General features: G+C 38.8%; 3 protein-coding genes across 3 annotated transcripts; 1 reads left to right on the forward strand and 2 right to left on the reverse strand.

The window, feature by feature from the left end:
* Positions 1 to 21,398: 21,398 nt before the first annotated feature.
* Positions 21,399 to 30,843, reverse strand: LOC122642662 (glutathione S-transferase T1-like). Its single transcript, XM_043836207.1, has 7 exons — positions 30,677 to 30,843; positions 30,387 to 30,460; positions 28,904 to 28,964; positions 27,710 to 27,763; positions 27,463 to 27,542; positions 22,785 to 22,990; positions 21,399 to 21,644 (listed from the first exon to the last, which is right to left on the reverse strand). Exons 1-7 carry the CDS (start codon positions 30,739 to 30,741, stop codon positions 21,435 to 21,437), a joined length of 750 nt encoding a protein of 249 aa, XP_043692142.1. The 5' UTR covers positions 30,742 to 30,843; the 3' UTR covers positions 21,399 to 21,434.
* Positions 30,844 to 31,965: 1,122 nt separating this feature from the next.
* On the reverse strand, positions 31,966 to 38,779 carry LOC122642655 (probable copper-transporting ATPase HMA5). Its single transcript, XM_043836195.1, has 6 exons — positions 38,334 to 38,779; positions 34,766 to 36,157; positions 33,856 to 34,110; positions 33,350 to 33,472; positions 32,700 to 33,179; positions 31,966 to 32,410 (listed from the first exon to the last, which is right to left on the reverse strand). The coding sequence occupies exons 1-6, from the start codon at positions 38,625 to 38,627 to the stop codon at positions 31,994 to 31,996; spliced, it is 2,961 nt and encodes a 986-aa protein (XP_043692130.1). The 5' UTR covers positions 38,628 to 38,779; the 3' UTR covers positions 31,966 to 31,993.
* Positions 38,780 to 54,818: 16,039 nt separating this feature from the next.
* On the forward strand, positions 54,819 to 57,796 carry LOC122670261 (probable CoA ligase CCL9). The gene is made up of 4 exons (XM_043867151.1): positions 54,819 to 55,073; positions 55,160 to 56,222; positions 56,417 to 56,520; positions 57,552 to 57,796. The coding sequence occupies exons 1-4, from the start codon at positions 54,873 to 54,875 to the stop codon at positions 57,768 to 57,770; spliced, it is 1,587 nt and encodes a 528-aa protein (XP_043723086.1). The 5' UTR covers positions 54,819 to 54,872; the 3' UTR covers positions 57,771 to 57,796.
* Positions 57,797 to 64,164: the final 6,368 nt, after the last annotated feature.

Raw genomic sequence — 64,164 nt, forward strand, 5'->3', positions numbered from 1 at the left:
TGAGAGGTCATGGGCCTTTTACCAGCCTGAATGGCCCTGTAATTCTCTCTCTGCTGGTCCTCAATCACCTTAGCGGCCTGGACCGTCTCAGCGTAAGTAGGGTACTTGTGTAGCACCACAGAAGTACTAATGCTAGGTCTAAGCCCCTTCTCAAACTTCCTAGCCTTCACATTCTCGGCCTTCATGTGTACCGGGGCGAAGTAAAACAGCTCCTCAAAAGCTTGCTGGTACTCAAGGACCGATTTGGATCCTTGAAAGAAGCTCATAAACTCAGACTCCTTCCTATCACGGAAGTTTTGAGGGAAGAAATTTTTGAAGAAGACTTCCTTGAATTGAGCCCAAGTTGCCTCTGGGTGAGTTGCCCAAAAATGGTCTTTAGAGGAGAGCCACCACGCATCAGAATCACCCCGGAGCTGGTAGGTAGCACACCGGATCTTGTCCGTGTCATTGCACTGTATCACTTCAAAGATTCTCTCAAGATCCCTTATAAATGTTGCCGGGAAAAAGGAATCATGGGCCATCTTGTAGAAGGTTGGAGGACGATGTTTCTGAAATCTCTCCGATAACCTAGCAGCATCCACCCAAGCCGGAGTCACCGCTTGGACCGAAGGAGCCACAGAAGTGGAAGGTAGAATAGGTGCTGGCACCTCTTGTGTCAAAGGAATTCCGGCAGTGGCTTGAGCCAGAGGAACACTAGGTACAGCAGAACCCACAGGGGCAGGTGGGGGAGGATTGACTTGCACAGGAGGAGGCACTGGCTGCCTTTCCCTAACAAAGGCTTGGAACATAGTCGTCATGTTTTGCATAAATTGGCGCTGCTCTTGTTGCGCCTCCCTATGCTCTCGTTCCATGGATTGCAACCTATTGCTCAACAACGCGGCGACATCCGCATTATTACTAATTGGCGGTGCTACCGGTAGAACCGTATTCGAAGCCTCACCGGCCTCTTCCCTAGCAGAGAACGGTTGGCATTTGACCGTGTATTAACCATGGTTCACACCTGGTTACAGTCAACACCCACAGTTATAGGCACAATTGCAATATTAAGCAAACCAATCAAAAAAATCGATTTGCAAAGGTAAACATAGGTTACACGAGGGGTAAGGGAAGCAATTATGAGGGTAATAAACATTAGAAACAAGTTGGTTAAGCAAAACAGGGCCAAAAAACCTTTTCTGGCAGGGTCGGATTTACATGCGGTTTCACTAGGCTGCATCCGAGTGTAAATCCGACCTTCACAGGACCAAAGGATGGTCTCGGGAATCCGCGGATTCACAGTCGGATTCAAAATCTTGCATCCGAGTGTAAAACCGCATGGCCTAAAAACAGAATTTCTCACTCGAACTCTCCTTCAAAACCCAAATTTCTTTTTCCAAACACCCCCTACGCTCTGGAGAACCCAAAACCGCACTCGTTCCTTGCTCCCTCTCCCTTCTAGGTGGATTTTTGGCACTCAATCCACGCACAACAGCTCCGATCGAGTTCAGGTATGCCCTCTTCCCTCTCTATCGATCTATCTCTTTCTCCTTTCGACTTCTATTATGGAGAAACCCCAAAATCCATTTCGGGTTTACAAGATTTGGGTTTTTTTTTGTTTTCTCCTAGCTATTTAGATGGATTTTTGTCCATCCTACCTTCGTTTCCCTTCATATGCAACCTAGTTGGGGCATTTCCCCCAATCTTGCACCATCACCAAGGGTTTGGGTTGGATTTTGGAGAAATCCCCAAACCCTAACCGAAATTCTATGTCTTTTTGCCCAATTCAAGTTCGGTTTTGCTAGGTAGGCTTGGTGTATATCATTTGGGGTTGTCTCAAGCCATTACTTATTTATTTCTTGCAAATTGGAACTTCAAGAATCACATCTGAATTTTCTTTTAGAGATTCAAGCATTATTTACCACAATTTAGCTCCATATATTGCTTGAACTAGGTATTTAGTATAAACTTCATGTGTTAGGTGTACTATGGCCATGTATATATATTGTGTACTATATCATTCAACTTCCAACCAAATTCTGAAAATTTCCTCTTTGGGTTCATAGTATAATTTTGTTTTCAATTCAGTCCAATTTTGTTTGAACTAATTGCTTGTATGATATAATGCTTCTCCAAGCATAATGTGGCCATGTACCTTTATCCTCTATGATTGCATCTACATAGTGGCCATGCATCAAGGTCTAGGTTCTACTGCCTTGTTTCTTTTCATTGTATATTTGCTTAGACCTTAATATCCAAGCATGGACTTAATGTGTTTCTGTATTCTTGGCCTTCCTTGGTTGCAGGTTAGGGAATCTAAATGGCTCCTAGAACAAGGCGTGCACGGGCCGAACAAGCTGCCCCAGTTGCTTTGGATACGCAATGGTTCCAAGACCTAGAGAAACAGGAGATGTACCAAGACCACTTTCGCTTTAAGAATATCTTGGAGGGAAGAGATGTGGTACTGGAAGACCTCAAGGCCTACAAGGTAGGGCCGAGATTTGAAGCACTGGGGTGGTCCAACCTCCTCAACCTTCCAGAGCCATTCTATCCCAAGCTCGTTCGTCACTTCTACGCCAACCTGCACACCGAGAACCTAGGCACACGAGATTACCGGATCCTTTCTTATGTCAAGGGAGTCACCATATCCTTCACGGGGCACAGTTGGCAGGCATCCTCAATGTAGCTATCTGGGGAGAGAAGACCTACTGCGCACCATGGAAGAATCCCTACTCCTTTCTCAGGAGAGAGGCATACAGGGAGTTATACAGGGAGCTTACACGTGGGGCATTCGAGAAGAAAGTGCCTGAGACTTCTTTTGCCAATTCTCCCAGGATACTGAGTCGGATTGTGCAGCACAACATCGTGCCTATAGCCGGTCACCGCACCATGCCTTCCATCTTCGTAGGCTATGTGGCCTATCACCTCTACAAAGGCATTCCCATCTGCCTGCCCTACATTATCATGCGGACTATGGATCATGCGGGGCGAAATCCCAGGAGGAACTTAGATTTACCCTATGGGAGGTTGCTCACCACTATTTTCCAGCATTTTGGAGTTGACTTGAGTGAGGAGGATCAAGACTTAACCGAAGATCCACCTCTAGATCGTAACGCAGTGGCGAGGATGCGAATTGCGATGGATGCATATAGTGATGGGGAGCCATTGGTCCCAGCAGAGGGTCACGGGCCTGAGCCTCAGGTACAGGAGCCTCCTCCTCAGCCGGCTGTGCATGCGGCCTCTTCATCCGGCACTGCTCCTAGTGGGTCTGACATCGATAGGATTCTTGCAACTCTGGGCCAGATGAGCACCAACATGGCTCAGGGGTTTGAAGGAGTGAACACTAGGCTCGATGCATCAGACAGACGCATGGAGAGCCTCGAGCAGCAGATGGAGGACTTGCACTCCTACCTCCATGATGAGGGCACAGAGGACGAGCCTAGTAGTGATGATGAGATGGAGCAGTAGACCTCCTGTCCATTCCCACCATGCTCTCAATGGACCCCTAGCTTTTTGTCTTACCATGCAGCAAATTTATTTTTTTTTTTTTTCTTTTTCTTGGTTGTAAGAACTCGAAGTCTCCAGTTCAGCTGAATTTTTTGTAATCACTCATTTGGCTTATGGAAATGTATTAACAGCTGAAATTAAGGAATATATCTATAATTATATACACATGTCTTTCATTTCACTGTTGTCTATTATTTGCTATTGTCTTCGGCTTTCTCCCTAGCATTCACACACATTCCAATTATGCATTGTTAGAAGCTTTTACTTTAGCAACCTATTGTGTAGAGTAAATCACAATTCCGCTAGACTGTGGCTGGTGCAGAGCATCTCGCTCTGATACCACGCTGTCACGCCCCTATTCCAGACAAGGAATATAATATCATATAAAGGGTGACTAGGACGACGCGTGTCATCCTACTAAACCGCCTGTGGATCACTGACACAGTGTCCCAACGCACAGTCATATCCAATATTAACACAATGTAACATTAGAATGCAGAAAAGAGGAATATTACATTCCAAGGATCAGTAGTATTGCGGAAGCGTATAAATCGAATAGTTACAAGATGTTCAAAGCTAGATGATAAATACAGTAATTAGTTACATTTCCAATGATCATCTAATAACTATCAAAAATGGTATTACAGTAAGTATTTCACCATAGGCCTTAGCCTCAAAAGTAATCAAAAGGGATCGAGTCCCGAATATCCTCACGGCCCGTAGGCACAATCATCGCAAGGACACCCGTCGCCATGTTCCTCAAACACGGCCTCCGGTTCCTCCTCACCGATCTCATCGTATCCCGAGGGCTGAACTCCAAGTCCCGCGAGATATCCGTCACCGCACCATAATCTAAAAAAATGTGCGCACGAGGGGGTTAGCTCCAGAGCGTGAGGGGATGGGAATGCACAAACACGCAATTCACATAGTCCAATGATGCATGCACATGTTAAGTCCATTTTTCCACCTAACAAACAACTAAGTCAATGGCATATGCTACTGTGACAACTCGGGAGACACTGTGGGTCACTTAACTTATCGCCACAATGAAACCTCAATTGTCACGTGGGACCTACGCCGATCGAAGCCTCCAAGACCACTCGTGCGGACCCGATAACCAATACTACCATGTGGCCTCTCCCACCTCCACAGAATCCGGTGTACTGATTACCCAACACCTAAACCCCTGTTGGTAAGGGTCGTAGCATAAGGGTGTGAAATCCTAGCCACAAATATACTACATGCAAGTCCTATCGTCCCGAGAGGTAATCCGGCGCATCAACTTTTCATCGGTTTAGTGCCCGGTTACAGACGGCACGGCGCATACGATTCAACATGACATTCAACATAATTTCTTCATAAATGTTTATAGAGTTCGGGTTCCGGCACGGTACCCACCGCACCGAGACCCATCAAGATACAACATTATCAATCAACATTATAACACATAGATATAAAATTATGCAATATGCGCACACATGCTTATTAATTATAATGAGTACATAATATATAGTGCAATAGTAATAACAAGCCCAAACAACCAAACCCACTCACAACGTATACGCCAAGCACCCAGTTTATCAGTTGTCGCCTCGATCAAGCAATAAGCCACAAAAGTGAATATTTTAACCTATACAAAGAGTGGAATAAGGTTAAACGAGCGAAAGGAACGGATCCCCAAAAGATCTCCCATAAACACTTAAGTATAAGGTTTCAGAGACGAAGTGGTTGCAGGAGTGGTTTCATGCCCAAATTCTGCAACCACATGTAAATCCTAGGAAACCGGGACAGTTTTAGTCAAGGTCGGATGCAGATGTGGTTTCAGAAAAACTGAATCCAAGTGTAAATCCGAGCTTCACAGGGGCTCAGGACAATTTTTGCCAAGGTCGGATGCAGATGTGGTTTCAGAAAAACTGAATCCGAGTGTAAATCCGACCTTCACAGAATCCTTCTCGGGAAGGTAGTTTCAGGGGGGTTTCTTGCAGGTCTGAAATCACATGTAACCCTCACACCTTCAGGTCCAAAATCCGAAGGATTCCCCTCCAAGGACCCCATTTCAAGTGGTTTTTAAGGCACAAGGACTTCTAGAAAACTCTATCCTAAGCTCCTTAGGGTCCAACCTTAAATCCCCCAAATGGCAATGAGAACCCTCACATTAGAGCTCATAATGGAGTGAACTAACTCCACCATAGCTTGGCTTTAAAGCTCCATCTACTCCCTAGGTTCCAAGAGAGATCTAGGTCAATCTCTCCCATTACCCAACCCCTTTTTTGAAATCCAAAATAGAAGAAGGAAGAAGCTTACCTACCCCCAAGATGAGAGCTCCACAATTTCTGCCCAAGAGATGGGGTCTCCACCTTCCTCCAAGCCTCTCTCTCCTTCCTCCTTCTCTTTCTCTCCTCCACGATTTAGGGTAGAAGAGGATGTTGAAGAAGAAGTAATGTTCTCTCCCCCTCCTCCTCTCTTTATAATAAATGGGTCTATGGGTACCCTTAGTCAAATGGGTCATGAGGCCTAATGGGTCAACCCATTAGTCCTATGTGGGTAAGTGGATGGAATAACCCATCATTGGGCCAATAGGTTAAATGGGCCTGCCCACAACCTTAATTAAGGAAAAGCCCATTCTTAGATGGGCTCATATGAGATGGGTATAAGTCCCCAATGTTCTTCCTAAAGGTACGCTGGACCCGAACTTAAATTATTCCCTTCTCTCATGAAATAGCTCGAGTGGTTCAAGCCCGGACCCGCACTTCGAGGTTACCAAGGGAAGAATAATTAATAAGACTTGAGGCTAGAACTTACTTTTCCCCTGTCATGGTTTATTACCCATGACCCCGAACAGCTTCGCCACGGCAACGCTAAGCTCATCACCGAACGAAATATCCAGCTGAGGTGACGGTCCAGGATGCTCTCTCCTGAACTCCTCGCTTCCCGGGCTGGTACTTGGAGGGTAGTCGACGAAGTCACCGTCCACGAACTTTCCCCACTGGCGGTTGAGGAATCTTTCCTCCACAGGCAAACCCGTGCTGTGGTCAACGATTTTGTAGCTAGGTTTGACCATCATGGAGAACAGGTCACCAGCATACATGGCAGCGGTATCTACACGTCACGAGAAGAAATGATATTTAATTATATCCCGGGGTACGGGTATAACAAATACCTTTGTGTTGCGTCAAGAAATCGCTCAGCAGTCCTTTGAGTGTCATAACCTGCAAAAGACCTTGGGGTGACAAAGGAGAACCGGTGTGGTTCCGGCCTAGGATTCTCCGATGCCTAAGTTAGATCTCTTTGAGCAAACAGATGAATAGTAGTATTCAATATGAGTTAAGTTATGTTCAGCTATCCCCTGATGGGACTGTGTACCTTGTCTTTTATAGTAGTGTATGGCGGTGTAGAGAGTCCCAATTGATGTAGAGTATTTGCCGTAGGTGATAGAGTCCCTAAGTAGCAGGGCTCTTCCTTGATAGGTCGTCTTCCCGTGAGACGTGGTGTCACGGTAGACTTGGTAGTTGTCTTCCTGTAAGAAGTAGTGTCATTGATAGACTTGGCATCCTTGGTGAATAGACCTCATCTAAGTGGTAGATGAGGTTCCTAGTAAATGAGTCCATTCAGACTACGTGACTCGATAAGCGGTGGCCTAGAGTCCTTGGTGATGCGATCCGTGTCTTGTTGATGGTGGTGATGACTGTCGTGTTGGAGGGAGACTATGCCCCGGGGATGACGTGTCCGGGGAAGCCATGCTCGGGGATGACGTGTTCAGGGAAGCCATGCCCGGGGATGACGTGTTAGGAGAAGGGATCCACGCCCAAGGGGGTTGGTGCCCAGGGAGGTCCACGCCCCCAAGGGGGTTGGCGCCCAAGGGTGGCCGCGCCCATGGGTGTTGGTGGATGGTGCTTCACTGACTCTGTCTTGGCCCACTTTTCTGGGTCGTGCCACGTGGAGATCTCTGATTGATAGGGGTGATTTTGGGTTTATCACCTTGTGTGGTTCTTTTTATTATTATTCACTTGAGGATCTTTTGGAAGATTAGGTACACAATATAATGTTAAAATTGAAATCATTATATTTTGTCTAAGTTAGTCAATTATGAATGATTTCAACCTGGCTAATACTAAGATTGGTAAGTGGTCAAAATTGGGTGGCTTACAACAATTTTACAAGAAAATCACACTTACCATCTGGTTAGATGTTAGCATCACTCTGTCAATGTTGAGATTAATTGATTGTAGAGTGTAAATTACAATTTGTATAACTCCTTATTAATCTTACAAGATTAAAGCTTACATTCCTTTAAAAAAATAAAAAGAGGGCAACGGAAGAAAGTACACATCTCCTTAAGGTTTAGGTCCTTCGGAGGGCAAAAAACTATATGTAAAAGGATGTTTTTGGTAGAACGAGGTAAATCATTTGGAAAAAGAAAATCCAAAAATATTATTAAAAAAAAAAAGGGGAAACTAAACCCAACTCTTAAGACTTTCGGTGCACTTATGACGCAATCAGCTTAACATTGCTTACATAAACTTTTTTTCAAAGGGGGAAGTTTTCCTTCGCCCAGTGAAAGGTCAGCCACCATCCGAGGGTCATTAATGTCCGACCCCTTTATAAGACGAAATCGACAATACCCCATCAACACCAATCAAAGGCCTCGATCAACCTTGACCAAGGCTGAAGGAAAACTCGATCATTTCTCAATTTGTACAATATTATGTATTTTTGTGTAGTAATAATAAAATTAAGGTAAATTGTGACTAAAGTACTCCTTGTTTGCGGAATGGACAGCCTTTATTTCAAATTATGCCCAAGATACCTCAAACTAATCAAGGTAAAAAAAATGCCTCGCCTAACTTTAGAGTAAATTTAATACAATAAATCTACCCTTTAAAATTAGATGAAAACAGGAAAAAAGATCCTCTCCAACTCCAACTCCTCTCCAACCATCCATCCAACGACGGGGAGAACTTGGACACGCATCCCCAAGTTTTGGCAGGTGTTGGGATGCATGTCCAAGTCCTCCTAGCCGTTGGATTGGATGGAAGGAGAGGAGTTGGACGCCCAAGTAGTTGGAGAGGATCAGTATCCTGAAAACAGTGACACACTTAAAACTGTACTCCTCTTTCAACCTTTTGTCACAACCTAACCCATCTAGTTTGTTGCAATCACCATCTTCTTCAACCTTTGGCTTTGGTGCATTCACCATCTTTGTCAAACCTTAAGCCTGCTGCTACCTTACTCCTTTAACATGAGGCCATGGCCAACCGAGGTACAATTGTACCCTGCTGCCCTGCACTTTTTCCTCTTAGCCATGAGAGAAAATAATCATCAATGGTTTAAAGTAAGAACGTACTAAAGTTTCCCTTCGTCCGTGGTAAAGAGTAAACCTCTTAGGTCACAACATTTCACTCATAGATTGGACTAGGGAAGGGTAAATTCGACTACATACTATAGGGAACGAGAGTTAGTGATGGAACTCATTGTCTAGGAATCCAATCATAGGGTCACATCACGTTAAATGAAGGAAGAAAACTTGGTTGGGGAAAAACTTTCTTCGTAAACATATATTTTTACTGTCTGCCCTTCTTCCTTATAAAGACTTAAACCTAAGAAAAATCATCATGGTCGCCTTTCCTACTGCAAGAAGCTAACCTTTGTAACCTCATTCTTATCCAAAATTTGTATATCCCACTCATTGAGAGTGTGCAAGCCTCCCTTGAAGATATGATCATCAACAACCCCTCTTAGAATTTGGAAGGTACAGATCCCCTCCCCCCCAATGTTAACAACACACTACCCATTTGAAATCATGCATGAACAGTAAACACCCTATCAAAAGTATGAAAACATGGAAACTTACTCCCCCCCACTTCTTACATATCTGAAATATCAAACTATTTTTGTCTAAAACAAGAGCCCAAATGACATTTTCGTTCTCACTTTCAATGATGGATGAAACTACAAACATAAACATCTCCCAGATGATCGATTTCTTTTGCCCTTTTAAAATAACACAATTTTTTAATGAAGGTAAATCATATCATTTCACATGTATACTTGAAACATATGCAAGACCAATAACAACTTTTGATAATAACATAAAATGATAAACCACTTTCAAATTATTTTTGAAAATTCTATCTTATTCTTGTCTTAAAAGAACTTTTAACAGTAAAATGAAGGTGTCAAGTTCTAAATTCACCTATACATCAGGAAATGTCTCACGGGCTTCAGTTCCTATTCACGCAGCAAACATTAGCTCACCTTTTGTTTTGTCCCCTTTCTTGTCCTCCAGCCGAACCACTCCAGATCCAGTGGATGTGTTGGTACCTCATTGGTGGAAGTTGGGTGTTGACTCAGCTTTGGCGTTAGAGAACACAATTGAGATTGGATTTGGAACTTCTTCTTGCACTTGTGGCTGGGATGAACAAAAGTTTGGGAAGGATTCAACATCAGTAAGTGGATTTGAGGGTTTTATTGAAGGGTCATCAGTGACATACACTTTCAAGCCAAGCTCTCCTTTTACACGTGAGAACATGCCACGCTTTTCTAAAGGGTAGTGTAAGACAACAGCATCAGAGTAGGGAACAAATGAAGTCCCATTTAGACGGACCCACCCCAGAAATGACTTTGCATGGGTGGCTTTGTTGTTGTTGTAGACATTGGCATCAAGTGTAAGGTTCTGGAGGTTGGTTGGGTCAGTGATGTTGAAATAAAAGCTCTCATTCCAATAAGGGTTCAGATCTTTTTCCTTCACACTGCTGCGGAACTTCTGGCCATCAAAGTTAAAATCCACAAAAGAACTAGCAGAACCCTCACCATCTTTAGGCATGAGGATGGAGGCACTCACCAGCTCTACCCCTAGCTTGAGGTTGCTCATCATGGCTGGGATTGATTTTCCTTGTCCAGTTGGCAGGGTTGTCAGAGCAAGGATTTTTAACTAATCAAGTAGAGTTAAGAAGAGACCACCAGTACCAGGGAAGAAGATAACAAATAACTAAATACGAACAATTTTGAAACATAATGCACGTAAAATAGAAATTAAAAATACAAAAATTAAACCAAGGAGCCAAACTAATATAAGACTAATATAAAACAAAGAGGTCCAAATAGAAAATCACTTGAATAATCTATCAGTATAAGAACACAAACAATATCAAGAAACAATTGACAGAAAACCCTTGTTGAATAAACTAGCTGCATATAAGAAATCAAAGAGCGCGGATATGCATTGAGCACATTAGAAATCAAACAGTTTGTCATAGTTAATAAGTGGATCAAAGAACATAAAAACTAGCTACTTGACATAGAAGATAAGAACAAAATATTTTTTAATACCAAGTTGAAATTGCCTCCAACTTCATATACCAACACAACTGAGCTGAAAAATCTCTTCAAATAAACAATAAACAGCTAAAGCATAGTTAAATTTGACAAGGTAACTATGAAGAATAGGGTAAAACTACATGATATAATGTCAAGAAACCTCTATCAATGAAAGACGCCCTCGTCTTGCAGGTATTTAATTTAAAGCCCCCTGCTATAATTTTAAAAGCTCTTATCCCCATTTACTGGAACCCTCCTTTTGTTTTTGTGAAGCTAAATGCAGATGGATCAAGTAAGGGGAACCCGGGTATTAGTGGGGGATGAGGTATTATTAGAAATTTTTTATGTTTTATTATTATTATTTTTTTGTGGGGGGGGGGGGGGGGATGTTCTTGCAGCGTTTTCCAACTTTTATGGGGTCTGTACAAATACAGTGGCGGAATTAAGAGCGCTTAGAGGGTCTGAAATTGTGTGAGGAATTGGGACTATATGATTTCTATATCAATTCTGATTCGTCTCTCATTGTGAAAATAGTGTCCCAAAGAACTTGCAATCTGTGGAGCTGCTGGTATCAATTCCGGTTCGTTTCTCATTGTATCTTTTCCTTCTATTGGTTTTTCTAATAAAATCTTAGGGGCTGCCCCGGGTCCCAGATAATATTTGGGTTTAAAAAAAATACATGATATAATAATGTGGTGTTAGAAACTAGCAAGATTAACAATTAGGTGTACGGTGAATGTACAGTATAAGGATAATTTGAGGCAGACTTTGATTTTGGAAAGAAAAGGAGGGGAAGGAAGAATCAGACAAAAATTTCACAGAAGAATTAGAAAGCTCTTCTCTTTTTTGTACTTTCTCCAGGGGAGGAGAAGGGGGAGTAGCCATACCCCACTTCCCTCCGCATTTCATTAAGTGGTCATGCTAGAGACATAAACAGCCATGGATAATTATGAGATGAGATCCTTCCGAATGGGATAAGAGAATTCCTACTATTACTATTCTCTTTCTTTCTCTTAATTGAAGAAATAATTGGAAAATAAAACAGCAAGTACAAAAATGAGTAATAACCCCCAGTAGAGACTGGTACGATTTAATTCAACATTTTGTTCGTTCGGGTTTTTTCATACAATTTCAAATCCAACATTCTTTCCTGGATAACGTAACAAAAAAATACCATAAATATACGGTCGTATAATTCCAATCTCCCAAAAGGCTCAAAATTGTATCATCCTAGTAACCAACACAGGCTGTGATAATAAGTACAACCCTACTATTTCAAAATCTGCACTAGAGTTTTGTGTGGCATTGATGCATAAAATCCTAAAGAACAGGCAGCACCATATACTTTAGGCAGTGATGGCAAACAATATCCAAAATTATTCTTCTGAGATTACCAAATAGTAATCATAATTCTCAACATTCGCAAGCAACCTCAAAATGCTATATATTGAGGGGAAAGCTCTGTGAAGAATTAATGATGTTGTTGCTTTCAAGATGTAAATAAGCCTGTCAGAAATTAACCACTTGCTATCTACTGGAGGAAATATTCTAATTCGAGAAGAATCCAACAGGTGCCTCCTCATTTTGAGAAAAGGGACAAGTCCCCAGATTTAACTCACTGTTAGAGTGTAGCATAAAATAGATTAAATTTAAAAAAAAAAACAAAAAGAATTCATCCCCACATTTTTACTCAAAACTTACAGGATGTTGAAGTTAATCACCAGCTTTTCCTCTAGCTCAAAAATTCCTCAATGCACCCACAGAACACTGAGAATTGCCTTATCTGAAAACAAAAGGGAGTCAAGCTTTCTGAGATTGTAGAAAGAATTTAGTAACTGAAGTAACAATAATGAACATCATAGCATGTTATTCTAAATGCTCATACCATAAGGTTGGACAAGAAAAATTAGAGGTCACAAAGACATATTTCAGTGGACAACTCAGTTTTCTAAACTGAAATAGATAATCCTATGATTTCTGTTGTTACCAAAACCCCTAAAAAACCTCATATGCTTGTTACTCTCTAATAAGAATACAGGGAAGTGATAAAGTCAACAAATATAATGAATTTTGTCTCATCATATGCAAGAGTAGTTACACATTAACAAAGAGTACATCTTTCATCTCTGATGAAGAAATTTCAAAAAAGAAAAGAAGAGGGGAAAAGGGACTTAATTTTTGTAAACTTTCAAGATGAACAAATGCTCACATACTTGGACGACGAGATAAATTTAGGGTATAAACGATTAAAATCACAAAAGGGTTCCAATCAGAAACATTACCACACATGGTTTGCAGAAATAAATAGATAGCAACAAATGTTGAAAGATGAGAGTAAAGAACTTGTGTTTTTTCCAAAGTCAAGAACATAGAAAATATCAGGAAAAGTTTAGAATCAGTTTACAGTTTCCAATTCTCATTTCTCGTCACTGGGGAAGGTAGAGGAGCTGTCGATATCTCTGGCCCCGGGACTTCAGCGCGTAGAGGGAGCCATAGAAGAGGGGGAAGAAAAAGAGAGAGAGAATAAACAAAAACCCTGAACCCTTCAACAAGTTTCTTGTCTGGTTCGCAACAGAGACAGTGTCTTTTCTCTTCTTTTTTTTTTGGGTGGTTAACGCAGAGACATTGTCGTGTGGACACACGACTGGAGAATTTGAGACGGAGAAATCGTTTACTATAGCCACATAGTAGTAAACAAAAACTGAACCCTTCAACAGGCTTCTTGTATGGTTCTTTGACTTCCTCTTCCCTTCTTTTTATAATTTTTAATTGGGTATTTTACAATTACCAATCCAAAATTTTTCATATTTATTATTATCCCCTAAAAAAATTTTAAAACAACTATTACCCTCCTCTATTGCATATTAATAATTAACTGGCCCCCACCGTTACAGATCCATAATGGAGGGAGTTAGTCGTGACAGTGTGTCATTGTCACGGATGTTTTAAGATCAAAATGCCCTTTTTCGGATGATAATTGTAAAAAACTCCCACCCCATCACCGTCCCTTCTCCTCCTCCTCATCCTTCTCCTTCCTCTTCTACTGCTTCTTGTCCTTCTTCTTCTTCTTCCTCCTCTGCATGGGGAACCGCCCCGATCGATGACGCCATCACCACCTGACATACTCCGGCTTCCTTCGTCTCATTCACTAAGTACTTGGTCCCATTCACTGCCGGTTCCACCATTTTTTCATGATCAATTAACAAGGATTTACATCTGATGAAGGTTTAAAATTTGAGATGGGAGATGCGTTTTAGTCTTCCTCGAGGTCTGCAGGAGGTATGGCTTTGAAGGTAATGATGAGTAAGTCAATGAACAAATTAAGAGAGAGAGATGGCTCCACTAGTTTTCTGAATTCCTCTGTGATGACTTGGATTTTCTGAATTCCTCTGTGATATGAGCATTGAGTAGATGTTTACAATTGAATATCATTTTGGTTTATAAATTTTGTGTTATTGGAACTTGGTTGACAATATTCTTTTCAGAAAGGGGATAAAGCTTTTGATATGGTTGCTTGACGGGATTCTTTCAATCAATTGGATTGCTAAGTTATTTCTTCAGAACACCACGGTCACCCAAAGGACAACAGTCTACTTGTGAGGCCATGAAATCAGTAATCTTTCAACAAATGGATTCTTGCTGAAACAGTGCATAAGGAACTAAATAATAGTGTCAATTTTGGAAACGAAACTAGTCCAGTAGGTGCCAAATTTTGGATGAAAGTTCTTAATTCGGTAAACTAATGTAAGCTCTTTTAAGCTTGATTTGCTATATGTCGAATCTCTACTGAAACTGGGATTAATCATAGGTTTCACATAATGTTCTCGTTTCGGTTTCTTTTATTAATTTTATAATAATATGGACTCTTTACTGGAATTTTCAATGTCTATCCAAACTGATACAATAAAGAATGACTCATATCTAATTCTGTTGTTGCATTTGCAGGTGCCCAAACCTGGAAGTTCTTTCAATCAAGAGCTACCCAAATGTTACTAATACGTCTCTTTCCAAGATAGCATCTGGGTGCCCAATGCTTAAGGAGCTACTGCTATGAAGTCTCTTATAAATCGCTAGAGATGATTGGAAGGAAGTGCCAAAACCTCAAGAGTTTTTAAACGGAACCTGATGAATTGGATTGACCCTTCCCAACACCGTGGAGTTGTCCCGGATGAATATCTCAATGCTTGCCCTCAAGATGGGGATGTAGAGGCTGCTGCAATTGGAAAGTTCATGCCTCTTCTGGAGGTTCGTATGGTTAATGTGAGCAGGAAGAAGGAGGAGGAGAGGAAGAAGGAGAAGAAGAAGGAGGAGAAAGGGACGGTGATGGGGTGGGAGTTTTTTACAATTACCACCCCCACATTTTGGTCCTAAAAATCCGTGATAATGGCACACTGTCACGACTAACCCCTCCGTTATAGGTCTGTAACGATGGGGTCAGTTAGTTACTAGCATGCAATAGGGGAGGATAACAGCTGTTTCAAAGTTTCTGGGAGGGTAATAATAAATATGAAAGATTTTGGGATGATAATTGTAAAAAACCCTTAATTTTGACTCCTCTCTGATACTTTAAGGCAAAAGATTTTGGATTTACATCCTCAGCAACCTTGCCGTTCTAGCGCGACATGTGGAAGATGTTTCATCCAACGGTGTGAGCTTAATTGACAGATCTAAACTCTGAGGCACCGCAAGATTCATTGTAGAGGATCTGATTTGGCAATTTGACACAATTAATTATTGATTTAAAATTATAAAATAGTTGGATTTTCAAATTTGAGGGCCGATTCTAGAGTTTTTGGGAATGATTCTGATTAGGAAGGACTGAATTGATCCCAAACTTGTGTTTTGAATCCTTGCATTCAACACTTTTTACACAACTCAACAAAGACACTCATAACTGGCAACTTTTTATATAAAACAACTTAATATAGACACAGGATTGTAGAGTTTAATATGATTTAAATTCAGTTTAGATCCTTACCCAAAAAAAAAAAAAAAATCAGTTTAGATTTGATTAATAAAGTTTGCATTTTATTTGGTTCGATTCAATTCGATTTTAAAATTTAGCTTCTTATGTCCAAAAAACAAAAATCAATTTTAACGGTGGATCTCGATTCTAATTCTAAATTGACACCCTTAAAACCAAATAGTTCGCCCACGGGTGGTCCAATAGTAATGGGTCCAGTTACTCCTAAACCCAAAAAAAAAAGAACCGCCCTACCCCATTGATTCAAGTATCTAAATTTTTTTTTGGTTTACTTTTTTGGTAAAAAGAGTTTTATTATGAAAACATGAAAGCTCATGACTGAGGATTACATAGATCAACAAGCCACGAATCGGAAATGGGTCACACCATCGCACACATTACCGACAGCGCCATCCTTGCCAGGGAGTCAACACAACTGTTATTCTCCCTTGGAACATGAGTGAAAGTATATATATCAAGATAAGTAGAAAGATGGACAATATCCTCCAGGATGCCGCAAATGCGAAGAGGAGACACAGATAGCCCGCCTGCCAAGTAAGTGATAACCTCTCCTTATTATCAGATGTAATAACAATATTGTCATAGCCTTCTGATATGCACTCCAACAAAAAAGAGCGGATAGCCATAGCCTCTCCAGTAGCAATATCCTCAAAGCTTATTGGAATCGAAACAGCATGAATGGGTCGGCCTAAAACATCCAAGGAAATAATGCCAACACTACTCGTAGAAGAGTTAGGAAGCATATTAGCATCACAAAAAATCTGAGTCATCCTGGCTGGTGTGAGAATTCTCCAGAAATCACTGATTAAAAAAGGGTCACCGATGGAGATTGTGCAACAAAAGAACCCTAGGATTCATAAAATTCTTGGAAAGCATGAAAAGAGGTCTGAATTACCTCTAATGGAGTCCAACACCGTCTACTAAATACATTATCATTTTGTGCTTTCCAAAGAGTCCAACATATAAAAGAGCATAATGAAATTCCCCTTCGACGAGTGTCTTTATCCCGTGAAATACTGCTCCAACCCATGATCCAATCACTTAATGAAGGATCATCACCCAAAGGAATCATGAGCCCTAAAGAACCACCAAACCAGGCCGCACAGGTGAAAGAACAACCCAGTAGAATGTGTGAGATAGGTTCAACAGATCCACACCTAGCACAACACCAATCCTTATTATCAGATGTAATAACAATATTGTCATAACCCTCCGATATGCACTTCAACAGAGAAGAACGGATAGCCATAGCCTCCCTAGTAGCAATATCCTCAAAGCTCATTGGAATCGAAACAGCATGAATGGGTCGGCCTAAAAAATCTAAGCAAATAATGCCAACACCACTCGTAGAAGAGTTAGGAAGCAAAATAGCATCACAAAAAAATCTGAGTCGTCCCCGGCTAGTGTGAGAATTCTCCAGAAACCACTGATGAAGAAAGGGTCACCGATGGAGATTTTGCAACAAAAGAACCCTGGGATTCATAAAATTCTTGGAAAGCATGAAAAGAGGTCTGAATTACCTCTAATGGAGTCCAACACCATCTACTAAATACATTATCATTTTGTGCTTTCCAAAGAGTCCAACATATAAAAGAGCATAATGAAATTCCCCTTCGACGAGTGTCTATATCTCGCGAAATACTGCTCCAACCCATGATCCAATTACTTAATGAAGGATCATCACCCGAAGGAATCATGAGCCCTAAAGAACCACCAAACCAGGCCGCATAGGTGAAAGAACAACCCAATAGAATGTGTGAGATAAGTTCAACAGATCCACACCTAGCACAACACCAATCCTTATTATCAGATGTAATAACAATATTGTCATAACCCTCCGATATGCACTTCAACAGAGAAGAACGGATAGCCATAGCCTCCCTAGTAGCAATATCCTCAAAGCTCATTGGAATCGAAACAACATGAATGGGTCGGCCTAAAAAATCCAAGCAAATAATGCCAACACCACCCGTAGAAGAGTTAGGAAGCAAACTAGCATCACAAAAAATCTGAGTCATCCCCGGCTGGTGTGAGAATTCTCCAGAAACCACTGATGAAGAAAGCGTCACTGATGGAGATTGTGCAACAAAATAACCCTGGGATTCATAAAATTCTTGGAAAACGTGGAATTACCTCTAATGGAGTCCAACACCGTCTGCTAAATACATTATCATTCCGTGCTTTCCAAAGAGTCCAACATATAAAAGAGCATAATGAAATTCCCCTTCGACGAGTGTCTTTATCTCGTGAAATACTACTCCAACTCATGATCCAATCACTTAATGAAGGATCATCACCCGAAGGAATCATGAACCCTAAAGAACCACCAAACTAGGCCACACGGGTGAAAAAACAACCCAGTAAAATATGTGATATAGTTTCAATAAATCCACACCTAACACAACACTGATCCACTCTAATATTGAGATGACAAAGTGCATCACCCGTTGCTACACCAGCAACACACACTCTCTACAAAGAACATTGAATTTTGGGAAGACTTCTATAATTCTAGATCATCTTCCAAACACCCCTTGAAAAGTATCTGATTTTATTGCCAAGGGAAACTTGCGTGTCACCCTTGAGCCGCCCCACGTAAAGTGATAGAGTTGGATTAAATGATAAATATCTAAAGGGCATATCACCGTATAAGATGGCTTCCACGTGTGAAGTGATTTTATCATTGATATGAGCGGATGACCTAACTAGGTGGTCCCCACTCCCCAATGTGGTGACCGGTCACTACTCATTTTGTCGACCATCCAAGAGGAAAAGTTCCATGGAAAGACGTGAGTAGTAAGGGTTTCTATTTGTGCAAATCAAAATCGAATGGGATTGGAATCAGTTAAAATCAGAATTATTTTGCATTGATTTCTCATATATTAGTTTTTATTTGATTTTTGTTATCTAATTTACATGCAGTTTGTAGTATTGATTTTGAAAAATAATTAACACTTTCAATTATTCGATTTATATGTAATTTATAGTGATGGCTCATGGTTTCACCTTTTTATACCTTTTAATTTGACTCCTTTTACATCAAATTTGAGAACATGCATAAATTAATTTAAAATAATTAAAATTTATCATCTCGATTTGTATATATTGCGTATTCTCTCACTATATATCATCATAAAAAATCAGCTTAGAAATATAGTCCAAAAACATGAGTTTATTTGTTCTGATTTCTATTTAACCCGATTTGATACCCTACGAAAATTAGAAAAATTGAGTCATCTCTCCATGGTTCGATTCAGTTCAGTAGTAAACAATTATTTTACTTTCGATTCTCATATTCGATTCCAGTTCCATTTTGACACTAAGTCAACAAATCCCCTCATCATTCGTTGACTTTTAAGTCTCAATGATGTAATCCAAGTGGTGGATGGATGAGATGAGAATACCTGTGAGGATAATCAATAATGTCTGTCTGGATTATAATTGTATTCACATCTAACACACGTGGCAAGCACATGTAGGATGCTTTAGTCAAACCTAAATCAACGCCTGTGGGTCCATAGGCCCAGGCCCACATGAGAATATAATCTTTTAGAGATATACCCTTTGGAGTTTGGAGTGGATTCCGGATATACCCAAAGGCCAAAAGGCCCAAAAGCACCTGGTGCATAATATAATGCGTGTATCCCTTATCAGCAGGTCCACATCAGAGGACCCGTTTTTATGGTTGGTTAAAGTTCGAACCTACAAGCCTCGATGAGTCGATGGTATCTTTCCTCCTTTTCTTCTTTACGTCAAAATCGTCAGATTGGCACCAATCTTTCTTCGGATTTGTTAGAATACACTATTTGATGTGGACTTGTGCTTTGATTTAGAACCACCATTTCGTTCTCTGCTTTTTCATCAACTCTCCTTTTGTTTCTGAATTTTTATGTAAATAGTTTTTGGGGAGTGTTCTCTGTGGGGGCACAGGGGCCACATGCGGACCATGGTTCTAAGTATCAGTATCATATCGCCCGTATCAAGTGATACGTATCAGTTTTACTAATCACCGATATCGACACCGTATCGATAGTACGATACGAAAAAAGGGTAAAATGATCAAAAAACTCATTTTTTTTAAAAGAGATTCAAGGGTAATTTTGTCTGATACAATTGATTCAGGCCGATACTATATCAATATCGTATCAATTTTACAAGTTTTTGATACCGTGCACTAAAACCATGACACGGACGACAGTCAATGAGAGCACATGCACTGGCATCTCAGGGGCGGGGATTTGCGACTTTCATGGGGGTGAGACTATCATTTCGGCCTTCCACTGTGTTTGGGCGTGGCCCCTACCCCCACAGAGAACTTTTTTCCATAGTTTTTCCAAATGTGAAAAAAAAAAAGGATTTCCACAAGCATCTCATTGGTACAAATTCGACTTGGAATAAGTTAGAGGAATAGCTGAAGTCATAAAAGATATCATTTTATATTTTATATCATTTCCATTTGATAGCATTTTGGTAAATTTTTACTAAAACTTTGAGTTAGGAACTTGAGCAACTTCCTTACTTTAGACTAAAATGTGGATGGGAGAAGGATGGGTATGCTACCACCCTATGTGTGTCTCTCTCTTCCGCCTCTGAAATGACTCCCTTACCCCTCAAAAGGAAGAAGAGAAAAATAAGACATATAGGTTGCTAGCATAGAGTATAACCACTAACATACCAGCCTTTTCCTACTTTGGATATAGAGATATGTGTTATTCTCTATTACATGGACTAATCCGTGTATTGCCAAATGACAAATGGTGAAACGTCATACTTCACTAGGCAAAAAATTAATGATTATTTTTCTTCAAACTTCAATCCCGAGTTGAAAAAGATAAGAAGGATTATGAATGTTATGGAAAAAGTTTCCCACACAACAATGTGCATGTATGCCTTTGCACAATGGTTCCCCCCCACCCCCTTCCATTTTCTCTCTCCTCTCCTAACCATATGGGTCCCTTGTAAATGATACCATACCTCGCACTAGCATTGGTGTAGAGTGAGAGATACCCTCCCCCCTCACACTGGGGCGTGGAAAGCCTCAATTCTGATCCAGTCCAGCTCCAGCCCAACCTTGGCTGAGATTTCTCAATTCCAGCCCAGCCCAATCGGATTCAAAACCAACTCGGCCCACCAAGTATAATACTTCTCTCAAGTAGGATTATGTCGAGTCGGGTCAACCGGTTTTAAATGTAAAATTTATACGTAGATGACTTGTAACCTATGACATTTCTATGAGTTTTCAGCCGAAGGGGAGTGTTGGCATAACTCTCCTTCAAGGAGCATCTTAATCACTCCTGATCCAATCTCCATCTGAATCCTACAAGAAAGTAAACTGGCGTCATCGGACAATCCAATGGATCACACAAAATAGTGATTTGAATTAGTCTGATAAGCATTTGAAGGAAAAACATATTAATTATGCTTCCAATACCTTTCTTTCCTGAAAGAGTAGAAACAGCAGGACAGCCTTGTTCATGAGTCATCTGCTCGAAGCATGCAAATAACCGAAAAGCCAACATACCCAAAAAATAAATAAAGTCTACTTGAGCTCTATCTCCAGTGATTTGTTACATATCCATGATTCCAATATCCAAACTAGATTTAATGGATTCCAAAGTCTACGAGCAGACCTCAAAGATAAACTTATTACTCACATCTTTGATGGTAACATCGCCTTTATGCTTGATTCAGTCCCATAGCTTTGTCCACTTGATTGCCTGTGAAACCTTGATTTAGCTTTGAATATGAATTTGTGCAGTTCGTCAAAATGAGGTCTCGTTGCATTTCTTGTATCCTCAATCCATTGCAGAATTTTCTTGTGGGGGCCCAATAATCGGTTGACATCCTTCTCTTCCAATAGCTGAAAAAAAAGGTTAGCGAGACATGAAGATCTATCCCACGCTCATTGTCCTTCTACAATGTATAGGTGCTATCTACTTTAGCAAGGTTGAAATCTAAATGACATTTTTATCTTATACTATGCTTTCATCCTGTACTAGTACTACGCTTTGTGTGCATGGGTAAACAAATATCACAATCTATAACTGTACAGTCACATAATTAATGTTACTGTGAGATCAAAACTAAGGGACAGAAGTTTTGTCACTGTTGCATTTCCGCTTTTTAACTCTCGGATTATGATCTGGACAATTGGTTGATATGCTTCAGTTGGGGGAGATCATGACAACATACCCAAAGAATCATGCTCTGCAACTGTAATAATAATTGACTGGTGCCCGAACCTTTGGACAAAAACCTTTTTATCAGAAGACACAGAAGGTTCTGAGAATATGATTGGAAGAACTGACGAGTAGGTTTGCTCATAGGTCATGATATAATGTTTACAAACCACAATTGGGCACCAACTTGGGCTAGTCCTAACTTGAACCCAATTCCCCACCGTGACCCTGGCATTTTAAAATTTCAACAATGAGAGATGGAGGCGAATGCTCCAGCTGAGGCTTCGAACAAGAAAAATGGAGTATAATATGCATATCCTATATCTATAGGTCTGCACAAATAAAAACAAAATAGTATGTAGAAGTACATTCAGCTCATATGGAATTTTATCCAAGGCTAGCCTGATCAAGTTTGACCAGCCCAGTCAATCTGATCAAACCAAATTTGGTTAATCAAAGTAGATCAGACTGTGTGGGTTGGGCACCTTGGTTGGCAGTAAACAGCATGCACTACTGTTGGAATGACAAGTCCCCAAAAGCAGGGGAAAATGTCCTCTAACGTGCAAAACATATCAAAAAGTTGAAGTAAAAAGAATTCAGAATCATGTAGCTCAAGAACAGTCCTGGAAACAGGAGATAAAGAAATATTAGGGTAAATAGTAAAAATGGACACATGAACATCAAAAAGAATCACATTGACACTCTCGGACATCCCATGCTCTACCCAAAAAAACCCTTATGTCATTTAAATTCTCTCTCTCCTTTTTTGTGTGTGTGAGGGGGAGAAGGGGAGAGGGGGAATGGGTAGGGTAAGGAGTTACCTCCAATTGCATGATTTCACAAACAAGGCTCAGATCTGCAATAGATGGTTGAGAGCTTCCCAGTAGGAACTTCCCATTCTCTCCAAGCCAAACCGATTCAATTTTTGACAGGGACGAGGTCAAAATTTTCTCACCTTCGGCAGCTGCCTGTGGGTTCAATGGAAGACCAAATGCAGATGCTAGAACAGAATTGCGAATAAGGGTAACTGCAAGGAGATAAGTAGCATTTTCAAAGAAAATCATGTATATGTAAAATTTAACTAAATATGGGAAAAGAAAAAAACAAAGAAATGAAAAAAGTTTAAAGTCAGGTGATGCCAAAGATGTGCATGACCAAACAAAAAGTTACAAGTAAGACTTAATAAAAGACTGTCAATGAATAATTTATATGGAAACTACGATATTCCCTAAATAATATTTAATCTTTAAAATTAGGCGAATTATTATTATCACAGAGGTCTTTTATTTTTCCAACATCAACAACTCAGCCTTATCCCAACTAAATGGGGCCGGCTACATGGATCCTTGCAAAGACAAAATATTAATAATAAAAGTAAAAAAGAAAAGGAACACAACAACAACTATAACTCAGTCTTATACAAACTAATTGGGGTCGGCTACATGGATTCTTGCCCTCCAATTGGCTCTATTTGACATCATACTTGAAACAAGACCTAAACTATGCATGTCTTTCCTCACCACTTCTCCTAGGGTCATTTTAGGACTGCCCCTAGCTCTTTTAGAACCTTCAATCTGAATCAAGTCATTCCTCCGAACTGGACCATTTGAAGGCCTCCGTTGAACATGGTCATGCCAGCTCAAACGACTTTCTCGTAGCTTATCTTGAATTGGGACTGCTCCCAAATCAGCTCTAATATGATCATCCCTTATTTTATCCTTCTTGGTTTTGCCACACATCCACTCAACATCCTCATCTCTGCTACACTTAGCTTATGTATACGACGCTTCTTAATTGCCCAACACTCCGCGCCATACATAATAGCCAATCTTACGACTGTTCTATAAATTTTTCCTTTAAGCTTTAAAGGAATCGTTGATCACACAACAATCTGGATGCACCTCTCCACTTCATCCATCCAACTTTAATTCTCTGTGCGACATCATCTTCTATATCACCTTCCTTACTGATGATTGATCCTAGATACCTAAAATGAACACTTTGCAGAATCTCCATCTCATTAACTTTCACCACCTCATTATCCGTCTCGAAGTTACTAAAGTTACACACCATGTACTCCATCTTCGTTTTCCTTTTCTTAAAACATTTTGATTCCAAGTTTGATCTCCATAACTCCAGCTTTTGTCTCATCCACCAAAACAATTTCATCAACATAAAGCATGCACCAAGGAACCTCATCTTGAATGTCTTTGGTTAACTCATCCATGATAAGTGCAAACAAATAAGGGCTAAAGTTGATCCTGATGTAACCTAATTGTAATCGGGAATTCACTACACGGTTCTTACAACACTCACCACATCATCATACATATCTTTAATTATGTCCACATATTTACTTGAAACACTTCTCTTCCCTAGCACATGCCAGATTAAATCTCTAGGAACTCTGTCATAAGCTTTTTCTAAGTCAATAAAGACCATATGGAGATCCTTCTTGCTCTCTCTAAATCTTTCATGAGTCCTTAAGTAGGTAGATAGCTTTTGTTGTGGATTTTCTTGGCATAAAACCAAATTGTTCTGCGAAATAATGGTCTCTTTGCTCAGGCGTCTTTCAATAACTCTCTCCCATAATTTTATAGAATGACTCATTAGTTTTATGCCTCTATAGTTGTTGCAACTTTGATATCCCCTTTATTTTTGTAAATCAGTACCACAATGCTTCTCCTCGATTCATCTGACATTCTCCCAGTGCACATAATCTTATCAAACAACTTGATTAGCCAAGATAAGCCATAAATTCCTAAGCCCTTCCACACTTCTATTGGGACCCCATCTGGGCTTGGAACCTTGTCTATTTTCATCTTTCTTAGTCCGTCTTTTACTCCAGAAACCTTAATTTTACGTATATACCTCCGACAAATGTCCTGACGCGTAATGTCTTCTTCTGGTCCACTATAACTTGGTATGGTCTCATTAAGTAGGCTGTAGAAATATTCATTCCATCTCTCCTCATAAAATAGGTTGTTTCTTTATTATTAGTTTCCTAGTTAGATTAAATTATTCCCATAGTCTGTGGATTGGAGTTTTAAAGTCCTTTTCTGTTGTGGTTCCTTTTATTTAGTGTTCTGTCTCAGCCACTCCAACGGTAACCACGCATGGAGTTTCCTAATTTATCTCTGTTTTGTTTTTCTAGTTTTTTAATTTATCTCTGTTTTGTTTTTCTTTATTTTCCTTTTTGAAGTCTGATTCTGTCCAATCATGGTCAATGTTAGTTATAAATAGCCCAGCCTCCATACGATTGGATGAATGGAATTGATTTAGCTTATTGTGATAGTGAGGTTTCTCTCTTCTCTCCCTCCTCTCTCCTCTCATCTTTCTTTTAAAATTACTGTTCAGGGTATTGTTCACAGTCCCAAACAGCCCCTTATCTCCCCTTCTTCCCTAGCAGATCGAGTTTCTCTTCCATCGATCTGAAACTAACCAAATCCATCTTTCCAATCTGCATCAACTTGGTCTCAGAGCCAAACCTAGCAGTAGATACAATGAATCCTACTCTCTTGTTTGCTATTGGCCAACAAATTCAAGTCGTAAGATGCAAGGAATTTAAGAATCAGTTGCTAGTCGCACCGATTGTATGGAATCTTTGGTGCAGAGCTGGTTAGGGAAGAAGAGAAACCTGACATAGAGAAGAAGAGTTGCAAGGGAAAAGGGAAATAACTCACTATCACATACTCACTCAGAGCAAAAACCCAATTATTGTCTATTCTATTCTATCTTCAAAGTTGGTTACATGTAGATATATAAAGGAAAAATAGAAAGACTCTTACTAGACTCTAGGACTGAACTTGTAAACCAACTCTAAAACTAACTAGAGTTCAAACAAAAGTAACTAGACTACTTCCAACCCTTGTTGGACAAAAAACCCGGGTTGGACTGGCTCCATCTGGGCTTGGGTTTTCAAAGTTGGTCATATTTGTCCAACTAACCAGGTGCTACTGCATCAATCTTTCTTCGACAAACTGATCTCAATAGTTGAGCAATGGATGGAAGAGCAAGAAGACAGGACTCCGAAGATGGAAGACCAAGTGGCTCCAGTTATTGTTGAAGAACCACCCATGGAGGAATATACACTGGTTGATCTTTTGATAGAACCAGTCGAATTTGTGCTTCCAAATTTTGACTTCAACAATGGACTCCTTATCGCTGATTTCGTTGTGTTGGATCATGGTCTGATCGTTGATTGTGTTCGATTAAGGAGAATGGCTGTTGATCATGCATCAAATCCTCCCATTCTACAAAACCCAAGGGTGAGTTTCTTCAAATAAAGAGGGGAAAATGCAGGACCAATTTGTTTTGGTTGGTTTATGTTGGTTTGGTCTAGATCTGAACGTTTTCGGTTTGATTTGGTTTATTATAGAACCAGTTTACTGTTGAGAGATCAGGAGAAACATGGTGAGTAGCTCCTATATCTAGAAACCAATCTAAGTTTGCAAGACTCATTGCCGCAAAGGACTGAGGTACATCATTGGGTTGAAAGGTCTAGTTGTAACCATCAGTTCAATTAATATTTTGAAAGTTTTGTTTACCAATCCCTCTACCTCTGCCATGATCAGCAGTGTTGGTATTTTGATTTGGCTGAGAATTAATTAAAGTTGGTTCATGAATTTTGATCTCCTCACCCAGACTGGGTGCCTCAACCTCAACATCTTTCACCAAGATACCCACGGCCTCCTCTAGTGTAGAGAAAGGCTGTGGTTTCAGGTTTGTTGCAATATATTCCAACCTTTCTTCTTGATCGAGCAGATAAAAAAGATCACCAAAGGTTAGCAAGCCATCAGATCGAGTGGTCTGAGCGGTTACAAAGCTCTTGTAATATGACATCAAGCCTCTGAGTGTGCTGAGAACTAAATCTTCTAGAGAAACAGGATTTTGAGCAGCAGTTAATGCATGTGAAATATTGTTAAACTTGTTAAGATACTCGATCATAGAGATATATTCCTTATTCATTCTCTTCCATGCATCACAATCAGGATTTAGCACTTTCTTGCCATTATCTCCAATGGTTTTAGAAGGGAGAAGAAGAATACCATCCACATATAGCTAGAGGTCATGACTATACATACCTGGAACTAGTTGAGTTTTCCAAGGAAGAAAGTTACCTAGGTCAGCTTAATTGGAATTTAGCCCGACAAATGTGAAAGATATAATAAGATGGAGGGGTGGTAGCGAAGAAGAAGAAATATTGGAAGAATGTCTGATTCTTTACTGGAGGCCATTGCGAGAAAGAGAGAGAGAGAGAGAGAGAGCCAATACCCAATGGTTCTTTGTTATTCACTTAATAAGGAGACTGGAGTACAAACAATATGAGGAAAGAATGGATAGCAATACAGAGTCTCTATATATAGCAATAAACATAGCGAAAAGAAATAACTAGTGATATTCTATATCTCTCCCATTGATAGTCAAGTAAAGATGTATTGATTGATATTTTAGCCATCAAGACTGGGTTAATAGTTTTTGGTGTTGAATTTACAGAACCTGTGCCACGGCGTAAAGTCGAATGATGCCAATCCAAGACTGAGTTAATCCTCGCTCTTGTGAAAAGATCAGCTGGGTACCTTAAAAAATGTGTATAGGAAATTTAGAACTAGGGATCTTTTTATGTGTAATGCTGACATATAGAACTGTAAATTAATATTATGTTTGTGAATAATAAATAACTGAAAAATAACTGAAAAACATTGTAACACGATAGAGGTTTGCATAAAAGACCAGTTCAACTTACCAATGATGTGCAACTCCCGGGAATGCACAAGCAATGTAGAGCAGAATTGCATGACTGTAACATATTCATCACAGAACTTAAAGATGTAATCACAGAATGCAAAATGGGTAAAGACAGAAGACAATAAATTTATGCTGAGTGAGATTTGGGGAAACTAATAAAATAGACCTACATGACAATTACCCCTCTATTTATAGACTGCAGATTATTCAAAATTGACTGGTACCGTGCGACGAAGAGAGGTTTCTAGATAAAAACTTTAGAGAGTGCAACTTGAAAATCTATAAATTAATTAGGAAATGAATGCAATAGAAGCATAAAAACCACAAAAAAAAAAACTCTGCAGAACTGAAAATTACACCAAGGATGAAAAATCTATAGTGAATTAGAACAAAGTAAAGAAAGACACCATTGGATGTGAAAAACTATTACTCTACCCGGCTTTTAGATGCATAAGTCAGCTATTTCATAAGGTATTAATTTTATCTTATTCAAACCATAAAATTTGGGCATAGCCATCTTACTCGCAATAAATAATCACACTAGAAAGGGTTTGCATCTACCCCAGAAAAAGGCTAATGTTACAAACAAAAAAGTAACACCTGTGCTAGAAATGAATGTGAGAACTTATTCCATTGCTTTCATGGAGACTTCTAATGGAAGTTAATGAATTCTCTCCAGTAAAAGTGTTTAAAAGGAAAGAATTGTATAATACCATGTGCATTGTATGAGTAATGAGGAGGTAATGCACTGCAAAACAAAGTGACGACCCAAAAAGTTTGTGATGGGGATATAATTTTCATCTCCTCACTTGAGGGCAGGGTTCGTGAATCCACTTACCCTTTTTTTTTTTTTGTTGGGTAACGCAGTTACCGTTTTATCATAACCTCTTTTTCTTCAGTTGTAATGGAAGCCATGTACATGTTTACACTGACTGTGACATCTTGTTCAATTGTTCATAAAGTTGGGTTTGAAAATAAATATTTATTTTTTTAAAGAAATTTGCAATAAAATTGTTTCACTACAAACAGTTCTATCAAGGAGAGAATCCTTTTCATTTGGTTAATGTCCAATTAGTCAGTTATTCATAAAAGAATGACACAGCTATTCTGTTAAAAAGTGTCAATAATAATTCAAATACAAGAATCCAGGGTTCAAGGATGAGAAATGATCAAAGAAAAAAATCAGAAATACCTTTCAAACAACTTAAATTTTCCATCAACAATTGCTGGAACTTGTTTCATGGGATTGATTTCTGAAAATGGACCATGGAAACCATTAATACAGTTAAAAGTGTGTGTGTGGAAAGTTATACTCGTGATCAGAAGCTCCTCTTCATATAGAAAGATTGAGGAGGCGTGCACCTCAAATGCAGTTTGGGGGCATAGCATGTACACACTCTTTCACTACTTCAACTCCAACATTCATACAAAAGGTTGTTTACAATGAAATGTGGATTCTATAGCATGTGCACAGATGAAAGAACACATAACCTAAAGAAATTTTACAGATAAACTACTGGAGCAAGTCTTTCCACATGGAAAGCAAGTTTGGGCTTACAATTTGTAAAATTTAGGATCATGGTTATGCAAAATGGCAGAATTCCTGAAATGGCTTCACATTCATGCACATCCAATTGTTTTCTGTTTTCCATCACATATCATCAATATTTTGCGCATCCATATGGTTCTAAACAATGGTAATTTGTTTCAAATACTCATGCAACTCCGAGGACAAACAAGGGCCAGCAGTTTAGAAAGCACTTAAATGGTCACTCTAAACGGAGCTAGATTAAATCTTCCAAGGCATCATTTGGTGTAACGTTGCTCTAGAAGAAACACAACAAATTTCACAAACTTCTAGCTGACCTTTGGCTTGCCTCACTTCTGTGAGGCCCCTTAGCTGACACAATGAAGTTGTCATTCAGATTAAAATCAATCCTGTTTATTTTCTTTAATGGGTATATCAGTAATGAACAAAGTGGCCTTAATCATCTAGGATGCTTCTCTTGCAAGTGAGTGCCGGGATTAAAGACAGCTCTCTGTTTCGTCCCACCTTCAGACTGCAAATATGGTTCACTGGGTCTCAGTTGTGATCGAGATGAATTCATTTTAGAGAAATTATGCTTCTTGACCTCTCACTTGATGGAGTTTGTTGCAGTGTGTGATATAATGAATTTATTGTTAACAAATTATATCATGGCTCTTTCTGTCTATTGTTTTTTTTTGGGGGGTATATGGCCAAGAAGTTCAATTTGATTAAATTGTTTTCCAGTTAAGTTATAAAATTTAAGATCAAAACAGTCCGTGTATTAAACCTGACTGGCAAAGATTCCTATTATGTATGAAAACACCAACAGAACTTAGGAACTCAAGTGGGTCAACCCTATTTGGCTGGATTCTCTGAATCCACAGATGACTCTTTGTGCTTGAACGAGAATACTGGAGAGTTTCAAACCAAAGTTGGCAAGCTAAATTCAGAAACAATGATGACTAATCTGCGAGTGGACTCTGAGTTTCTGATGCGGGACACCATAAATGACCAAAAGTACAGATTGGAACACGAATAAACATTTTGAGACCAAAGGAATTAACGCATGTACTAAAATATAAAATAAAAAGAAACCCAATTAGAAGACATACACAGAAAGAGCGAGAGAGAGTTTGCATGAGCTTACCTCTAAATTCAGGTGATAGATGTTGACGTTTTAATAGGTCGATTTTAATCTCCTCAAAATCGATTCCATTAACCCTATTTCACCAATCCATAATTAAAACAACTTCAGATTACACAATGAACACAGTAATGGTAGACATATCACGATACAACATAAATAAATAAATAAAAAAACAAACAACCAAACAAAACAAAAGAATGTTTATCGTATGAGAGAACTAGGCGACCCAAAAAACAAAAATGAAAAGGGGAGGAAAGAGGATAGGAGATGGAGGAGAGGCAAAATACGACTTGCAGAAGATGATAACAGCACGGGTTGGTTGGGACAGTCGATCGCCATAGACCTTGAGCTTCATTTCTCCACAAACTTTAGTGTCTCAAACTTTTCAACTTTCCACTTCTGCTGCCCAAGTTTGGATGTGTTAGAAATGCTGCTTTCAGTCAGTGAGAAGTCAAGTACTAAGACTGTGAAGCACGAGAGCGCATCGATACAGGGTCACTGCGTCCTGTGTGGTTGGCAAGAAATAGATAAAATACAAAAAGGGGGACAAAACATAGAGAGAAATAGAACGTCACTTGATATAATAATTCTAATAGGGTAAATTACACGTCACCCCTAATTTTCGAAACTCAAATCACCTGTTGGTTTAGATCCTAATATGATAAATTAGTCATTAACATTAGTTTTATGCTGTCAAGTGATGATGTCAGACAGTTAAATATTTAAATCTGTAAACTACCCTTGACCAATGTTGAAGATGAAGGAAGGGTAGTATTATAAATTTAATTCTAATATTTTAATACAAAGGTAAAATAGTCATTTCACACCAATAACTAACAATAGACATATAGGGGGTGATTTGAGTTTTTCCAAAAACCAAGGGGTGATCTGAGTTTCTTTTGAAAACCAAAAGGTGACGTGTAATTTACCCTAACTAATAAGACAATATTAATGATAAATTGAATGTTGAATTTTGCGGAGAAAATAGTCCAGGTTTCATTTTCCCATGTATATATTATTTTCTTCTTCCATATGGTTTTTTTATGGTTTTTTTTCCCTACCAACCAAATACACCATTAAAGTTGGCTGTTGTGTCTTGTCCAGGTCCATTATGGGAAAAAGATTCCCACAACACTGGAGTGGGATTCCTTTTTCATGCCCTCTCACAAAATGAACACGAGGTCCACATTGACATTTTCTCTTACAAACAAAATATAGACCCCTACCAAACCAAACAGTTTCTCACTCAGCGTGGCGGGAAACCTCTTCCACTAAGTAGAAGTTGGAGCAGTGTTGGAATGGCAAGTTAGCCACATAAGCTCATCCTTTTGCTGTGATTGGCCACCTTCTTATTTGGACATGGATTTAATTATTGAAGAGTATATAGTTGTATATTGGCTGCAAGGTCATCTCTAGGAAAGGTCAACTTCTATTAGCCATTTAGGAAGACCACAAGTCTTGGTTTGCAGCTAATAACAACTATCCTCTATTCCACACTTTTATGAATAATAGGTTTCACTATTATGTACACAGGGAACCATCCTAGTCCCTTCCATGACCTGGAAGAGAAAATGACATAATATTCAGCTCCACTTGATAATAACTGGCTACTCAACTTTGATTCCTCTAATCTCAAGGGTATCCAACTTCTTGGGTTTTCTGTAATTCTTCAACAATAGAGACCAGCAAACAACACTAACTGAAGAGGCTGCCATTGCAGCTCCAGCAACCCATGGTGGTAGACGGAAACCAGTGGATGGGAAAAGGGCCCCAGCAGCGATTGGGATGCCGAATAGATTATAACCCAGTGCCCAGAAGTAGTTCATATGGATACGAGAGAAGGTTTTCCTGGAGAGGTCAATGGCAGTTATCACATCCTCCAAGTTGCTCTTCATCAGAACAATGTCAGCTGCCTCAATGGCAATGTCTGTGCCAGCACCAATTGCCATTCCCACATCAGCAGCCACTAGTGCTGGCGAGTCATTGATACCATCTCCAACCATTGCCACCGTTAGTCCCATGGCCTGGATATGGAAAAATAAATAAATTATTCTAGGAGCAGAGGGCAAGAAAAAGAGTGGAATAGAGAGAATCAATAACTCGTTTCCAAAATAAATTTTAGGTGGACTTCTATTCCTCTGTGAGCTGTGACTGAAGACCTCTTTTTCAATAAAGAGGAGATATTAATCACAACTCCATACACCTTCATTGTTACAAAACTGCAATATCTTGCCTGTTCCACGTGGACAATCAGGAACAATGGATAATGCAATAAGAGGAAGAAAATTTTACTTGCAACTCATCATGTTTTACCTGTAACTCCTTCACTTTCTCTGCTTTCTGTTCAGGTTTGGCTTCAGCAACAACAGTCTCAATTCCAACCTCCTTGGCGATGGCATTTGCAGTTCCCCAATTGTCACCTGTCACCATAATACTTCTAACATCCATAGACTTGAGAATGGAAATGACATCCGGCACTCCAGGCTTCAATGGGTCAGATATGGCTATCAGTCCCACGACCTCCCGATCAATAGATACCAGGATTCCTGTTTGTGCCAGCTCTTCAGTTTCTACTAGGAGTTCTTCGGCATCAACTTGAACGGATATCCCAGAGTCCAACATCAGGCTCTTGTTTCCGACAACTATTTCTTTGTTTTGAACAGTTGCTTTCACACCATGACCTGTAATGGAGACAAAGTCTCGTGCTTCTGGCCACACATGGTTCTCTTCATCTTCTCTGAATTTCTTGGCATACTCAACTATAGCCTTAGCCAGTGGATGTTCACTGTTAACCTGATAATATTTAAGTATGCAACACCATTAGAAAACCTCTACTTGGTTAGCTTGCAAGACAGATATGCAAAATGCTGAAATCAAAGTAAGCAAGACCCAAAAACTGATATACAGTTTGAGTGTTTGTTAAAGTACTAATAACAGCTGGCAGTGAAGAAAGAAAGGTCTACCTCAACTGCAGCAACCAGTTCATACAAATCACGAAGGACCATGTTTTTCAAGAGCCTTGTGCTTACAACCACTGGTTTTCCAATGGTGAGGGTTCCCGTTTTGTCAAACACAATGCAGTTCACCTAAAAAGATAGTCAATTCTCAAATTGTACTATTAAATAGTTGATCTGAAGCAAACTCAAAAAGGGAAAACAGAATGAATCTGAAAACCATGAAAAAGCATGGGAATGGCAATGAGGTCAGGTCAAATAGGCGTGTGTGTCATGCGCTTAATGAAGAAATATTTTCAACAGTAGAAAAAATTTCAGTGATTCCTATAGATTCAATTAGTGTTTAAAATTGTAATAGAAGGATGTGGGTCGCTTTGGATACATGCAAGTTGATTTTCAAATCCAGTGGTGTTAAGGAAGATCTTGAAAATATGAGCTCTCTCCCTATTCACAAACAAATTGAATTTTATACATAGTAGAATAGAAAGATCGATGTGAAAATCTTTCATGCCGACCTTATGTGCACTTTCCAATGCTTGACCACCTTTGATTAATACACCTTGAGAAGCACCAACTCCTGTACCAACCATAACTGCTGTGGGAGTTGCCAGACCTAGAGCGCAAGGGCAGGCTATGACCATGACAGAGATGCCAAATTGAAGAGAAAGCTGAAAGCCATCCATGGAGGATGGTATCCAAGACTTTGGATAGCCATTAAATTTTCCAGCTAAAAACCAGGCAAGCCAAGTGCAGAATGCAAGGATAATAACCTACAAGAGTTAAAGTTGAACAGTTAGCAAAGCCTTGAAAAGCAGAGTACTTTCTTTAATTGCCAATACATAAACATCAGTACATAGCTAGACTCAGCTCAGAATTAGAGTCCATCTTCTAAAATTTACATCGTACAGCCAACAAAAGGTCTTAGAAGATGTGAAAAACTAAGTTAAAAATCAAAAGACATAGTTTCTTGTAACAATGAATATGGAATCAGTACTTGGTGCTGCTACATAAACACAACTCTGCCATGTTCTGATCCAGTGTAGCTAAATGAGCACATGCATTCGCCTGTGCAACAACATTACCAGAAAGATCATAGAAGGCCAGTTTAAGTCAGGATTTTCTTAAAATAAGTGCAACATGGTGATATTTCCAAATAATGATTGTTGATCATTAAGTTGTCAGAACATTTTGATTCAGAACATGGAACCGTTCATTTATTCCAATTTAATAATTAAATGATAGAAATATCCATGGAATAACAAAATACACTTTAAACAGAGAATAATTTATCTCAACTCTGACAAACTCAGCAAATATTTCAGATAGTCTCTAAAGTTGAAAAAACAGATCTTAAATTGAACCAATATTTGAAAGAAATCCACTTTTAGAAAAGGGGGGGAGGGAAGGTGGACAATAAATACTCACCAAAGGCACAAAATATTTTGAGATACGGTCAGCAAATTTCTGGACAGGAGCTTTGGCCATTTGTGCTGATTCAACAAGTCGAACAATCTGTGAGAGAGCAGTCTCAGATCCAACTCGGGTTGCCTGAACATGTAACACCCCATTCTCATTCACAGTCCCTCCAATTACTATATCACCTTTCCTTTTGGCCACTGGCCTGGCTTCTCCTGTTATCATGCTTTCATTGACATGACTTTGACCCCATATAACAAAACCATCACAAGCAACTTTTGCACCAGGCATTATCTTGATCACATCATTCTTCAGTATCAATCGACTATCAATTTCTTGCTCACGTATCATATTTCCCTCACTGTCCATAGTTAATAGAGTTGCTGCCTCAGGTGCCAAATCCATAAGCTTAGCAATGGCTTCAGATGTCTTCCCCTTGGCCAAAACCTCCAAATACTTCCCCAGTAAAATAAAGGAAATGAGCATTGAGCTCGTCTCAAAGAAATCTGTAGACTTGAATTCCTCTGACGTAGCAGCTCTCAACACTGAGTAGACAGAATAGAAGTAGGCTGCATTGGTTCCAAGTGCAATCAAAACGTCCATATTTGCAGAGCCGTGTCGCAATGCCTTAAAGGACCCAGAGTAAAATCTCCAACCAATAATGAATTGTACAGGGGTAGATAGTATCCACCTCAAAATCTCTCCAATGGTTAACATGTTGATCACTTTAGCATCAAGTCCTTGCTTAATACCGGGGATATACATGAAGACCATAGAGGTAAGGAACACCGGGATGGTAAAAACAAGACTCCATAGAAAGGATTTATAGTAGTTCTTAATCTCCTCTCGCCTAAGAGAATCTCTTCCCCCTCCTTCAGGGAATATCATTGCTTTGAAACTCCCAGAGCCAGTTGACTCTATAACTTGGATGAAAGTCCGTGGTCCTGTTTCATCTGGCTTGTAAGAAATGGAAATTCTATGAAACGTTGGATCAATTGTCACATCATAAACTCCTGGAAGTGCTTGTAGAGAATTTTCTATCATCATCATTGAATGATCGGTGCGTACTCCATCTACTTTTAGCTGTATCTTGCTCCTGTCTTCCCCTGTTCTAATAAGTATGGCTTCAAAACCAATGTGCTCAACTGCTTCAAGGAGCTGGTTGTGGCTCACAATCTTTGGATCAAAACAGATCTCTGCTTCTTCAGTTGCTAATGCAACTTGGGCTTTATTCACACCTTTAATACCTTGCAGAGCAGATTCAATAGTTCTTGAGCATGAGGTACAAGTCATTCCTTTTATACGTAATCGACATGCTTGCATGGATCTCTCATTCACCTCATCCTTGATCAATGTTGCCTCAAATCCAACATCTTTGATAGCCTCTTGAATTGTTTCCTCCTACAGAATGCAACTTACATAACACTACTTAGTTAATTGTGCAAAAAGAAAACCATCCATCAAACTAATACCTAAAGCGAAATGCATACCTCTAGCATAAATATAATGAGATTTAAAAGCGGAAAAAAAAATACTAGAAGAGCAGTCTCAAAGGCAAAGAAGACTAATTTATTACATGCTATCCCACTTCAATACTTCCTTCCCCCTAAAGAGTTAGGGAGAGGTCGAACACTCTGATTTTAGCAAATAATAATTCATATGTGGATAGGATTTTGGGCCTGCATCAGCCCAATATGGTTACTGGACCTACGTTAGTCGAGCTGGAGGTTACAGTACTTTAGCCCAATCTGATCCTTAAGTAACAAGTCTGAGGCGAGCTTGGCGAAGCTCGGGCGGTTGGGCCCATTAGGCTCATCCACAGTCTGATGGGCGATGGGTTGGCTCAGTTTGACACTACCCAAGCCCAGCCCGTAATTCAGTAAACATTTGTAGATAGTAGATATTGGTATTTCTTCTTTTTCTAATTTTTTGCCTTTGGCTAAACTCAATTATGTAAAGGAAATTTACAAGCATCACTACAAAGCTACATGAATGGCCTGTGCTCGTCTTTCAAAATAAACTCAGTTTCTCAGTTGTGGTGGATAATGTTTCATGTTCTATAATATGGACCCTGAAAATTGGATGCACCAATTTCCAGTGTCCATACTTTGCAACACAGGTTGAAGCCCACCTCCAATTTGATGTTAGGAGTTAAGACTGGGGTTGGACTTAAGCAAGGCCAACTTTAGACCATATATCTCAGCCCAAGAGCAGGACATGAGCTCAGTGCAACCTGGCCTAGCCCATTCAAAACATTCTCCATGCAGCAACTTGCATTTAGTGGTTGAGGTAGGGGAAAAAACTAGAGGTATAGGTGCTGGCCCGACAATTGAGTTACAATGGACAGAGAGCAGTTTTCAATCTGTTGCCAATAAGGCATAAGCTACTCTAAGAAGCTTGCATTTTGAGAAAGACCAGATTTTTTTATGAATTGAGTATCAGTAAACAGAAGTTATCGCTGGTGTGATTGAATGTGATAACAAGTGTGTTCATGGTTCCAGGGGTCCAAAGCATCATTTCATGTTTCAGAGAATGACATTTATTAGGTTTGGGAGTTGTATCAACTTTGAAACATCTAAAGCCCACCCCGACTAAAGGGAGAGCTGCCACAAAGGCTCCATATGTAAGTGAAATGAAGGGAAGTGAAATTAAAACAAGAATTTAAAATTTTAAAAAAAAAAAAGAAAGAAAGAAAGAAAGAGAGAGGAATGTTTCAAATCAATACCAACGATAGCAGTGGACTAACTCAAAAACTTACTAAACGTAGTAACCATTTACTTCACTTTAAAACCAGATTACTGAGATTTGAATAGCACAAATATGGGAAATGACCAAGGAATCTATTTGTAAAGTTTAATCATCATAGTTAGCATATTTAGTAAATTTCTAATTTTTTTGGGCCCCCACAATGAAAATGCAACTTTATTGTTCAAAATTGAGATTACCAGAGCCTTATAGGAATGAAGAAGGGATGGAAATAAATGGCTACTTTCACTCCTTCATTTCACCTTACTTGTAACCAGGCAGAGCCAAAGTGGAAAGGGTTTCTTGGAGTAGGAACTAGAGTGAATGTCACCTCGTGGACTGGAGAGGCAACTTGGACTACGGTGAGAGTTGCCACAATATGAATAGTGTCACTTGGAGTAGAACACAGAGTGAGAGCTGCCACAGAGAGCCATTAGTAGCAGAGCACAATGAATTGTAACAACTGTGAGTGGTAAAGGGCCGAGCTTGAGGGATTTCCATTTGTCCCAGGGAATGTGGTGAATTTGGTAAGGTTTTATACACAAATGAATCTTTTCAGATCAAGGATTTATATGCTTGATCGTTGATACTGATGATTCACATTCCTTTACCTATTCTATCTAAATTACGTGCCACAGAAAATTAAATAAAAGAACTTTCAGTAAAAATTCAAACATCAACCATGAAAGAATACTAATCATAAAAGACAAAAAAAGACGAAACATGTATTAAGATCTCCATAAGTTTCAGAAGGAGAAAAAAGAAAAAGGAGAATATAAATAAAACAACGAAGAAAAATAACTCAAAGAATTCTCAGTGTTGTGAGACTCACACTGACGAAATCAGGATAAAACAGAACCAGAGCTCTGTTGTTCAAAACGTCAACAGCAGCATCACGGATTCCCGGAAGCCGTTTGATGGCTTTCTCCACGGAACCAGCACAAGCAGAACAGGTCATTCCAATAACGGAGAAGAGAGCCTTAGCCTCGGAGACCTCGATGCTATCCTGAACGGCGAAACCCTTAGGGTACTTAGGCATCGAAGGGTAATGTGGTCGAGGAGACAAATCTCTATCGTAGTTCTCATTGTTCCTTATACAAGCTAAAGCCAAAAATTTGGTTGCCATGATCTCCTTCCTCCACTCCAAGTCTCCAACAACAAAGCTCTGCAAGCCTCTCTCCCTCTGTACCTTCCTTCCTCTCTTCCCTGGATAACTCCAATTTGTTTAAGAAACTGAAACAAGAAGAAGCGATCACGTAGCGTAGGGTTTAGACATTTGGTTCAGCTCCCGGGTTTTTTACCTGCTTGAAAACAGATGTTGTAACGAATCTGATATAAGAAGTAATGTCGGGCTGTCGGTTACCAAAATTAAGAAAAAAAACGAAAAGAAAATATTCTTCGTGTAAAACAGAACCATACTTTTTCGATGTGACCACACTTGCTCATGTGGTTTTTGAGTGAATCCCTACTTTATTTGGCACTTTGGTAAGTGGGACTTATCCATTAGGATTATTCACCCAAAGTGACCCATCACCAACTGAGACCACTTCCGCTTCCATCCGCTTAAGGATCTACTCTATTGAGACCACAGAGAGATGCTACTCGAAACAACACCCTCAGAACCTACATCGCATTCATTGTGAAAATGCTCAGACCCAAGCTGACAACATCCCTATCATCAATAAATGATGAAACTGAGCCTGAAATCATATGACCCAAACTGACAACATCTCTATCATCAATAAATGATGAAACAGAACCTGAAATCATCAAATTCGATTGCACAAGGGGGGTCATTAACTTCATAAGCTCTGGATTCCATCTCAGAGGAGGTGGCTTACACAACCTCAAGCTTCTTCTACAAACACTTGACCCATTTTTCTTTCTGTTCATCTACAAATTGACTCATATTGTTAATGTGCAAGCATGGTTTAAGTGCATGGTGTATCGGATCGGGTATTGATCATTTACAGAACCGATACGGTATCGATATGGATTGATCGTATCGAACAAATTTGCCCATGATTTCCTTTAAAAAAAAACAGGATTTTTTATTGCTTTACCCCTTGTCCATATTGTGTCACCGATATGGTATCGACATGTTATTGAGATCGATCACTAGTAAAATTGTAACGTATCGCCCAAAACGGGTGATACGATACTGATACCTCAAACCATGTGTGCAAGTACATGTTGCATCTTACATATTGTCATGAGGTCATAACTTGTGTAACCCTCTTTCTATAAATAGAATCGAATTTAATCCTGATTTTGGTTGTTTTTGAGTGGTTAATTTTAGGGTTTTTGAGACTGGATTGTTAGGTTTTCAGATCTGAAGGGCCGATTCTATAAATTTTTGGACCAATTCTGGCTGATTTTGATCAGATCAGAATTAGAGTCTGCAAGGATCGAGTTGACACGACCCTGATTCGAAATTTAAAATCATTGCTTGTAATTGAACAATTTCCATTTTTCATCCTTAAATTATATTTATCTATAATTTCTCATAAATGAAAAAAACATACTAAATAGAAACCAGTTTATGAAAACATGATGAGGGAGAGAGATTATTCTCAAGCTATACAAGTAGAAGAGTTGTCTTTCAAGGCAAGGGCTAATAATTATGAAAATAAAAACACAAGTAATTCTTGTCTTCAAAGACATTAATGGCCCATTTACAGTGCCCATAATTTGCTTAATGTAATCTTTAGTTGTTGCTGTAATAATACCCAAAACCTAACAGAAATCTAGGAGAGAGATTTGTTCATTTGTAATTTGGAAATTCAGCAACCTCGTTATATTGGTTCACTTGGCATGGTATATGAATCAACTTATAAGATATGTCCAAGTGACATGAATTGATATTGGTAAAAGACCCAAAGTAACAAGAAAAGCAACCGACCAATTTGATGTTGAGTGCTTCACCCAAAAAAAAAAAAAAATTGATGTTGAGTGATCCACCAGTGAACATACACGTTCGACCGGTACATGCACTGTTCGTTGGTTACCAAGTACATCTACTATGCAGATAATCGATGAAGCAGCTGACCAAATGATCGATTGCTAGAGTCCGAGTGGTGTTAAAATCCAGTCTACAAAGTAGCGGCCAATCGACTCTGATTAATGGTCGATCAATGAATTTGAAAATGAAGCCATTAGAGGGTGTAACGGCTAAAAAATTTACTACCGGCAGGATCTTCTATAAATAGGGGGAATGCTTAGATTTTAAACAAGATATTTTTGAGCTGAATGGAGGGAAAACTGTTACTGGTATGAAACTTCAATATCCCACAATCTATTGCGTTAAAACTTGAAGATCATATGAGTATCAAGAAAAATAAATTATTTGAGCATTGGCGATTGATTAATTGAGCTTCATCTCGTATATTTACCTTCAAAGAGGTAACTTGTATTTTGACTGATTAGTCATTTGATTTATCACTTTATTGTATTGGCATTGATCATGATGTGATCATTGCAAGAATTGATAGATCTTGAAAAACTATCAATCAGTATGAGGATTGATAGATCCTAAAAAACTACTATTGTGTGAGTGTTTCTCCCATTCTGCAAGGAGAATTGTGTGAGAGTATTTCTCCTATCATATAAGGAGAGTATGTTAATGGATTCTAAGCTGAGAGTTGAAGAGTGGACGGCGTGTATATATATTGAGGTTATACCAAAACTACTTGAAGAAAAAACAAAAAAAGGTAAAATGACAAGAGAAAAGTACCGGTAGAGACCGATACGAGAGCGGCCAAGTATTAGAATTGACTCGTGCCAAAACCGATTCGGGACCAGCACCCTAAACCATGAGAATAAAGCACTCTTTGTCCGTGTTTGGCTATGTTTCTCAGGAAGGGTGTCCCGGTTTCTGAAAAGCTTGAGAAGATTCAAAAAATGAATCCAATGATAGCCAAATGTTTGTACTTTTATTTTTTTCTTTTTGGATAAAGATGGGCCTAATTAATCAGCGCAATATGTTTAACTTTAATAGAGCCGAGACTATGCCCAAACCCAAAGTGACTGTGCCTGATCAGCCGAGCTTGGCTATCCCTAATGGCTACGCTAGTCTTGTTACAGCCTTTTTCATCGAGCACAGTGGGCACAGAAACCCAGACCAGATTATTATGGCAAACAAATTTACATATCTATTCAAAAAAGATTTATGCACCCACACATAGAGTGCGTGAAATTACTATTCCTTCCTGGTAAAGTAAAAAATTCCATCCATATGATGTCCCACGTCTGCTCTTATTGGTCCTCGTGGTAGTTCAGGTCAACAGGGTCAAACTTGCACCCTTGCTAGTTACTACTGGTAGTCTCTGTAAACTCTTATCATCCTAAATGAAATATTACCATAAATGATCCTTAGAAAAAGTTAAGATTTTCAAAAGGAGAAAGTTTTATTTGAATACGTTGAAGGAATTGTATAACCATCAATAGTCATAAATATCTGTCTCTATTTAGAAATTTTAAAAAATACTCTCCATTGTTGCATGATAGTCTATGGATACTATCCAAATCCCTTGATTAAGGGATTCTCTACTAAACGTGGGTGAAGGAAGATTCAGTCCATTTCAAAATGTCTACTTGTAAATTGAAAGGGTTGGAAGAGATTGTCAAAGAATCACTATGGAATATGAAATTTCTGTTGAATGCATTTCTAATGAAATGCATTTTACATTTACATGTAAAGATACATTTTACATGTAATATTTATTTTACATTTTAAACCAAAAGGAATTGGATGCAAAGTAAAGTAAAATTTAATAACCAAATATAAAATGATTTGGAGTTATTGATATTATCACATGGTGTCACATGGGGTAATGATTACAAAAATTCCTTTTTTAAGTATGAAAATTTTCCTTCCCTTCCCTTTAATGCCCCTTCGCACAAATGATATTTGTTTTTGAGATGTTAGGATTTAAAGAACTATGGCCTCAAATCTATTTGTTCAGGTTTTTGGTTCCTACGTATACTTGAAGAGCTCTTTCCATTTGACAACAGGACGCCAACAGACATCGATATCTCTCTTTCGAAAAGGACTTGCTCGTGCATCAAGACCATATCATCTCACATCCCTAAAAATGATTAAAAAGATTTTTTTACCAAATGCTAAAGAAGGCATTGCTCACCTTTTCCGACCATGGTGGAAAGAACCCCCCAAAGTCAATTTTTTCAGACCTTGGAACTTTGGAGGTTGTGGACGATTCTGTGACACTCCTTTGCGACGATCAGACTGTGGTACTTTGGGTGGTACGTCATTTGCTACGGCACCACGGGTATGGAATCCGTATCCGACAATGGTGGAATCCGGGGTCTCTCTATAAATAGAGGGCCCCTCACCTTGTTGAGGAGAGAGTCCCTAGCCTTAGGATACGAGCTTTTAGGCTCAATTTCTCACTTTGAGTTAGTGAGAGCCCTCTTTTATTCCGTCTCGGCATTCAGTTGAACCTCTGCCTCGAGATTCGTACTACAATTATTCTGTCCGCACTTCGAGTGACCCAAATCCACCTTTTTACCCTCCAAAATCCCCCCTTTTTTTTTGTACCATAGTTTTTCATCAGTCCCTTTAGGTAGGTCATCAAACCCCTTGTGACATTGTTACTCTATTTGTAGCACGAGTGGCAAACCCACTTTGTTTAGTCGTTATTCTGTCCGCATTCCAAGTGACTCAAACCCACTTTACATAATCGTTATTTTGTCCATTGAAAGAGAGGCAAGTCAGTTGTCCATCTCCACCTAAGTGGAGAGAAACTCTACACTTTGCATTTGCATTGGGAACGTTTTTCTCTCATTTTTTGGCTTGTTTGATTTGATTTCAGGTATATATTTCATCATCTTTTCATTGTGGCATAATGTAGACTATTAAAGTAGTTTGTTTTTAGTGTAATTAGTATTGTGTGCTTTTGACAATTGATACATCCAATATTCACCGGGCCAATCAACAATCGCCACGTGTCACAGGCGACCCGTTCCATAGCCAAGGAGAACAAACCGGGTCCTAGCACTCGGGCGCGGCCTCACCCAGGCGCGGCCTCACCTAGGCGCGGCCACACATCAGGGCGCGGCCTCACCCCAGGCGCGGCCTCACCCAGGAGCGGCCTGGGCACCCAGGCACAGCATCGTGGGCACATGAGGTGGGGGCCACCCATCTACGATCCGATCGTATCGCTAAGACTCATGTCACTATCAGGACTCTAGACCGCCGCTTAGAGGTCACGTCACCCAGACTGATTCAAGCACCAAGGACGCTATCACCACGCGCGGGTATCTATCCACCAAGGATCCTGATGCCACTAGGACACTCCCTCCCACGGGGAGATGGTCAATCAGGATAGAGCCCCGTTACCCAGGGCCTCTATCCACTCAACGGCACAATCGCCATCAAACTGGGACTCTCCACACCGCCATATGCTACTATAAAAGGCAAGGTACACAACCCCATCCGGGACATCTAAACTCATACTGAATAATCACTATTCATCTATTTGCCCCAGGAGATCTAACTTTGGCATCGGAGAGCCCTAGGCCGGAACCACACTGGTTCTCTATGTTGACCCCTTGGTCCACTTGCAGGTGACGGCACTCGCAGGACCGCTCGACGATTCCTTGACGCAACAACAATAATATGTTTAGTTTCTTTTTATGTATTTGATGCATGATAATCAATTTTTATGTTAGTCTTACATGTTGGTATAAAATATGTTATTTTGGAGAATGTTTGAATCTAAGCATCTAGTTGAAAGGCCAGTTTAATCGGGCGAGATGAGGTGCTAATACTTTTCCACTCATCATGGATGGGCCTATTCTCTTTTGGGTCCTAGGCCCGAATCCTAAATGACGACTCCTTTTATTTTAATATGTATAGCATGACCCTAAACCTCCAGTCGCCAAGGAACCTCAAAGTTCGGACCACCGCCCGCAAGACAGATATGGAACCCCAACTCCAAAAATCATAGTATCCACAAATACCTTAAGGTTTTGAGTTAGATCGTCCAATAATACCAAACAACAATAACAGATTTTAAGTTGTATTCATGAAGTTGTTGCCATGGGACTCCCATAGTAATCTCTCACTCTTGAAATCTTAAAGAAATGGATTCCTCCTATACGGTCCATTTTTATGGTTAATCGATCATGTTAGTAATACATGGGAGATGGCATTTAAAAATTAGGTTTTTGGCTGATGTGGTCCAATTGCCACATCAACATAAGGGTGTTGCTATAAGACAATGTTTGGACAAAGGTTGATGATCCACATCTACACGTGTGTTAATTCCACTGTCATGTTTGATCACCACCAATGCAAGTATTATATAACAAATATAATCAAAGTGTCTAAAATACCCTTAACTTGTCGTAAATTTGTATCCAATGCCATAAAAGTGGTGGGTCTTAATCGTACGAAGGAAAATTTCACCCCACATATATTAAGGAAAAAATACGTGCACGCTAGTGATATCACGTGTCCTCTAACATTCTCTATCTCTTCCCACATACTTTTCATCTGCGAGTAGCCTTCATCTCCAAACCTTATCTCATCCTCTCCCACACTTCCATATAGTTTGCGTGGGAATTCTACACACACTTTTGTCTCAACCCTTATTTATGGACCTATGAGGTAATAAAGTTGAAGATACGTTTTTTTTTTAATGCAAGACCAACCACAGGATCAGACAAGGACTCACCAGGGGCCAGCAAGGGCCCCATGAACCTACCATGGAATTAGACAAGGACCCACAGGGGTCCAGCAGGAGGCCCACTGGGCCACACTTTATTTTACTATTATTACCATTGTTAGATAAGGTGAGGATACAAGGGTCGAGGACATCAAATTTCTAAGTATCTGTGTCGTATAGATTGTAAATTCTTCTTTGTTCTTAAGAAAGTCAATTCAATTGTTAATTTTTTAGCACAAAACACTCTGTTAATATCATGTATGACATTACGATTGTTTGGCTGAACTCCACTCCGTGGTTGACTAAAACATATAAATCATCCATCACATGTACTTTGCGAGCAATCAATAGATTTCTTCTTACCTAAAATAACAAAAAAAAACAAGAAAAAAAGAAAGAGTTCAACTATCCCTGGGTCTACCTATGAAAAAAGGGCAAAAAAAATGAAGATACGCTTTATCAACTAAATTTGATGATGAATTGGGCTTTTCCATATACGAAGAGGTGTTGTAAGAGTTTTCTTTATACATAGAAGCGCCCCCATACCTTCCAGAGGGACCAACTTGTAGGCTACGTTGTTGCAACTTTGATGTCTTTATCACTGAAAGCATAGTCGCAATACGCGACTGCTGCCACTGACCCTTGCAGCCGCGGGCCCACAGCATGGCTCTCGAAAGCGAGCTGTTGCGCAGTTGAGCCTGCGCGGTAATGGGGGCGTGAGCTCTTCAAGAATCAAGAGAAGTCAATTGGAGACTTGGATGGAGTAAGGAAAAGCACGCAACGCAAGCGCTTACGTTGGCTTCTTCCAACAGTCAAAAACTTTGGAGAGTTGTTACGAATGTGGGACCTTCTATTCCTCTCTCTTAATTTTTTGGTATCACATGTCTACAACCAATGAACTTCAAACAAAAAAAAATCAATTTTTTTGTAAGTTAGTCTGCTTACAAGAATAAGAAAATATCTAGTTTCATATGATTTTCATTGACTTGAAAAAAAGTTATGATAAAATTCTTAGAGAGAGTGTTTCAAGATATTGAATTTTTAATTATAATTAGGTTACATCGAGTATCAACTTTTAATCCTTATTTGTTTGGTTTATCATAGATGATTAATCAGATAAATTTAAGATAAAATTTCTTATTACATGTGTTTTTTTTTTTTTTTTTTAATAATATTGTTTTGATGGATAAAACAAAAATAAGGATTAATATCAAGTTGAAATTATAAATAGCGATATTGCAATCAAAATGTTTTAAGATAAGTAAAACGAATAAGGAATATATGATGTTTAACTTTAGTTACACTAGACAGATAATGATGTGGTGAAAATTGATGAGAGGGAGAATTTGCAAAGCGATTATTTAAGGTATCTAAGTTCAATCATAAATAAAGAGATGATATAGATGATGGTGTTTCATAGAAATTTAAAATAAGATAGATGAAGTGGAGATGTGCGTATAAAGTGTTCCAGGGGTCAATATATTCCTTTAAAAAAACAGTATTATAGGACAATCATACGACCGTTTATGATATATGATACAAAATATTGGATAGTTAAGAAGCATCATATAGATTTTTTTGGTAAGACCGATTTAAGTGGGATAAGGCCGATATGTTTTTTTTTTTCCTTTTTTTTTTGTATGTCAGTTTGCTTGCTGTGGTGAAATCAATGTTAGGAAAATTGAAATTTGAAACTGATCGAACAAAATCAGACCAAATAAATATCGAATCCTCATCAAGTGGTTTCGGAATGGGATTTTAGACACCGATAAAACTTTGAACAGATTTGTCTGACTTAATGGACTGCAATGTCTAGACAAACTATAAGGCACTAAAGCTTTATCTAACCCTACCCACCACCCACGATAAGAATGACTACATAGGGCCTCTTCAGCCTTGGCCTAGTTCAAATACCATTCTTTTTCACTTTATCATAGCCCGCTCACTGCCCCGTTGATTGAACTATGAAATCGGACAGACTGAGCAAGACATTGTTGCAGGATTGGCCATGTATCTATCTCATCATGTCAATGACAGTGGAAGGAATGACCTTTCTTACGGCTCATTACCGCAACGCTCGTTCACTCCAAGTGTAGTGTCTTTTTCAACCAGTAATGTATCAACTTTGTTATTATTGAAAGAAAGAGATGCCGAGTCGATCAATTGCCTGATCGAATTGGGAACCAAATAGGACCCGAAATCAAATCAATAAAAAACTAGGAGAGCACGGTAAGAAATTGAAAAAAGAAATGATTTTATTACTCTTTTGTAAATACTTGTATGTAACGTGGAAAAAAACTGAACCAGACCGAATAGATAATGGATCGATAATAACATGATAAGAGGAAACCGATAAAATATAGGACCGACTGACTAAAATTGAACTTCAACTTTAACGGTTTGGTTTCGATTTAGTTTTGTACTAGACCGAAACTAGTTCAATTCGACTGAAACCAAAGATAAGTTTATGTATCTTTCTCCCCTTTTCATTTTCAAGTTTTTCGTAGTCTCTTTTTTTTCCCTTGCTAACAAAATATACCAAGGCAAAAATTTTTCTCAATGGACACATTTAGAAAACTAGGTAGAAGAGTAAACCTAATTCTGCCACATATAGGGGGTGATTCAACTGTTCTAAGCATTGGCTATGTGGAAACTGTTATGGATTGGTCACTTGTAAAATTCCAACCCCAAATTTAACCATTAATCCTCCATGTATGTCTATGCATCTCTTGGTAGTCCAAACATCAGACTACACCCTTTTTATAGGTTTAAGATTTTTATTATTTTAAATTACCATATGAATTTTTTATTAAAACTTGACATGTGAATAAAAAACCCTAAAATCATCGTGTCCACAAAATTTCTACCCAATTCTTTTTGTTTTTTTAGCAACATTTCTACCCAATTCTACTATTTCCCTTCAACTTAGGGAGAAAGTTCTCTATATGAGAGAGTGGCCTATGCAAGTACTCTCATGAGTCTATCTCTCTCCTCTCCATATGAAAAAACGTCCATATTCCTTATTTTGAGAAGGAGAGAGATAGACACATGGAAGTGCTGGGATAGCCCACACTCCCACACAAAAAACTATTTCCCTCAACTTATTAACAAGTATTCTACCTATTTTTTTCTAGACGTGCTCCCAAGAGAAAGCCCACCCTTTTACTTCTCATTACACTGTTGAGGCTCAATTGTAATTTATTTATCTATTCTTTTGAAATGCAGCATTCTTTTTATAAATGAAGAATTATTTTTTCTTTTATGAGAAATCACAATTCTTGAAATGTGTGCAATTAGATGTCTATAGCTAGGGATTTGTGTCCATTAGCTTCCTCTGAAATGTGTGCAAGTGGATTCCTACCGCTAGGGATTTGTTTCTATTAAATTTTATTTATTTATTTATTTATTTTTTCTGATAAAAAAGAAAAATATGTATATTAATAGGATGGCAAATTTGTACATTATTGAAAGACACAAGGTACATTGCTACTAGTAGTTTGATGTGCAAAAGATCTAAACCAAGTGAGTAGAGAAGTATCTCTCAGGAGTTTAAACTGAACATCTTTGACTCGATCCAAAATCTATAAAAACATATTTTAAAATTTTAAAAGGCCAAGGAGAATGGGATGGAGTTGGAAGAAGTCCAGGTAGCACCGTGTTGGAGCACCAAACTTCTTTAAGCTTCAAATCTCTTAAGATAGCCCAGTCAAGACTGTTGAGAATTGCAATCAACTCTGGTTCCAGTTCATGATTGTTTTTAATCTGACTTGCAGTCAACAAAATGAATTTACCATCTAACAAAATGCCAAAACTCCATCCAGAACATCTTATGTTTGTGGAATCAAACCCTGCACATAACAAAACAAGAAAGTCTAGAATAGGTAAATCAAGTCTAGAAAAATCAGGCAGAGCCATATTAGTAGACAATATTGCATCCAAATTAATATCAATTCTACCTTGATTCAAATCTTGTTTTTTTAACTATCGACACTCCCATGTTTTACTTTTTATGGAAAGGGAAAAGGTTGGGCTCACCATCTGGATATCCCAAGTGAGCACCGGTTGTGTCTATTTCTCTCTTTTTCTTTTTAAATGATTCCTCTACCCCTCATGTATGATGCTCCATCCTATGCCTCATTTGTGCCGCCCGCTAGTTTACCCTACGTGGGTTAGGAGTGCAAGTTTGGCCCTGACGGTCCGAGCCTATCCTGAGCTCGAACAAAGCCTGGGATGAGATATCTTAGCCCTGAGGGCGGGTCAGGGTTTGGAGTTTCTAGCCCTGAGTCAAGGTTGGACCGGGTCAGGGTTGAGGCGTCAAGCTAAGCCCAGCTTGGCCCAACCCGACCCTGTCTTCTTGTCCTTCATGTTCTTTCTTCTTATTCTCTCTTTTTTATTTTCCTTCTTCTTTTATTTTTTTGTTTTTTTGATAGGTTTCCTTCTTCTTCCTAACTTGGCCAGCTCATGCATCTCTCTTTCGTCCCATGGTCAGGGCCAATCAGGGTTAGCCCGACCCCGCCCTAAGGGCAAGTTAGGGTTGGATTTTTCTGACCCTGAATCAGGGTCGGACCGGGCTTGGGCCCAGTTAAGGGGACTCAGGGTTGGGCTAGGGTTTTAAAAGGTCCGGCTCAACCCGACTCTATTGCAGCCCTAACGCGGGTGATGTCTCCATCCCTCTCCCTCATATAAGAAATGGAAAAAATTCTTTGAACCGCAACATAGGGTAATCTAGTACTTCAGTGTCTATCTCTCTCTTCACTTGAAATGACCTTGGAGCATGGGGTAAGCTAGTACTCCTGTGTCTATCTCTCTCTTGGTTTGCTTCTCTATTCCGTTTGCTCAAAGAGCTCTCTCCTACAAAAAAAATTACCTAATATTATAAAAATATATGAATAAATTAATAAAGACAAGAAATCCAATTGAATTTGACATCCCTTCCATATGCCCTCCCCCTCTTAAGACAACTATATGTAAAGAAACCTTAAAAATAGTAAAGTATACATGAGGTTTCAACTTTATAGGAATTTTTTTTTTTGTTTACATTTATGATTTTATATATATTAGATCTTATGTGTTGGAAGAAATTCATAAAAATTGTTTCAAATTTTATACTTAATCTCCTATGATGTTAGTATCCAAAATGAAAATCCTATGATGCACTCACATAACAAAAAAGGCATACCTAGTGCACAAGGCTCCTGCCATTGCGGGGTCTGGGGAGGGTCATAATGTACACAGTCTTACCCCTGCTTTTGCAGAAAGACTATTTCCAGACTCAAACCCTATACACTCACATATGTTGTCATAATTTTATGATTTTTGGAATAGTGTGTATAGGGATGCAATTCATACTTTTGACCTTAAGACCCATAATGTTTCTCCTATGGTTAGAATGGAATGGTATTGGTTACACATCACAAAAAAATAAAAAATAAAGGGTAAATTACACGTCACCTCTTGGTTTTCAAACGAAACTCAAATCATCCCTTGGTTTTTGAAAATACTCATCCGTCCCCCTCTACAGCAACGGTGTTAGTCTGCTGTTAGTTATTGGTGTGTAAAGACTATTTTACCCTTGTACTAAAACATTAGAATTAAATTTACAATACTACCCTTCAAAATTTATGTTTGGATGTCAAGGGTAGTTTAGGAATTTAAATTTATTTAACTGGCTGACATCATCACTTAACAGCATAAAACTAACGGTAGGGACTAATTTGTCATATTGGGGTCTAATACAGGGGGTGATTTGAGTTTCTTTTGAGAACCAAGGGGTGATATGTAATTTACCCAAATAAAAATAATAGAATAGACAAGAAAAGCTATTGCCAAGGTAATTAAAATATACTAAAAATTTGGAAAATGTGTTATCTGAGTTAGCACCTTTGTGTCTATCTTTCTCTCTCACATAATACGACCTTGCTCCTATGTACGTCATTTTTTTATCACACTTCATTGGTGCGCTCTCCGTAGTCCCTATGCCTCTTGCTTAGAGAACGCTTTCCCAAACAAAAAAATTGACCAAAAGCTTGGTGTCTTTCTAAGATATACGAGGAACTAAATAGTATTTGTATATAACACGAATCCTATATATTCTTTCTAAGATTATATGTGGAACTAATATTCGTATACAACATGAATACTATAATATTTTTCAATGAATATACTTCTTAAATGACAAAAAAAATCTATGAAAAGAATAGAAGAGATTCCCAAAGAAAAAAAATAATAATAGAAGCAAGATTCATAACAAACTCCAAAGTGGTAACTGTCACTCCCCTCCCCGTCCTCGCTCCCCCCTCCACCCTCCAACCTCCAACAAACCGATGGTTAAGGTAACAATTGCTACCTTGCTGCCATTTTTGTTTCTAATAATTATTACTGCCATTTTTGTTTCTAGTAATTATTACATTGTAGGTCTATTTCCTACCACTGGCACTAATAATTTTTTTATATTGTTTTGATATACCTATATTTAAATATCACAATAACCCTCCAACAAACCGATGGTTATGGTAACAATTGCTACCTTGCTGCCATTTTTGTTTCTAGTAATTATTACATTGTAGGTCTATTTCCTACCACTTGCACTAATAATTTTTTTATATTTTTTGATATACCTATATTTAAATATCACAATATATCAAAGAAAATGGTTGAACAAAACCTTAACATCTCATTATAATTATTTCCAGAAGAATATGTTTGTAACTCGAATCAGACCGGATGGGCTTCTGGGGTGCAGTTTTGTACTTTCGTGGGTTAAAGTTTTCTCTATATTGTATCTATATATAGTGGTTCTCTTTGGGAGATGTTAAGGTGTGAGACATGTTTTGTATTTTCTTCGTAGAATTAATGGATCTGGATCTATCGCTCGATCGTGAATGTAACCTATTTTCTTGGAGATGAACCACATAAATCGTTGTCTTGTGTGTGTGCTTTCTCTTTCTCTTCTTCTTTTGCAAATCCCCATTCTATTGTGTTGTTATTTCCTAACACATTGACATATATTAGGAGAGTATTTTGATTGAATTTGATCCTAGAATTTGATTGAATTTGATCATGGAATTTGACGATCAAGTCAAACGTTGCCATTCTATCCGTTAATGGATTCACCACATCATTTTATCATGTCGTGAAATTATATGGCTAACTAGATAAGCTTACCAGGTAGGGCCATGAAGTGAAAATTTTCGTCAATAATAATAATAATAATAATAATAGTGCCCATTGCATGCAAAGCACAGTCCAAAACTAATAGACATAGGGAAAGTCCCTTGTTTCCATGAATCTAATAAAATAAGAAAAATACACACATCGAAAGTATCACATTAGAATCCTTAACCAAAAAGAATCACATTAGAATCCTTAAACAAAAAAGAATCAAATTAGAATCATATATAATTTTTTAAAGGGTAAAATACACGTACCCCCTTGTAATGCACCCAATAGTCCTTGTACCTCCTAAGCGGTTCAATATTTCACGTATCACCTCTACTTTACATCCCAAATGCCAGATAGGTCCAATCTGTTAAGTTTAGCCGTTAAATGTTAAAAATTTAACCATTTTACCCTTGCTTCTATATTTATAAACTTGAAAAGACCTAATTGCCTTGACCTATTTGTTCATAATATGAAAAAATCTTTTTGCCCTAACCTAATTTGATAAGACCCTTTAACTCCCACTATTTGTTCTTAAGAACCTAATCCAACCTAATTATTAAAATGCCTTTGTTAAGACATAATTATCAAAATACCCTCACCTTCCTCAAATCTGCAAAGGAACCTTTTCCCAAAAATAACAGAGTACGAGTCGACCCGGGTTGTATCCATCGGTGGTGGGCAAGGCGATGGCGTCGCCTATGGTGGAATCCCGAGTCACGGAGTTCTCCGGGAAGAGTGCGCAGGAGTCGTTGCCGCAGCCTGGACGAGGGGGTTCGTAGCAGTTGGAGCAAGCCAAGGATTTGAGGGAAGCGCAGAGGGAGGAATTGCAGAAAATGGGTTTGTAAGTAGAGGATTGATAGTTCTTCTGGCAGTTGACCCAGTTGAATGCAGCACCCAAGTCCAGGACTAGCTTTGTGGGTTTCAGAGGCGTTCTCTGCTTGATTGTGGTTGTGTATTGGAGGGTGGAGAGGTCTTTCGTAATGGGAATGAGAAGTGCTGTTGGTAGAGAGACTGCATAGTATGAGGAGTAGGGAAGGAAGACGAATATTAAGGAAAAGAAGAAGAAGAAATTGGAGGTAGAGAGGAGGGCCATGGCGTCGATGATTGAGAATGACTTCACTACAGCTTTCTGAATTAATTCTGATAATGATGGTGCCTGCTTGGAGGTCGGTGAAGCTGGTTATTTTGTAATAAATAGAATAAAGCCAATCAATTAAAAGAGCTAGCCTTGAATCTTGATCCAAAGCAAATCAAAAAGAGAAAAAAAAGCAACCCGGTGTAGTGTTTGAAATATGAACAAAGGGGATAACGTGTAATTCATTTGGGGCTTGAAACGTTAGCAGTTTCTGAAATGTTGTGGGTACTTACTTCAAACTTATTTCCCCAAAAGATTTGCCATTTCTGAACTGGCTAGCGATTGTGTCTCCGGATAGAAACGGAGTAGAGGGACTGAATAATCTTCTTCAAAGTAGAATGAATCCCCAGATAGAAGAACACGATCAGAATAGGAAGAAAATATAGATCGAACAGCATTTAGGGTTTTGGGAAACCCTAGCAGGCTAGCATGAGAGAGAGAGAGAGAGAGAGAGATGAAAAAAAAAGGAAAAAGGAGGGTATTTTGGTAATTATGCCCTAACAAGGTATTTTAGTAATTAGATTAGATTAGGTTCTTAAGAACAAATAATAAAGATAAAAGAATCTTATCAAATTAGATTAAGATAAAAAAAGTCTTTTCATATTATAAACAAATAGATCAAGATAATTAGATCTTTTCAAATTTATAAACATAAAAAAAAAAATAAAATGGTCAAATTTTTAATATTTAACGGTTAAACTTAACCGTTTAAACTTATTTGAAATTAGGGGGTAAATCAAAGGTAATATGTAGAATATTGAAGGATCGTACATGGAATATTAAATCACTTAGGGGATACGACGAATATTGGGTTACGTGTACTTTACCCTTTTTTAAGTGCTTTAAGTACTTACATAGTGCTTTTACCCTGAGGCAGTCATTAGTCATTACTCACAAGTCATAAGTGGTTCTACTTTTGAGGGGGATAGGGAAGATTCTTGCTTGTTTGGTTTTTTTTTTTTTTGGGTGAAATTCTTGCTTGTTTGGCATGTGAAGAAGGGAGGGTCCGAAGTTTCCAACACGTAGCGGCGTGCACAGCTTTGCAGGTGACCCGGGCTCTATTTTGTTGACCAAAAACAAAAAATAAGAGAGAAACACTTTTATTGAACCGGCAGAAAAGGCCACGTGGTTAACCTTCCCAAGCCCAACCTTCCCTTGATGAATTCAATCCTACCCTATCACGCGCAACGCCTTTCTCAGCAGCAGAATTGATACCAGCTGGGAACGGTTATTTAGTCGGCTACATCCTCCAACTATATATAATGCAACCGTTTCGCTCCTCTCAAGCATATCCTCCTTATTCCCTCTTCTCACTTCTCCTCGTTATCGTCGACGTCAATCTTTATCTCTGTCTTCTGCGCTTTCCTCTCTTCCAGAGAAATTAGCAATGGAAAACCTCACTCTCACTGGCTTGTTGAAGAAAGCCGCCGAACAATTCCCTTCCCATCGAGCTCTGTCCGCTTCCGGCAAGTTCGATTTAACACACGCTCAATTGCAAGAATTGATCGATCAAGCCGCCTCTCGCCTTATCGCTGTCGGTGTTAAACCCGGTGATGTCGTCGCTCTTACCTTCTCTAACACTGTCGAGGTTCGATTCTTCCTTAATTTCCTTTGTTCTTATTTGGATTTACTCTGTTTTCCGATTTTAATTAACATTTTCTTTGCTGTTTGCAGTTTGTGATTATGTTCTTGGCTGTAATCAGAGCCCGAGCCACTGCCGCCCCTCTCAACGCCGCCTACACTCAGGACGAATTTGAGTTCTACCTATCGGATTCCGAATCCAAGATCCTCTTAACATCAGAACAAGGAAATCAAGCCGCTCAAGCCGCCGCTTCGAAACTCGAAATTCCTCACGCAACCGTCTCGCTATCTCACGCCGGTGGCGAAATCAAACTATCCTCTTCGTCTCTTCCAGATGCGAACACCGTCTCAGATCTGAAATCTGTTTCCGGAATTGTGAACGACCCATCGGACGTGTCGCTCTTCCTCCACACCTCTGGCACAACGAGCAGGCCTAAAGGTGTACCGCTGACTCAGCTGAATCTCGCCTCGTCAGTACAAAATATCAAAACTGTCTACAAACTGACGGAGACGGACTCAACCGTTATTGTACTCCCGCTCTTTCACGTGCACGGTTTGCTCGCCGGGTTACTGAGTTCACTTGCAGCCGGGGCTGCGGTGACACTCCCCGCGGCGGGACGATTCTCCGCGTCAACTTTCTGGTCAGATATGGTCACATACAACGCTACATGGTACACGGCGGTCCCTACGATTCACCAGATCATATTGGATAGGCATCTGAGCAAACCTGAGCCAGTATACCCGAAGCTGCGATTCATAAGGAGCTGTAGCGCGTCGCTTGCGCCGTCTATATTGACTAATTTGGAGGAGTCGTTCGGGGCGCCGGTGTTGGAAGCCTACGCTATGACTGAAGCGTCACATCAAATGTCGACGAATCCGTTGCCAGAAAACGGTTCCCACAAGGCCGGGTCAGTTGGGAAGCCGATGGGACTGGAAATGGCGATTCTAGATGAGAATGGTGTGCCACAACCGGCGGAGGTTAACGGGGAGGTATGCATTAGAGGCCCCAATGTAACCAAGGGTTACAAGAACAACCCCGAAGCCAATAAGGCGGCGTTCAGCTTCGGTTGGTTCCATACAGGGGATATCGGTTTTATGGATTCTGAAGGTTACTTGCATCTTGTAGGCCGCATTAAGGAGCTTATTAACCGTGGAGGTAAATTTTTAACGTTTAATCTGCTTTTAATTCATTAATCATGCCTGAATTGATGGGGATTGGGGGAGTGTCCTTGTCTTTCTGTTTGCCATTTTTTGGGGCAAGTCTCTATTGATTATTGAAAATGGTTCAATGGAGCTAGAAATCTGGAATGACTTATATCTAACTTTTTTTTGAATTTTGATCTTAATCAGGGGAGAAGATATCACCAATTGAGGTGGATGCAGTGCTTCTGTCGCATCCAGAAGTCGCTCAGGCGGTTGCTTTTGGAGTTCCCGATGATAAATATGGTGAAGAGGTAAGGATGAACTATCCCACACTCCCACCTATTCTATTACATCCATATGATCCTCTACCAGACGAGCATGAGGATGTTATACCTTCATAATGACCAAAATGACGCACTAAACCAAAAGAGAAGTAACGTCGATAATAGGACAATGGGTGGGATAAAATCAACAGACGGTCCAGATCCAATAATTTGGGACAAGTGTTGGTCCAAGATTCGATAAAGAATATTTGTTTGATTTCTTTTTTTTTTTTTTTTTTAAATCCTTACGAGGCCATGTAGATCATATTTGTCGTGTGTAGGACACCCTACCCCAGCTATCCTACAAAAAGATAAAAAAAAGGACACCCCAGGTGGGTAGGCGTTGGTGTTGGAAGAAGTTTCGACGTCAACGAGCTGGGTAGGCGCTTAAGGCGGTCAAGCCGCCTAGGTGTTGTTTAGGTAGGTTCGATGCAATCGATACCGACAAATTGCCTAAGTGTCCCTTTAGTCAAACAAAAGATCTGGATGCTTAGGTGGTGTTGTTTCCTAATATGCTTATCGGTGGAAACCTGCATTCTAGCATTTTTGAAACGTCTTTCTTTTTTTTTTTAATGCAAGTTGTTAAATAGTCGGTTTCCATGTGAACGATTTGGTTTCAATCAATGTAAGATTTTTTGTGAACGTTTCGATTTTAAATGGTTTTATTAGGTTTTTTTAATTTTTTATTAAAATCATAATTGAAATTTTGGTTTTGATTAGAGACCTGGTCAAATCAATTTTGGAAAACATAGTCAATAGTGCTCAAATGCGACTAGATATTTTATCCGAATCATTACAAACTTGGTAAATCCAGTCATTTAAGAAAAAAAAAAAAAAAAAAAACCATATAGCTGGTTCGTGTTTTTACCTTCTACTGGGAAAAATATTTTTAATATCCATATCATCGGTGTGTTATACATTTTCTTAAATTTTTTAGGACTTGAGAATAATTTATAATTAGATGGTAATGGTGTATAGATAGATGTTGATATAGATTGTAATTGATGTTTTACAAACAGATAAATTGTGCCATCATCCCTAGAGAAGGTTCGAACATGGACCAAGAAGAGATGCTCAAGTATTGCAAGAAAAATCTCACAAGTTTCAAGGTCCCCAAGAAGGTTTTCATAACTGACAACCTTCCTAAGACTGCGACTGGCAAGATCCAACGACGTATTGTGGCTGAACACTTCCTTGCTCAAATCTCTGCTGCTAAAGTATCCAAATTTGGAGCATAAACACAACAATCTTCCATAAATTTTTGCCTTGTACTATGGAAAGGCACTTATAGTGATCAAATAATTGAGAGGACCGGTTGAGTTATACTATATTATTCATTTGTTCAATAACACTGTTGATGACATAAATATAAAGAAAAGAGGATCCCTTTGACCATTTTGAAACGGATCAAATAAGATATCAATCGATCGATATTGTTGTTCTTCACTATTTTTTGTTCTGTTTTTGGGACTTCGTGGGGATCTCTTTGTTCTATACTTCTACTATGGAGTTAAATAATTTTGTTTGAATGTGATAAATGGAATTAAAATGAACGTTGGTCCGATCAATTTGGTGTTAGGGTTTAGGGTTTAAGCTCAAGGTTGTTTAAAGCATTACACGCTGAGTATAGAGTTTGGAATACCCAGGCTGCTGCCTTCAATTAGTATTTATAGGAAAATTAGGGTTTAGGTCATTAATTTGGTGTTAGGGTTTAGGGTTTAAGCTCAAAGTTGTTTAAAGCATTACACGCTGAGTATCGAGTTTGGAATACCCAGGCTGCTGCCTTCAGTTAGTATTTATAGGAAAATTAGGATTTAGGTCAGATGGGCTAATTATTAGATTGCTCCTCACAGTCTGAGTTTTAATACAAGTAGGATTATATTAGAACATATGAAGGGATATTACATCAATACCCTTACAATCTCCTCCTATGTTCTACATATATCCACCACACATGTATAGAAATCATTGTTCAATCAGTAATTGAATCAATATAAATTGAATAAGTTGAATATCAATAATCCAATAAATCAAGTAAGTAATAAGTAAACTTCAAGAAATAAAACTAAGGTTTTAGGTTAAAACTAAACCCAACAGTAAATCCGAAGTTCCACATGCAAGTGGCTAAACCAAAATAAATAGTCAGAATGAAAAGTCCTTGCAATCCATGGGACTTTACTCATCAAGTAAGTCATTCTCATCGAGATCCAGGTTCAACCGTTCTCTTCCATCTTCGTCATTTTCTGTAATTTGTCAAATATGAATTTCATAAGATAATATGAGTTCAATCATTTGTACAATAGTATCTAGTTCAACAATAAGAAGTTAGTACATTCCATATATAGCTGAAAGTAAATCAAAAACCAATAAACATCATCATCAAGTTTCTTTACAAGAACTTGATCCTATATAGTCTCTATCACAAGGACCATATCATGTTTCCATTTGGAATATTGTGTTCGTCATATCAGTCATAGATTTATGTTGTATCATCAAATCTGGAATGGTACACCATACTATAAAAGACATGTCATTAAATTTGGAATGACATAAAGACTAGCACAATATCATTGAAACATATCAGACATTTTTCATATTCCTTTGTAGAATAACGAAATAAAGAAACTTAACATGAAGAGTTTACTACACCATCAAGTTTTGAATGGTTTCACAAACCCCCATACTTAGTAATCTAACTAAGTTATCTGAAACATGTAAACTGTCCCGAATACTTTTCAAGGCTAAATGAGATTCGAATAATTCAAAATAATACTGAGTTAGGTTAAGACCTGACTAAATGGTCTTTAACCCCATTTCCCCCGTAGTTTTGAATGTTTGATCTTTGTTCAATCTCTTTGTAACAGTATTTGACGTATTATCCTTTGATATCACATCAATCAAAGTGATAATCCCTTGTTCTGTTCGATAATTCAACATGGCCTGTTTCAGCCTGATGTGGCTCATTTTACCATTTAAGAGTGAGTTATTCACTATCGTCTCTGTTGGTTGATTATCACAGAATATAGATACAGAGTTTAACTTAAAACTCCTCAATGGAATATCCATGATCAGATCTTTTATCCACTCTGCTTCATCTCCTGCATAAGTTAAAGCATAAAGTTTCAAGCAATACCAGTTTGTCTCTTGGACTTCCATGCTATAACTGCTCCTCCTAGTATAAATACATAACCACTAATAGATCTGCTATCTCCCAAATCTGAGCACCAAGATCCATCAAAATATCCTTTCAAAGTTGAAGGATATCCAGTATAATAGAGAGCATAACCTAGACTACCCTTAAGGTATCTCATCAGCCTCGTCAGGACATCCCAATGCTCTTTTTCATGATTACTAGTGAAACGACTAAACATGCCTACCATAAAGGCTATGTCTGGCCTAGTGCAACTCATTGTATATATGAGACTACCAATCAGTTTAGAATATTCTAACTGATTCACGGTGTCACCTGTGTTAGGTTTCAACTGTTTGTTATAGTCATAGGGCATCTCAATCGATTTTCAATTACTGTATCCCCAACTAGAAAGTAGCTTCTTAATGTAATGAGACTGACTAAGGGTGATCCCTTACTCACTAAAGCTTACTCTCATCCCAAGAATGGTGTCTACCACACCAAGATCTTTCATGTCGAATTCTTTAGACAATGTTTCTTTAATGTCACTCACTACAGAGAGATCAGAACCTAAAATCAACATGTCGTCTCTATATAAGCAAATAATAGCGACTTTGTTTGACTCAGATAAAAAATAAAGGCACTTATCTGAGTTGCTGGTCTGAAAACTAAGGCTTTTTACTGTCTTGTCAAACTTCTCATGCCACAATTTAGGTGTTTGTTTAAGACCATAGAGAGATTTGTTTAATTTACAAACTCTTTTTTCAAAACCTTCCATGACAAACCCTTCAGATTAGTTCATGTAGATTTCTTCTGTCAGGTCTTCATTTAGGAAAATCGTTTTTACATCCATTTGATGCACAACATAATGCTCAATAGATGATTGCAAGAAGAATCATTATCGTTGCCAAATGGCAGACCGGGGAGTAGATGTTAAAATAATCTATTCCACGCACCTCGGTATAGCCCTTAGCTACTAACCGTGCTTTATACTTGGCTATAGACCCATCCGGATTAAGTTTCTTCTTCAGTACCCACTTACATCCTATTGTCTTAGTCCCTCTAGGTAAATCAACAAGGTGTCAGGTCTCATTCTGCATTAAAAAGCTTATTTTCTCGTCAATGGTTTCTTTCCATAGCAGTGAGTCTCTAGAGCTCATCGCTTCCTTATAGGTGGATGGATCAACCTCTAAATGGTAAGTCACAAAATTCTCACCAAAATTCTTGGGTAATCGATCTCTAGTAGATACTCTTCTAGATTCTGATTCAGTAACCATTGTGGGTTGAGTGTCAGAAACAATTGGTTCAGTATCCATGGGTGATTCTGTAACCATTTCTGTTAGACCAGACAAGGTCAAGCCTTTATCTCTGAGGAATCTATCATCAAAGAATATATCATCCCTAAATTCTATCACCACATTGGTTGATAGATCCAAAAATCGGTCTGCAGCACTGTCTTCTGCACAACCTAGATACACACAAGTGTTTGTTCTAGTTCCCACCTTAGGTCTCCTCGGGTCTTGTATCCTAATATAAGCTATACAGTCCCAAACCTTAAGAGTGTCATATCTACAGGAATGGTTATACCATAATTCATAAGATGTAGAAGTCAGTTTTGAATGTGGTAGTCTATTTAGAATGTGATTTGCAGTCAACACTGCTTCTCCCCAATAGCAAGAGGGCATGCCAGCTATCAATAGCATGGAATTTAGCATCTCTGTTAATGTCATGTTCTTTCTTTCAGCTATGTCAATTGATTGAGGTGAGTAAGGAGCAGTAGTTTCGATTATGCCCGTAGAGGCACTGAATTCCTTGAACTCTGTTAATTTGTATTCTTTTCCCCTATCACTTCTAAATCTTTTAATTTTCAAGTTCAACTGATTTTCTATCCTATTCTTGAAAATTTTAAAATTTTAAAATGCTTCATCTTTAGATTTTAACAGAAATAAATGACAATATGTAGAAAAATCATCTATAAATGTTATTAAATACTTCCGACCTCCTTTAGTTGTGTAGCTTTTAAAGTCACAAATGTCCAAATGTATAAGTTCAAGAAGTTGAATATTTCTAGAAACCGGTCTGAAAGGTTTTCTAGTTATTTTTGTTTGAGCACACACTTCACATCTGTTAAATCTAATTGAAGTGTCTAATGATAAATTATGAGTTTTAGCTAGTTTGAGCATTTTCCTATAGTTCACATATCTTAACCTACAGTGTAGTATTTTGGGATCAAGTAAAATATGGTTAACCTAGTTTATTGTCTCATTAGCTAAACTCAACCTAAACATATCATTCAAATTGTAAGCACATCCAAAATAAAAGGAGTTAACAGGCAGTGTTACTCTACCACTATTAAAAATAATAGATATGCCAGCCTCAAGCAAAATTCCAATTGAAATTAAATTCTTTTCAAAATCAGAAAAAACTTTAACATTTTTCAAACTAAGTATTTTACCTGATGATAGAACCAAGTTCGCTGTCCCTTGTTCAGCCACTTTCACGACGTCTCCATTTGCAACAGTGATAGTCTCTGCTACTTGAACTACATCAGTTAGCAGGTTCTTGCTATTGCAAACATGACAAGTCGCTCCAGAGTCTAACCATCAATCTGAAGATGAACTGGCCAATCCCTTACCCTTGCCTACCATGGCAACAAAGTTAGTAGGCTCAGTCTTGTCCACCGTCATGCGAACTTCCTTCTGTGGTGTATTAGTGTTCCCTTTCTTAGGACCCTTACACTCAGATGCATAGTGACCCCACTTTCCACAGTTGCGGCACTTACCATTCTTTTTAAAGTTAGTCTTTTTGGCCTCCAATTGTTGGGATTCTTTCTTAGGTGGCTTGGACTTCCTAGGATTTTTCTTGAGTTGTGAAACTAAATTGGCAGATGCTTGTTGTTGTTTCACCATCTCCAAGTTATTCCTGGCTCTGTTCTCATCTTCGATTCTAATGAACCGTTTTAGATCATCCAGCCCCACTTGTGTCTTCTTCCTATACATCTCAGTTTTAAAGGAATGTCAGGTAAATGGTAACTTAAAAATAATTGCACCCATTAAGAATGCATCAACAACAGGAATATTTTCTTGGTTCAGTTTTGTTCTCAAGTTTTCAAAGTCTATTACTTGAGGAGTGATTTCCTTGTCTTCTTGAAACTTGAAATCCATGAACTTATCAACCAAATGGGTCTTTGATAGGTCTTCCTCTTTTTTGAATTGAGCATCTAAATTGTCCCAAATTTTCTTAACAGTTTTGAACTTGCTATATGTTTCTGCAAGTCTATGTGACAAGCAATTCAACAGATAGTCCTTGCAGAAATCCTCATCACTCACTCATTGGTGTTCCTCATTACCACCATAATCATTGAAAGTACCATATACAATGTAGAATACATTCAAATATTTTAAACCGAACTGAGTCTTCCGCTTCCAGGCATTGGATTCAGATCTACCAAAAGATTCTAGTTTGATCATCTCAAACAGAACCGTATGTTTCTCCATCTCAAATTATTTAGGTTTTCAAAAAATTAAATTCTAAACCAAATCAAAATGATCGCACGTGATTGAAACGGAGAACTTGAGAAAGTCAGAGACAGACGAAGTTGGACGAAGAGGACAGATCCAAGAGAGCTGCAAGGGCATAGATGCTTTTTGGTCGCTAGTGCTGCGCGCTAGAGCTGACTGCTAACGCGAATGTTGACTGCTCGCAAATAGTATCCGAATCCGAATAGGATTTCTTCACACCTTTTTTTTTTTTTAATCAAGGACAATCAATTCAATGCCCTTGAAAATGGCTTTGAGTAAAAAGCTTGCTACCAAGTGCCAACGATCAAATCACTGCTGCAAACTTTTGGTTTTTTTTTTAATAAAGCACCAACACCATAGAGCTTGCTTTAGCTGTTGTCAAACGAAGATTACAGAAAGCTTCATAACATCAAAGCTTGCTTGTCTATCTTTGTTGTTTTTTTATTTTTTTATTTTTTTATTTAATCAAATCAAAAGAAAAAGGAAGCTTTGACTAATAAAAAGCCAAAACGAATCCAGCAAGCTTCACTCTTTATTTTTCTTTTTAATCAAAAACAAATTTTCAATTCTCTTTGTCTCATTCATCTTTATGGCAATCAATCAAATTAAACTACTATTCCTTGTGAATGATAAATCAAAACAATGCAATCAAAACCAAAGCCGAGGATCCCGATTACACATATGGCGCTAGAACCGTGACAATCTAAGAAATTCCGCAAGTGAATGAAGACACCGAAGCCGAAGCTGATCTCGGAATCATGAATTAAAACACCGAAGTCGATAACCTTGAATGAGTAGGTAACGCACAATCAGGCCAAATATTTCTTCTCCAAAGTCAATAAGAAAATCAGAACCACTATGTATGATTGAGGAGATAAAAAAAAGAATTTCATGTTTTAAGATTGTTAGGATTTAGGGTTTAAGCACAAGGTTGCTGTAAACATTACATCTTGAGTATCGAGTTTGGAATACCCAGGTTGC

The sequence above is a fragment of the Telopea speciosissima genome, chromosome 1 (assembly GCF_018873765.1).
Source record: "Telopea speciosissima isolate NSW1024214 ecotype Mountain lineage chromosome 1, Tspe_v1, whole genome shotgun sequence".
Taxonomy (NCBI): domain Eukaryota; kingdom Viridiplantae; phylum Streptophyta; class Magnoliopsida; order Proteales; family Proteaceae; genus Telopea; species Telopea speciosissima.

Excerpts from the sequence above, each read along its gene's own strand:
- LOC122642662 (XM_043836207.1), bottom strand. The coding sequence starts at position 30,741 with ATGAAGCTCAAGGTCTATGGCGATCGACTGTCCCAACCAACCCGTGCT. Across the intron at positions 27,764-28,903 it reads AAATTTAAGTTGTTTGAAAG|TCATGCAATTCTGCTCTACA; the intron begins GTATTTCTGATT and ends AATATGTTACAG. Across the intron at positions 22,991-27,462 it reads GACTTTACGCCGTGGCACAG|TTACCCTTATTCGCAATTCT; the intron begins GTTCTGTAAATT and ends ATCTCCTTGCAG.
- LOC122642655 (XM_043836195.1), bottom strand. The coding sequence starts at position 38,627 with ATGGCAACCAAATTTTTGGCTTTAGCTTGTATAAGGAACAATGAGAAC. Across the intron at positions 34,111-34,765 it reads CAAAATATTTTGTGCCTTTG|GTTATTATCCTTGCATTCTG; the intron begins GTGAGTATTTAT and ends TAACTCTTGTAG. Across the intron at positions 33,180-33,349 it reads AACTGGTTGCTGCAGTTGAG|GTTAACAGTGAACATCCACT; the intron begins GTAGACCTTTCT and ends AAATATTATCAG.
- LOC122670261 (XM_043867151.1), top strand. The coding sequence starts at position 54,873 with ATGGAAAACCTCACTCTCACTGGCTTGTTGAAGAAAGCCGCCGAACAA. Across the intron at positions 55,074-55,159 it reads CCTTCTCTAACACTGTCGAG|TTTGTGATTATGTTCTTGGC; the intron begins GTTCGATTCTTC and ends TGCTGTTTGCAG. Across the intron at positions 56,223-56,416 it reads GGAGCTTATTAACCGTGGAG|GGGAGAAGATATCACCAATT; the intron begins GTAAATTTTTAA and ends GATCTTAATCAG.